The sequence below is a fragment of the Sander lucioperca genome, chromosome 5 (genome assembly GCF_008315115.2).
Source record: "Sander lucioperca isolate FBNREF2018 chromosome 5, SLUC_FBN_1.2, whole genome shotgun sequence".
Lineage (NCBI taxonomy): Eukaryota > Metazoa > Chordata > Actinopteri > Perciformes > Percidae > Sander > Sander lucioperca.
Window position 1 is genome coordinate 10366452 of NC_050177.1, and position 72089 is coordinate 10438540.

At 41.3% G+C, this 72089-nt stretch overlaps 5 protein-coding genes across 10 annotated transcripts in view; all 5 read left to right on the forward strand.

Moving 5' to 3' along the window:
• The first annotated feature begins 608 nt into the window (after positions 1-608).
• On the forward strand, positions 609-2904 carry gemin7 (gem (nuclear organelle) associated protein 7). 2 transcript variants are annotated; one of them, XM_031296682.2, is made up of 2 exons: positions 609-717; positions 1776-2904. In XM_031296682.2, the coding sequence occupies exons 1-2, from the start codon at positions 696-698 to the stop codon at positions 2171-2173; spliced, it is 420 nt and encodes a 139-aa protein (XP_031152542.1). In that variant the 5' UTR covers positions 609-695; the 3' UTR covers positions 2174-2904. The 2 variants fall into 2 exon arrangements, with proteins under 2 accessions (XP_031152542.1, XP_031152543.1); XM_031296683.2 differs by having other exon boundaries at positions 627-717; positions 1766-2904.
• Positions 2905-28845: 25941 nt separating this feature from the next.
• Positions 28846-38641, forward strand: bmp16 (bone morphogenetic protein 16). Its single transcript, XM_031296681.2, has 3 exons — positions 28846-29357; positions 34636-35003; positions 36020-38641. Exons 2-3 carry the CDS (start codon positions 34643-34645, stop codon positions 37093-37095), a joined length of 1437 nt encoding a protein of 478 aa, XP_031152541.1. The 5' UTR covers positions 28846-29357; positions 34636-34642; the 3' UTR covers positions 37096-38641.
• A 26248-nt stretch (positions 38642-64889) lies between these two features.
• On the forward strand, positions 64890-66012 carry LOC116047723 (late histone H2A.2.2-like). Its single transcript, XM_031296678.2, has 2 exons — positions 64890-65020; positions 65257-66012. The coding sequence occupies exon 2, from the start codon at positions 65263-65265 to the stop codon at positions 65677-65679; it is 417 nt and encodes a 138-aa protein (XP_031152538.1). The 5' UTR covers positions 64890-65020; positions 65257-65262; the 3' UTR covers positions 65680-66012.
• Positions 65107-68669, forward strand: LOC116047724 (late histone H2A.2.2-like). 2 transcript variants are annotated; one of them, XM_031296680.2, is made up of 2 exons: positions 65107-65177; positions 68112-68669. In XM_031296680.2, exon 2 carries the CDS (start codon positions 68184-68186, stop codon positions 68598-68600), a length of 417 nt encoding a protein of 138 aa, XP_031152540.1. In that variant the 5' UTR covers positions 65107-65177; positions 68112-68183; the 3' UTR covers positions 68601-68669. The 2 variants fall into 2 exon arrangements, with proteins under 2 accessions (XP_031152540.1, XP_031152539.1); XM_031296679.2 differs by lacking the exon at positions 65107-65177 and adding an exon at positions 67843-67951 and having other exon boundaries at positions 68178-68669.
• Positions 68670-70012: 1343 nt separating this feature from the next.
• Positions 70013-72089, forward strand: part of ppp1r37 (protein phosphatase 1, regulatory subunit 37) — a 53832-nt gene continuing 51755 nt past the window's right edge. For 2 of the 4 annotated variants that reach the window (XM_036001049.1, XM_036001050.1), the window contains exon 1: positions 70013-71876. In XM_036001049.1, coding sequence (XP_035856942.1) covers positions 71129-71876 — 748 coding nt within the window. In that variant the 5' untranslated portion in view covers positions 70013-71128. The remainder of the gene's footprint in view (positions 71877-72089) is intronic. The other 2 variants (XM_031296677.2, XM_036001048.1) reach the window with 1 other exon arrangement.

The window sequence follows — 72089 nt, forward strand, 5'->3', positions numbered from 1 at the left end:
ATCACAAAGAAAAGGGGTGAAAACTGATCCCTAGCCTATCAGCTTTCCTGTATAGATCTTACTCTAGTCTCTGTAAATATGAGTGATGTATGTGAATGGAATGTGAGGAATGATACCAATATAGTTGGATTCAGTTAAACGAAATACATAAACGACGGAAAAAGGATATTTTAAGATCAAATAGTGACGTAACAAAGAAAAAAGATAATGATGGGTCGGCACTTGACATGGACTTCTCATTACATGAGTTAAAAATGGTCCTGGAGAGAAGTGGATATACTGCTTCTGGACAAGATCAACTATGCTAGGCACCATTAAAATATTTTTGGAAAGGAATTATGGGAAATATAGTCACGTTACTACTTAAAAGAAACCGGTTTAGCAAAGAGCAGTGGTAGAAAGTAATTACACACATTTACTCAAGTAGATACAAGTAGAATTTTGATGTAATACTTTACTTGAGTATTTCTATTTAAGGCAGATTTTTCTGCTTCTACTTTAGGCCCTTTAACAATTCAGAGGTAAAGGTTGTACTTGCTTTGTTTTTATTTTTCTGAAGGAAATTCCCACTCCGGAGCAGAAGGTGGCGGTAATGCAGTAATAAGCTGGATGCAACAGTCTTAAATACACGAAGACGCACTTGGCTGCTAGCCTGCTACTTTACAAGAGAGGTTTGAGTGTCTTTGCTACTACTGATGCTGATAACTGGAGGAAACAGTAAGAACCTGTAAGAGTAGACAATAAGGGGTTTTAGTGAGACGTTAGTGCGTTTGTAATTAAACTATCACACTGTATTAACCATTGCTGTGAGGAAGAAGCGTGTTTTGCGGTCATATTGTGTTCAGCTTTAATCAGAGCTGTCTGAGCAACGCGCTCACACCAAGTTGCTAACGTTAACTCTAGCTAAACATAAAGTGATAGGACTTTCCGATGTAAAATGTGTCTCTGCCTTGTGCGGCGACTTGCTGCTATGTAGGCATATGTTTTATATCTGTTAGCTTAAAAGTCAAACATATCGCAGGTTAACGTTAGCTTCCCACCTAACGTAAACATAACAGCAGTTCAAGCTATAAAGTTAGCCTAATAAGCTGTATTTTTATCAAAAACTTTTATCCATGTGAAGCTTACTGTAACGCATGACGTTACCCTGCATGACGTTACCCTGCATGACGTTACCCTGCATGACGCTTGCATAAAAATCAAACATTCGTGTTTGTTGCCACTTCACGTGACACTAAGCCAACCTGTGTATTGTGTATATATTAGTATAAACACTCAAAATGTACAAATAAGTAAGTAAAGACTAAAGTGAGACCTATTTGCAGCAACACTATCTATAGACTAACGTTACGGTTTGTAATCTATTTTGAGTGCTTCGAGGTAGTGTATGCACATCCCAACATGATACCAGATGCACAGTATAAAAGCAAAAGCAATCTCAAGATAAAAAGGTGCCTGCAACTTCAGACTCTGTTAGATGCTCCCCAAAAGACAATTCATTATGTGCAATGACATTTAACATATTCATTGTGTGGGCATCTTTTTTTCTTGAGATTATAATCCATTTCACGGATTCATAGTACATTAATTGTTTGTAATTGATTAGTTGAGTCACAGAAAACAAAATCCTTATTTTCGGTTCATAATTTAATCTTCTTGGTTATCTGTGAGTATATGCCAAATGAATTTCCTTAAAAAGTAAATTGTCTTTTATAGTATGCATATTGCCTAGCTAGTGTTAATGATTTTTGTTTTTCTTTTATTGGTATTGACAGAAAGACTCAACATGGCAACGCCGGTGTCTGTGCTCCGCCTGCCAAAAGGACCCGACCCCAACAGCCGCGGATTTGACCCCAAATCACCCCGTTTTATCGCTCTCTGTCGTACCTCCATTCCCACTTCTGCTGTGTCCGAGGCAGATGTTGAGCAGCTGCCGAAAGAGCAGCATGCGCGATCTGTGCTGAGAGAGAGTTTCCTCCGATGTCTACTCTCAGTGACCAACAAGAAGGTTCAGTTTCACATGTATGAGAGGGTGAAGGTGGAGGCCACGTTTGGAGCGTCTGATATCGACGTGATGAACTTTCAGGTGTCGGATCTGCACACTCCCATCGGAGTGCAAAAAGAGGCACTGATCAGATGTCAGGATGTGATTTCATTCAGTTTTGATGCATGAACACTTGAGGCCTTTGTTTCCTGTTTAATCAGAATATGCTCTTTGGGATGAGAGGTACTCTGGTGTCTCATTTGTTGTTGCCAGTGGGCTCTGTTTTCACACTGTGATATAGTTTATAAAATTGGTTATATTTTTGTAGGTGTTTCAATCTTGTATTGTTCAGGCGATCGTACTTGCTTTCAGATATCCAACACTGACAGGCAGTCCCACTTTTTCAGCACAAGAGGGAGCCATATGCTTGTGTTTCAAGAGAGATGCGACTGGTTGCACTAAGATTAGGTGATATCAGATTTTTGGCAAAGCACTGACCAAAATTTTGATTGAATGATAATGTTTGCGAATGACTACTAGTGTTTTCACAATAGTTACTCACATCCGGGAAGCAACTGTTTGTAATCTATATGAAGACTTAGCAGGTAGAGACATTCACTGTTTATTTATTTCAGCTACAGCCTAATAGGTCCAGAAAGTTGTAGAATTAATGGTCATACAGCCTTTTTAAGACCATTAAATTTAAACCATCACAATCATGTCTGCTATTTCTGCTCTATACATGTCTTGGAGACTTTCTGTAGATGGTCAGCCATGCTGTCTTCCTTTTGTGATATGAATTGTCATTTAATTCAAAGCAAATGAAACATTGCACTTTAAAACTTTTGTATCTGAATGGCCATTTTGTGTTCTATTTGGAGAAATTATCAAGACAAAAAATAAAATTGTTGTCTGACAAAGGTTGATGTTACTTAACCCGCCTGTTGTCGTCGGGTCAAATTTGACCCATTTTCAAAACGCCTCTATATCAAAAATTTAGTTTTTTTTCAACAAACCAAAAAACATACGTTCTTTAGTGTTAAATGATCAGTTCAATACTTTAAATTAATTTGGGTATTAGATTTTATAGCATTTGAATTTATTTTTTTTATAGAAGGTTGAAAAGAGTGACAAATGCTTCAAAAACGTGGCAAAACATATTGACAGAGACATCAGAAAAAGTGACAAAGTCAAAAGCTTCAAAAACTTGATAAAATAAAAAAAAAAAAAAACTAATCGACAAAGGCGTCGGACAAAGTGACAAAAAACTTGGGGGGGAAAAAGCTTTAAAAATGTCAAAAGCCACAAAAGTGTCAAAAGACGACCAAAACGAATGACAAAAAGCTGTGTGGTCGAAGAAAAAAGAAAAAAACTTGTAACGGATGTGTGTAACCCTAAAAAGTATTTCATTTCCAGTTTTCCTTTATGCACTGCTTGGAGATGGTTGTCCATAACTCTCTAATAGTCGTCTAGTTCATCTTTTTGTCCACAGTATGACCAGTGTAGTGTCTGTATCTCATCAAACTCAGTCAGCTTCACAATTAGAGCTCCAACAGTTAGTCAAGTTCATTAATCTGCAACTATCTTGGTAATAGATTAATTGTTTGCATAATTTTTTAAGTAGCCTTCAAATTAAACATTTGATGGTTTCAGATTTGCATTTGTGAGAATATGCTGCCCTCTTACATCACTCCTACATTGTAGTTTATTGAGTTTTTGACTGGTTGTAAAAAAATATATATATTTGCTGGGAAATTGTAAAGAACAAAGTCACTGTTCTCTAGTGTTTTTATAGACCACACTAATCGAGAAAATAATCATTAAATTCAACCCCATTCACAATAATGGCATTTTTGTTTTTTAATGGCCACATTTAAGTAAACTGGGTAACACTTTACTTTAGGTCCCCCTATTTAACATGTGCACTATATAATCATTGGATAAATGGTTTACAATACACTACAGTGTAGTTGTAAGCAAAGAAAAGTGTTTATTGTATTTGTCAACAACATAAAAACCGAAATATGTCGTCATTGTAGTTATCATTTTTGACAAATCGGGTACGTTAATGTAACATAAAATGGTCCTTGTATCTTTTAAAAAGAAATTAGTGTGTTATGAAACATTTTAAACATATACTGCTTATGCTAAAAAGGCTATACTTTTAATGAATGAATGATAGACGTGTAGCAGGAGGAATGTTATATGTTGGATACTTTTAATATGGTGGCTGTCAAATGGTGGGCAGCAGGATGTTGCAGGGGTGTGGAAACTGACTTTCAGCTGAAGGAGTCGTGGTCATGCACCTGTATCGGGCAAGCAGCCGCCCCACCGAAGGGTCCTGGAGAAAGACATTCCTGCTCCTGGTTTGTCGTACTGCTGACTATTTTTTCTATTTTTCTCTTCATAGCAGTTTTGTGTTTGTAGTCGTTTTTTTGTGTGTCTGTAGTTTTGTGTCTATTTGTAGTTGTTTTGCATCTTTGCGGTTTTGCATCTCTTTGTAGTTGTTTTGCGTCTACACTTGTTTTGCATCTCTTTGTAGTCATTTTGCGTTAGTTGCTTCTCTTTGAGGTAGTTGTGCATTTATTTGTGGTCATCTCTTCTCTAGTCGTTTTGTGTCTCTGTAGTCAATATGTGTCTGTAGTTGTTTTGGTTCTCTTTAAGGTCTTTTTTTTTTCAACTTTTTATAAAGGTTTTGTGTCTTTCTATGATAGTTTTGCTTCTTTGTTTTTACCAACAAAAAAATGTTTGGGCAAAGGGGCCCCTGAGACCCCTTGAGCCCCTGGGCCTGTGTCCAGTAGGCCCATTCAGCAATTCATCTATGGATATAGAACTATAGAACTCTGATGTTTGGTCAGATCCAAAACATTTATAGGGTGGGATGTTAAACTTAATTAAAGTAATAGACCCTCAAACGTACTGAGGTCTTACATGGATCAGGTGCACGTTAAATCATTCTTTCTAAATGTTTCCGTAATCTAACTCAGCCGACACTAAGCCCACATCTGATGGCAGCACACACATTTATTTGTTAGTCACTTATTCAAATCCTTGGTCATAAATTATAAAACAGAAGAGCAGGATTCATCATTGTTTAGCAGCAGCTACATGGGGAGGAGAGGACAAGACATCAATACTATTTAATCTTACTAAAAGGTAGGTAGGTGTATTTTGTGAGTTCCCAATAAGTCATTTTATTAGAGTGCCATTAGGCGGTCGTGCTGTGCCTGTGTCTCTTTTTGTTCCTGAATTATCTGACCACTCAGTGGAGACCGTCATCACTGAGGCAGTGACTCATCCTCTCTCTCCCTCTCCCTCTCTCGCTCTCCTTAATCCGAAATATGACTGAAACCTTGCATGACGTCATCGAGTCTGTGTGATTCAATCAGGAAGCCCTCAAGGACAACCAATGTTAATTTCACAGGGTCCTGCGCCTTAAGTTTTTACTCTCACCTCTGTGACATCAGCGAGAACACACACTGTACATAAACATGGAATTCCATTTCCGTTTGCTTTTGTTTCACTCCATTTCTGAAAAACATACTTTTTTATTGTATTTTTATAGTTAGAGTTTCATTGCAGACTAAAATTTTACATACAAAACACATGACCAGCTATTAAAATGAGATACATTTGTTAAGATGAAACTGCAGTACACAAAGTAGATAAATTAGTTCCACTTAAACCAACAACACCGTTAAGTCCCTTGCAGTCTAATAAAGTACTTTTACAATGTAGTATTACTACTTTTACTTTTAAATGATCTGGATCAGAATTCTTTTTTAACGACTGAACATACATTAACTTTTAAGTCATTCTTACCACATTAGTTAGTGTCTTAATTTGGAAATTGTCTTTGGCTTCACCTTGTAGCATTAAAAACAATACAAGGCAATTAATGAGGACATACACTGACACATAGCATCAACAAACAACTTTTGAAAGACATAAATACAGATACAAAGAAAAGAAAGTAGAGAGCGGCAGGATGTAGTATTTCCGAGTACTGATTTTTGACTTCATATAGACTATGAAATGTTATAATAAAATATTCAAATCTGGCCATAATAATGTGGTCCAAACTTCTAATTTGATGATGTTGGTCAAATACTGCCATCACTTAATAGGCTCCTGTGTTGTGTTTGCCCTCTTTATCAATCAATTTTATTTGTCACATGAAACCCTACGAGGTACTGTACAATTCCAGTGAAATGTAATCCCATCAGCTCATTCAACTTGTGCATGATTAATCATAAAGCAGAATGTGGTCGCCAGATTGGCACACATTAAAGCTGCTTATCAATATATTTTTTTAATAACAATGGATTAAGTGACATAATGTGAATAGTGTCTCTCCTGGTGATGAAGGCAAGGAATTCATGCTTTCCCTACAGCTCTTTGGAGTGTTTTTAGCATCTTTCAGGTTATTGTTTTGGTTCTGCAGCCCGCGACTGTACTGTTTTGTTGTGTATACAGTGTGATTCTGCTGCTGCCCCCAAGTGGTTGAAGAAATCAGTTAATGAAGGTTTTATCATGGGCCAGATCAGTTTGCTACATGGGAAATCTGCATGGCTTTGTAAAAAATATAGTAAGAAATGTAATACTACTTACATTTTTTATCATTTACGACCACAGAGACACAAAACATGTCATGTGTCTTCTGTGTTGCCACGCTAGCTTCACATCATGACTGTAGGGAAATGACGTGATTAAGATATGAACATGAGAATATATATGTTTTAAAAGTGAATCAGCGATGAGAATGATCTCTTCCGAAGAGCTCGAGCTGGATTTGTTGCCGTGCACGGGGACACACTGTCTCAATGTTATCTACTCTTACTGTTTGTCTTTCCTGACAGTCTGCTTCTCCCTGATTTCAGTGCAAAAACATTCCTGTGTGTGTGTGTGTGTGTGTGTGTGTGTGTGTGTGTGTGTCAGTTACGATGGTACAAGGAATCTGCCCCGTATAACACCACTGGCCAACAGGAAGCACATTCCGCTCCTTCCTGTTTGTGGCCCTCTCTCACTTCCTTGTAAGTGTCTGATAACTTACAAAACCACTTAATCACCCTTTTGCCCAAAACTCCTGCCAGCAGATTAAAATAATTGGGCAGTGACCTCACGATCATGTATTTTTAGTTTTAGTTTTGTTTCATTATGGACATGATGGAGGAGATGATGATGATGATTCAAGTGATAACAATTATTTCTATGGAATAAGTATCAGCTCAGGTATTATTGTATCAGACTGATATAACACAATGGATGACAATAATTAAAACAACGTAAAAAGAGCACAAGAAGTCTGCATGAATTGATAAATATGAGTCAAGCAGTGTGATGGGGAATTTGCACAGCCGGCTGATGAGTCAATGAAACTGCTTCTCTGCTGGCTCATTACAAAACTGAAGAAAAAAAGGAAATATGGTTATCTACTGATAATTTGACTCTTCAAACTTCACCTTTAAATAACATTCATTGTAGACTTGTCTTCATTTGCTTATTTCCAGCTTTAATTAAATGTCGCTTCTGTGCATCTTATTTTTAGCCGTACTAGCACTGGACCAGAGGGATCGCAATGTCTGTCGGTTGGTACTTTGCCCAGACGGAAATACCTCAACAAATATTGGTGGATTGCCATGTTATTTTGTACAGATATTTGGTCCCTTGAGGGTAAATCCTATTGACTTTGGTGATCCCCTGGTCTTTCCTGTAGTGCCACCAACAGGTCAACATTTTTCAATTATCCCTTAAAATATCCCATGTACTAGATGTATTTGCACAACACTTGGTACAGACACTCATGGGTCCTTGGTATACAGTATTCTGATGACTTTGGTGATCCCCTGACTTTAAGCCTGGGACTATAATCAGTTCAAAATTGATTAAAGTTTGTTCAATACTTTGGTTTTTTGATCATATACCGGTAAAACCATTCCTTTATACATGCAACAGCATGTTATTTTGTCATTGTGAGCTAATGTGGTTTTAGAGGCTTAGTCTGAAATCACACCCTGTTTACAACATAGCGCATTACATTTACTTTCCGCCATTTTATTTAAGTGTCTGACCTCTGAGCGTGAATTCCGTGCACTACCTCATAAATGTTCACAATGAAAAGAAAACTGCTAACAATCCCACAATGCCATGAGTACCGTAAACTATTGAGTGTGTGTTATATAAGGAATAGTGAATGAGTCCATAACGGAGAGTTTTTGGAGGTTACGTCTGTTTTTTTATCTTCATTTTTGAATAATTTTGATTATTAGAATCAGTATGGTGTAAAATAATGAATCATAGCAATCAATGACAATAAGAAAAACAAACATCTACATCAATGCATGCAAAAGCAGTACAATCATTCATGAATACATTGATCTAAGTATGACTACATGGTGATATTTAGTGCTTACTGGAGGTGTTGTTGAGGCAGCCAGACAGGCAGACACGAAAGGAATGGCTGAGTCACAGTCAGTCCCCAGGTTTGTTTGAGTCGCCACCCGGGGGGAATGTTGGAGGAGCTCCAGCGATTGTGAGGACCAGGCGCTGTGTGGCAGTCTCACTTCCCGACTCAAGTGGCCAGGGAGATAAAGAGACTGGCAGGGGAGCGTGCCAGCTGGACCCTTCTGAGCAGGGGACTGGGCCCCAAACAAACATTACATTTTATTTGTGATAAGGGTGAATATTAACGCAACAGCATATTCAGCTGGTTTGCTTTTGCATGGGGCTGCCAAATGTAAACTGTTTAAATTGAACACGTAACTTAGAGAAATCAAAGCATTGGTTTTCTTTAACAAATACTGTATATTAGTCACAACAATATGACCTGCAACTCTGTGAAGTCAGTGAATGCTACTGTAAGTGACCAATATAAAGAGACATGGGAGTTGTGTTTGTGATCAAGATGTTGCCACAGCATCGTATGGTAAGGGGGACATATGCACAACTCAAGTCTAGACAGGAAGACACATGAGTAGGTGGGAGGAGAAGGGAAATGCCCATTAGGAGTGAGATTAAAGTTATCTTCATTTATCTATAAGTCTGTAGACTCCGTCGTGGTCCACTCCCTTTCCCACAGGAGTAAACACAGGAAGATGCTGCTAATTAGTGTCTGTGATGCTGCAGACCCACCGATATCAACACTGATTGGATACATTCACCATCACCATCATTTGTAACCATTATTCTGAACCAATCAGAAGTGGCAGTGCTGCCATTTTGCTGACTGGTTTGTGAGTGTGGGAAAGGGTTGTGTTTCTTGTGTTTTGCACGTATAGATGCCAAGTGAATGATGTCTGTTTTAAGCCGTAGAGATGGCTTGTTGGTTGGTCCAATGCTTGTTCAGACTGACATATTTCAACAACTACTGGTTGGACAGTTATGTTGGCCTCAGGATGAATTATAATCACTTTTGTGACTCTGACTTTTCATATAGCGCCATCATCAGGTCAAAGTTTTCTTTTGTCCAGTACTTTGGTTTATGACCAAATACTATTAACATTCAGATTGCTAATTAGCAAATGTTAGCATGCAAACACACTAAACTAAAATGTGTATGTGTATAAACATGACATATGCCAAACATCCGCATGTTAGTATTGTCACTAGCATTGTCACTAGCATTTAACTCATAGTAACTTTACAGCCTGGCAGACTCTATATATACTTTGTTATTTTGTTTGGTATCCCATATATATATATATATATATATATATATATATATATATATATATATATGTGTGTGTGTGTGTGTAGCCTACACATGCATATATTCATCATTTACTGATTCTGCTTTTATTTGTTGTCTCAGGTTAATTTTACTAAATATTTCCCCTTACTTTTGTCTTTACAATTTGGACATTAAGTTTATATATTCTTTACTTTGTATTCGTTCATATTGTTTATAGTGGGCCAGGCTCAATAAAACCCACTTCACATTTTCAATGGTCAAGCAGTAGTTTTATCATCAAATGACTTCCTGCCTCACCTCTAAAACATGATTTGAATCAAAGGTTGCACAGAAACTGAAGAACCACTGGTCAGCTAGTGCAAGTTTCCATTTACGTGCAACAATCCTTTAATTAGACAAAAATAGGAAGTAGTCATGTGGTATTTGAGAAGTGGTTTCCCGTTGGAACCGGCTGCAGGCACAGACCCAATCCTGACTTCTGCTGTGTGTGCCCACTCTCAAAACGGATCATATTATTATTATCAGCAGCTTATGTGGGAAAACATATGGTAGCACTCCAGCGAGAAGAAATTCCTTTCGAAATGTTTCCATGACCTTAAATGACTACATTGCTTTTAAAGATATGTGGTTATAGTGATTGTGAGGGAGGTTGAATGATGGTGTTTGTGGAGGGGAGGCTGCCTTGGCAGAGGAGGTGGTTGTCTGCCACAGAGCTATTTAATCAGGGGAAAGATCGCATACTTGTGAAAGTTTTATCTTCCTATGGTCATTAGCTAAGTCTGTGGGACAGACCTGCAACAAACTTTAGGTGTTTCAAACAAGGAGGAAGGGATGTTGCTGAACACCAGTGGTGGAATGTAACTATGTACATTTACTAAAGTGCAGTACCTAACTATAATTTTGTGTTATTTTTATTTCTTCTCCTTTATACTTACGCATGACTTAATACTTTTGACTCTTAGCATTCTTATAATGTATTGTTATTTTAACCTGAGTAAAGGATCGGAATACTTTCTCCACCCTCCCTCCACGTCTCCCACCTCTACCTCTCATTTTCTCTCCCGTCCCACTTGCATCTTCTTTCACGCCTCCGTCTCTTTTAGATCACCTGTTTCCCCTCCCTGGTTTAAATACAACACAGCCCCCACTCACTCTAAACAGCTTAAAACACTTAAACTGAGTCATTTCACCTTCTCCGGCTTCCCTCCTTCATGTTTGTGCCTTCATCAAAACAGCATTTCAACAGTGGACTCGGAGGCTGAACTAATTGCTTATAATTTTACTTAGACACGCACTCACGTCCAACCCCAGCGCCTCACTTCTCCAGACGGCAATCGCAATCTCTGCCTTACTTGTTTCCTCCCTTCCTCTCCGCCTCTCTTTCTTTTATTCTTTACCCCAAGAGACATGATTTACTTGTGTCAGAGACAAGGACATCTGCCTATTAGCAAGTGCCACTGACGTAGCCATCGCCGTCCCCTCCTCCTTATTATCCCCCTTCCTCATCCGCCTTCTTCTCCCGCTTCTCCTCCTCCTACCTTACTCAAATTGGGGTCACCAACCTTCATCGTGCAGGCTGGTGAATCATCAGTGGGACTCGCGCCGCACAAGGAGGAGGGACATTGCCCGCCCAGGATACTTCCGTCCTCCTTCCAAAATTACCAGGGTAACCCGACATTGTCTGCTCTCTACTGTCACATCACTCTGTCGCACAGAGAGGAATAAAAAAATAGAGGGAGAGGTGGAATATGAATGAGGGACGTAGTGGTTAGCGGGGACTTTGTGAAAGATACAGTATAATGTCTACATAGTCATATCAAAGCTCACCACCTTTTTCTTGCTTCATCAAACAGCCATTGTCGTGTTATGATGTAGTCACCCCATTTGTATTCTTTCACTGCATGAACAAGGAGGACAGAAAGTATACAAGAAATGCAGCTTATATCCTACCACTGCCTCAGCATTTTTGCTATTGCTCTTAGTTGTCATGTTTATTACTATGTTTGTCACAGTGAGGTCCAGTACTAAAGAGCAACAGTTTAAAGAGTTGCTTCACCCAAATTCCAGAACAGTAGATTGGCAGCCCAGGATCCCTAGGAATTACAAACACATCAGACAATTCTGCACATCATAATTTACGTCCAATGAAGAGTACCAACGCAGGATGTAATGTGCCTTACACTGTATGTAGCAAGGCTGTTAGTAAGGCTGTGGAGGTCAGGATGGTGGATCAGCGTATAGTATAGCATGTCATGCAGGAGTATACCTTCCGTCACAGACCAGCAGTTAATTTAATCACCTAACCCCAACCATACCTTTGCCATAGTGTATTTGCCATAACCACTATCTTTACAGTACCTACGCCTAACCATTAATTTAAATTAATTTAAATTAAACCTGTATTTGACAGAACATGACTCCACTCTCCTGCATGAAAGTTAAACACACTACACACCCATCTACTGTACGACCCCAACTAGTGCTGGGTATTAGTACTAAATACCTTCAAGGTATTGATGGAAATAACCCAGTACCAAGTAGTATTTAAAACTTCTTCAGTCAAATGATACCTGCATTTTATCCTTTTTGTACTCAGATATCACTTTAGTGCGACATGTGATTGGCAGCAGCTACAACCCATACAGTCTGTGGTTTGGTGAAATTAAGTGCTGTGTATTTGACAGAGCTGGCATTTCAGTGGGCTGAGATGCTTCAATTCACATGATGGATGAATGAAGTTGAAAAAAAGGTGTCAAAGTAAGTAGTATTGATATTGGTATTACTTTAATGGTACTAGTTTTGGTATGGGTATCGTAATTTCTTTGAACGATACCCAGCCTTACCTCCTCACCATTACTTTCCATCTTGCTACATAAAGACCACACACTACTCTTTCTGCTTTAAATGTTATTGGGCAAAAGTTATTCAATGTTGATGTAATTCCTAGAATTACTGGGTGGGAAATCGCATTTGTATGTTAAAAAAATTTCAGATTCAGTGTCCCAGTACTAATCCACAGAACATGCTGTGGACAGTTTTAAAGGTCCTATGACATGTTGCTGTTTGGATGCTTTTATATAGACCTTAGTGGTACCCTAATACTGTATCTTAAGTCTCTTTGATATAGACCTTAGTGGTCCTCTAATATTGTATCTGAAGTCTCTTTCCCGAAATTCAGCCTTGGTGCAGAATTACAGCCACTAGCGCCAGTCCCACAATGAGCTACCCAGGGCTTGGTTTACACCTATCACCATTTCTAGCCACTGGGGGACCATATAGGCAGGCTAGGGGAACTCATAATAATGTTAAAAAACCTCATAAAGTGAAATTTTCATGCCATGGGACCTTTAATAGAGACTATTTCTTTGGCCAAAACTATCTGCATGAAAGGAGAACGTGAGATACACTCGGTAAGAAAATTGTGTTTTTTGACATTTTGGTGAACTATTTTAACATTCTAGAAGTTAGACACATACAGATTAATATTAGTTTCTTTACAAATGATGACAACAAAATCTCACAGAGGGCCTCAGAAAACAAATTAGAAACGTTATGTTTATGTTTCTTAATTGAACTAAACCCTCTTGTTTTGCTTTGGCCCCACCAATGCATAGTGTTTATAACTGGGCAGAATGTTGAGAACAGCAGGACTGTGTGTGTGTGTGTGTGTGTGTGTGTGTGTGTGTGTGTGTGTGTGTGTGTGTGTGTGTGTGTGTGTGTGTGTGTGTGTGTGTGTGTGTGTGTGTGTGTGTGTGTGTGTGTGTGTGTGTTCACAGAGGCAAAAGGTCATCTTTGCCTTCGTCCAACAGCATGCTGACTGGGCCACAGCTTATTTGCTGATGCTATCTGTGAGTAGGAATCTGAGTAAACAGTGAGGCACGATAACAAGGAGAGTAAATCTTCCTTCTCTGCTCTCTCCTTCTGTTCTCCACCAACTCTCTCTATCAACTTCCAAAATCCTAACAGAGAACAAACAACTGACATCATCCCTTCATCTCTTTCACATCTCCACCTGCGAAATCTTTAATTGAAAATCTCTTTCGACCCATAGACCCCTCTCTGTCTCTTTCTGTTTCAGTCTCTCTCTCTCCCTCCTTTCTCTGTGCCAGAGAATGTAAGACTTGAGTGCCCTTTTCCTGTTGTCAAATTGCCAGATCTCTGTCCTTAAGCTTGGTCCTGTTGTCTTTGCTGAAGATATCAACGGACACAGCTGTCCTGACTGGACAGATGGCCACATCCTGCCAAAGATAGTAACAGTGAGATGAATCACTTGATTACTTTTTTTAAGCCAGAGATGTTCATGCAGTTGCATGTTACATGTTTGAAATCTTTTTTTTCACATTTTCTTCTCAAACATTCAGAGAATCTGGAAATGTGTCTGACCCTGTTTAAGGAAGAGAGTCTGGGCTGCATGGCGTGACACTGCAGGCCACACCTGGACACATCTGGACCGGGGAGGGCAGCCCTGCTCTGACCCCCAGCACATCTGGAGCTGACACACTCCGAGACAGCGAGAAGATGCATAAATAACACTCACACATATGTACAGTATGGTCTTCATGGGAAATACACGAACGCAGACAGGCATGCACTTCTGCACCAAAGACCAAACATACGTCCTATATGTATGTGTATTTAAATGCACACATATGTAGAAAGCAAAATGTATGATAAATCATGTAATCACACACACATAGACTAGATGCAGCTGGTCCCTCCCACTGGGTCATGAGTTGTGAGCCTGCATTTTTATTTTATGTATGAAAAGAGACTTGTGTTTTATCGCACTGTCTCAGAGAGAAATATGAGCAGGTGCTGCAGCTGTTTGAGGGGTATTTTAACCGCCTAGAAGAGCCCCCTAACAGTGCCGGACAAGACATCCCAAATTAAAGCTCTAAGCCTCCCTCAGGGTCGACCCATAGATACAAAATCATCTGTGTTGTGGAATGCTTTAAAATGAATAACTGGTCATCTGCAGTCAAAATGTACAGTCAAGATAGGACAAGTCTGAGTTCATGCATTATAGTGTATGCATCTCTCAATCATAAACAGCCATCTTTTGTGTACATAATGCACTACTAATAAATGTGTTCTGTAGATCTCAAGAGCTCGCACTCAACATTGCACATTCATGGGGCCTCACCAATACACCGCCAAGTGTGAAGTCGATCGGATGAACGGTTGTCAAGATATCTAAGGACAGACAGACAGAGACTCCTTCCATTTTAGTTTGATTGGTTTGCATATCTCACCATGCAAGTTAAATGGTGCTCTGTCTGGCTTTTTTCATGTCAGTAATGGGGTTCAGTGGCGGTGAGAAATGATCTCCTTTCTTGTTCAAGGGATGTTTTTCCAGGTAATGAAATAACTGTAAAGCAATTAAGCATTAAGCAAGTTCATTCTTAATCTTGGAAATAGTTTAACAAAACAGTCCAAACTCATGGTCCACTTCTACAGGGTCTTTATCAGCACATGGAGTTTGCTCAGTTTGACTGTAACAATATGAAAAAGGAGACCATTGATTTTGTTGGCTGAAATGATGACTTTCGCAAGCAGATTTTAACAGCTGTATAGCAAGCTAGCTTGAGCTGATGATAACACTGCTAGTCGGCTGGCTGGAGTTGCTGGAGTGTTAATTTCCTCAACCCAAATAAAGAGTAAAGAGCCACTAATGTTACAATAAACTGTGATAACTATCTAGGACTGGCTCCTCCTACACAGCGGATGTGTTTATCCTGAACGTAACCTAACCCTATACTAACTTCCACTAACACCCATTAATACTATAACACGTAGTAGTTCTCTTTGTTATCATTTCCCTCATTTCTCCATATGTCTGACAAGAGGGTGTGCCACCATTTACTACATTGATATTTATTTACATTTTAAGGAAAGATTGCTTTTCATAAGCACATACGTTCCTTTTGTCACTCTTGCTGCCTTGGTGCGCCACAGCCCCTTGCTGACTCTGAAACTAGTACCAACTCCTACTTAAACCACATCCTAGACTGGGTATCTTTAAAATTCCCATTTTTTGGTCACCATACATTGCCTCTCTCCTCTTCTTCATCTCTGTGATTCCCTCTCTCCACATTCCTCATCCTCTTCAGCTGTAGCTCATCCACTGTCTTCACTCAAACCCGTCTGGCATCTGCAAAATCTCCCCCATCCATCCTCATCCTACTATAAACTGTTTGCATGCAGTGTGAGTGGTTGTCATGACGACGGGCCGAGCCGAGGGGTGAGCTGCAGGTGTTCCTGTTTGGGTTTGACGGCGCAGAGCGCTCTGCATTTCTTATTTTTAGTCTCGTGGAAAGCTCTGCTGCTTGTGGGTTGAGTGGGCCACTCGCTTATTTGTTTATTTATTTCAAATAGCCAATCTCTTGCGCAGGTTTGTGTCAACATTGAGGGTCAGCATCCTGTTATTACTGACCACACACACGTATGCATATACAAACCTGTAATATATGTACTGCAATTTTGTACCAGCATGCAAGCACGCAGACAGACACATGTTCTGTATGTGCACTGTATCTGCTTTCCTTGACAAAGAACATGGAAGTGCATACTTGTAGAAATGTGCACAAAGTTGTAAACAGACTGCAAGACACATACGCAAACATCCTCTCCTTATGTGTGCTTGTCGGTTAAAAAAATCCTAGAGGCAGCTAAATAGAAAGGTAGAGAGAAATTAAAAACAAACAGCTGACCCACTGGTATTCCAAACTGATCTTGAATCAAATCAATCATCATAAACTTTACATACAGTTATACAGACAGATAAGTGCAATTCAAAGTGCTTTACAGATGACTGACAAGCTGATAATACGATGGCACAAGTCTAAACAGCAAAACAATTTGAGACTAATGCACACAGGAAATAGAAATAATAAAGATGTAAATTACACTTTTTTTGTCATGTTCAGGACAGTTATGTAATTGCCTGGGTCCAAACTTTTGATTCTGCCCACTCCACTGAGTCACACCGGAGTGTGACAAGTTAACAATTCTGTCTGATATCAAGTTATGTAATTGTGATGTCATCTTCATCGCTGAACTCCTCCAACATCACAGAGATTCAGAGGATATTCTTTTTCAGCTTTGACAATCAGAGAGAGAGAGAGAGAGAGAGAGAGAGAATAGCTTATTTCCCTTCATATAAAAAAGAAAAAGTAGCTGTTTGGCTTTTGTCTCTATGACACATTATCCACTTTGCTGTTTGCTAATCAAGGCTATTCTGTGTTAAACTATATATGACCCTCACAGTGGAGTGTGTGCCAGTATAGACCAAGTCTGGCACCTGTGTTTGCTGGCAGCTGCTCTCTAAAATATACACTGACTATATTAATAGTGAATCAACTGGTACAGGAGCTGGAACGTCTTTTTAACAGCTCCTCAATTTATTCACATGAGAGTGTAAATAGCAATGTGTGCACTAGAGTATAATGTAGCACCATTTCGTCACTTTGAGTTTACGGAGGAGGATTATTGATCTAAGTTGAATTCGGTGTGTTGTATTTTTTTATTTGTGTTTTTTCATGAAACATTTAATGTTAACTAAATCTTTCAAACCGTATATCACAGCACAACATTTGCTTGGAATCTCAGTTGAGATTCAAGGTTTTCATTTATTGATACAGTACTTATAATTTTTCATTCTTTTAGATAGCTTTCAATAGTCGTGTGTGTCATGAGTGGTCATATTCTGGATTATATTTGAGTTATTAAGGCATTTATATAATTTTTCTTATGTTATGATCAATATTTTAACGTTTTCCATGTCTTTCCTCACTTTTTTTTCCTTATCCGAATCGAGGGTCTAAGGAGAGAGGGTGTTATATGCTACAGCTTGTAAAGCCCCTTGAGGTAAATTTGTGATTTTGGGCTATATAAATAAAATTGACTTGACCTGGAAAATTTTGACCAATGATCATCAGACTGGAATCAAAACATTTGTGTCTACTTAGGAACATTTGTGGTTTGGAGTCAGAGCGTAATTTTATAAATGGTCAATCTCCTACAATAGAGGCCTGTAAAAGTTTCTTTCAAAACTGAACAAAAACGTTATTATTTTGGCTATTTGCGTTATTTGGTACATGACCTACAAGATTGTGTTTTGACTGCTGGAAATAATATAACTGTTAGCAAATAATACACTACAAACCAGCACAGCTGATGCATGTGGTTTAGACTGCACAGGAGCATGTATAAAAATACAGCTCTGAAATTGTAAATGTTACACCCTAATTTGATGTTTTCCTAAATCACAGTGCTGCTCTAACTGTAGGAACTGTAAACATTCACTGCTGCACAACATTTTTATACATGACAAGGACTTGTCATGAGACAACATACAGTTGAGTTCTTGTATGCAGCTTTTTTTTTAACTGAATTCAAAAGACATAGCACACTTTCAATGAACCCACAAGGTTACCTTTGTACAGTCTGCACCAATAAAGAAAGGTAGGTGTGTGTGTGTGTGTGTGTGTGTGTGTGTGTGCATGCCTGCGTGGGTGCGTGCGTGCGTGCGTGCGTGCGTGTGTGTGTGTGCGTGTGTGTGAGATCCTCTGAGAACTGAATTACTGAATGAATTTGTGCAGGAACAACAGTAGTAGTAGTTCAGGGAGTGTGTAGATGGGTGTTTGAATGAAAGACAAGTCCATTGCTGTTTCAGTGTCCTTGAGCAAGATAATGAATGCATAGCAGTTTATAAGATGCTCTCTCTCTCTCTCTCTCTCTCTCTCTCTCTCTCTCTCACACACAGACACACACACACACACACACACACACACACAACGACCTTGTCTTTAGCATCTGCAAACATGATATGACTGAAATGTGCTGTGGAGGAGGAGTGTGACCATGAAACTTTCTGTTTCCCTTTGGTTTTTATTGCTGTTTTTATTCACATTCACCGTATGCATATTGACTTTGCGTCTGCTTTCATATTTTTGATTTGCTGTAGATATGATGTTATAATGTTATACCATATTAAATATTCATAAACTCTTCCCTATATATACTATAGTTTTAAGTCAAAAATTTCCCTTTTCGCAGTTTGATAAGAATGGGCTTTATATTGAAATGGAAGGAGGTGAGAGGGATCGGTTTGAGTGACTCAGTGTGCAGCAGAGGGGGCATGAGGTGATGGCATTAGAAACACACAGTCGCATACACACACACACACATTTATTCTCCATGTCTCTCCCTGCAGAAACAGGGACCTCAGCACGTAGGAATTAAATCTTATCGCTGCAAAAACTCATGTAGGAATTCTTCGCCGGTGAATGAAAAACATTAGACCCTGTTTGTGTGACTGTGTCTGTGTATAGTCTGTCAGTGCGTGTGTCTCCGTCTGTGTGTACATTCATGCAGGATGTGTGGGCATTTCAGTGGTGTGGACTCCTTTATGTGTACATCTAATGAAATCTCATCTATGTCTCGCTCTCCTTTGTCTGCTTCTCTCATTCCGTCCATTTGTCCTTCCCAGCACGCAACACTCACAAATCATTCTTCTGTTTTTTGCAGTGTCATTCCCCTCTAAGGCCCACTTACTGGAAGCATTTAACCAGCAATCAAAACGCTTTTCTGATCATGTTGCTGTGTTCTGATACTATAAACTCTAATAAAACAGTGTAGTTACCTGTTGTCTGTTTGGTGTCCAGTCACTGCAAAACCTTGTGTTGTTGAGCCCGGTAGAGCTTTATTTTATAGAAGACATTTTTATTCATCTTTAATTTGTTTGTTTGCAACATAATTATTGCCTCCACTGAGTGGATATGGTATAATAGCAAGTCTCCACATCTATTAGCCTGCTGAAATGCAGTTTAGCATAGATGGTGCAAAAAATGCAATGAATGCATCTATGAAATGTACAGTATGGATACAGTAGAATTAATCTGGTTTTGTTATACACAGTACTAACAGCAAGCAGATATATAATATGTATGCACAGTTGAATATGGTTAGAATTCAACAACAGTGGTATTATGAAGCATCCAGTGCCTGGAAAACTAATTCCTGAAAAAATGTTCTCCATAACAATTACATCATGAGACACAACTTAAAAAAATAAATGTTAAAGTGTTTTGGGGTTTCTATGGCAATTATACAAGTTGCATCTCTGCTTAACATTACATCCAGTATCATCAGCATTTATGGAGATATCCAAGTTGGATTTCGGACCTTCAGTAGGAGACACCTTTTTCCCTACATTCTTGTACAGCGGAAAGGTGTGGTTGGAGGGGGTTTCTGAAGCTATACGTATTAGACCATTTGGCAAGCAGTTCTGAAGAAGCGTTCTGGCAGCTTCATTGTGTACTTTAATAGAGGTAACTCAGTTGCATTTAATGCAGATTAAATGACAAATGAACACTTTTAATGATTCTACTTGCCAGTTTACTGGGACGTTTTGGGCACGATTGGTGGGGGTTGCTATGGACAAAATACACACGGCAATACACTGGTAAGAGCAAATTACGTTTAACCATGTATCCAGCTAATTTAAATAGCTCACGCTGCTGTATTATGTGAACACTTAACGTCATTCAATATATTATGTGGCGTTTTCCTTTGCAGAGTGCAAATGTTTCACTGAAACAAGTTCCTTCACGAGAAGTAAATTAGGTGCCTTAACTGAAGAAGGTTTTTACCTTTGTTCATGTTGCGCGTCATTCCTGCTGGGTGCTTTTGTTTTGTAATTATCGTAATGTAAATGCTGTTTGTACTCCGTCCCGTGGTCTTAAATCAGTGAATCTGAATCTGAAATGTCAGCTCATAGAAAATAAATCATCAAAACATTAAAAACATGTTAACCTTTTAGTTGTTTCCACTCTTCTCATTTGGTTATTGTTGTGAGCTGTTTGAAGCTCAGTTTGACAAAGTTAAGTGTATTTTAAAATTGACTCATACATTTATGATGAAAAAGGCATTTACTTTACACAAAAGGAATCCAAACTCAATATATATTTACCTCATTTGTTTCTGTGAACTCTACAAAGTTTCATAGTTGCACATTAAAGGCATCTAGAAAAAGCACAATGTAACTTCATTACATCCACACAATGAAGGTAAATGTAAAGTCGTTGCAGAAATGACTGTCCAGCTCCTCATGTTTGTCATTCAGACTGTTGCCTGGGGAGGCATCGATCACGTTAAGTGTTTGAACATCAATCTTTGCTTATTTTGGGGGCCGTGAAGCTTTTCTCTCATGACTCACTCTGCTCCGTGACGTGCTCTTCTCAGGAAAATTTGATTTCGGAAAAAGACTGCAGACAACTCTGTCTGTCATTAAGCTCCATTGTTTCCATAAGTTCCAAAACAACACTTCACAGTATGTTGATGTTACGGCATCACTTCACCAATTATAATTTGAATACAGTGACGGCACTCATTGCTAAGCATTTGTTGTTTCCCATCTCATCTGCAACACAATGGAACCTTTACATGCTCACGACACTCAGTTGTACAGTAAATAATCAGATTAATTCATTTGAAATGGTTCTGTGGTTCAAAGTAAAGTGATTTTCCCTTTCACACATGTTTACATGAAGTGATTGAATAGCTGGGGTTGATTACTTAGAGAAAGATGTGACTTTACAACAGTTTCCAGCTGCAGTGCTAAATGTGTTTAACTGTCCTGATAAAATGGCCTCATTCATTTAAACAAAAGCAGATTTACACATTTTTATTATTTGGGGTTGTGGACTGACCAAACAACTTGAAGAGGCAAAATATATCAGATTTCTTTTATATGCCTTTATGAAAATAGCAGCTGCATCACATTTCTTTTTCTTTTTGTCGCATTCACACTTCAAAAGATTGAATGGTTTGATAAGTTATGGATGATTTTGCCACCTGTCATATGTAACATTCACTCTCCTTTTAGCTTTGTTTTCTTTTTCTTTATGTGGGAGGGAAGGAAACAGGAATGACTCAGACAAGGGGCAGAGTCTATAAAAGGCGGTGGAGAGCTTACCTGAGCCTTTCTTCCTGCACTGAGACACACCTGAAAGAGCAGCTGAGGCCAACCTTTGTTTGGTGTTTGAATTGGTAAGCCCTTTTCTTAATATAAAATGTGGCTAAAAGCATGAGTTTAGTTAACATTAAACTGTTTTATCAAGAAGTATGTTTTAAACTGCATTAAAGCTTTGTTCTTAAATGTTAAAGGTCCCATGGCATGAACATTTCACTTTATGAGGTGTTTTTTAACATTAATGTGAGTTCCCCCAGCCTGCCTATGGTCCCCCAGTGGCTAGAAATGGTGATAGGTGTAAACCGAGCTCTGGGTATCCTGCTCTGCCTTTGAGAAAATGAAAGCTCAGATGGGCCGTTCTGGAATCTGCTCCTTATGAGGTCATAAGGAGGAAGGTTACCTCCCCTTTCTCTGCTTTGTCCGCCCAGAGAATTTGGCCCACCCATGAGAAAGAGAGAGACATCATGGCTTGAAAACAAGCAAAGTGGCAGTTGGTCAAGGCCACAACCCCACCCTCCACCTGCCCCCCCCCCCACCTCCTCTTCAATAGCATTTAAAGCTACAGACACAGAAATTGCACATACTAAGGAAAGCTCATTGTGGGACTGACTCTAGTGGCTCTAACTCTGCACCAAGGCTGAATTTCAGGAAATAGACTTCATAAACAGTATTAGGGGACCACTAAGGCCTATATTAAAAGCATCCAAAAAGCAGCATGTCATAGGACCTTTAAAACATGTTCTTTGTTAGATTTCCCATGTTATGTTTGGTGAGGGACAAACAATTGGAGTGATTGCTTAGGCACATCAGCCAATAAATAAGACATGCTCATGCTGAATGTAGACGTTTAAAGTAGGTTTTTCAGTATCTTTTATGATATTAACATTGTTTTTTAATACATGTAGATTCCAGTCACCTGTATGTCTCCGGATAGGGAAAAAGGGACTCTTCTAGCTTCGAAAGGTATATTTATTTTATTGCATATTTTTTGCAAATGTTTTGTAAAGCATATTAACATGTTTTTTTTTTCTTTCTAAGTTCTAAACAAAGACACTGCTGAATGAGCCAACCACTGTTTTTCCCAGTTTAAGATTTTTAGTGTACTTTTGGATGGCAGTTTTGTTTTCCTTTTTGTGGGGTTTCTGCTGTGTTGCGGGGGCGGCGACTAGTAGAGGAGGCATTCTGCATGTGTGGCTTAGGCTACCCTAGTGTGCTGTGATGACCCTCTCCGCCATGTCTGCCTGTTACTTTATTCATGTGGCTGCTTTTCTTCCAGGTACTGCAGGTGGGCGTGGCAGAGGGTCGTTAGTAGAGTGGCAGATCCTGGGCTCGTTAGTTAACTGGCAACACCTGTGCTCTGTGGGCTAGTGAACTTTTAAAAGGCCTCTTGGATTCAGTTGTGGTCTCTTCTCGCTGACACACCAGCATCTTGGCCTTGGTTGCTGTTTGGTTTGTTTTGCTGCACCATACAACACTACACATACATTATTTCATTCATGCACCCACTCATCTTAGAGAGCTGACACACCAAGCCGATTATCGGCCATCGGACAGTCTGGCGAGGTCGGTGACTCGAGTCTGTTCGGTGTGTTCTGTGCCGTCGTCCGGAGGAGGAGCCACCGGCCTTTATTTTGGCCGACCCGACATGCTCAGTCGGAGACAGGGCAGTCGGGACTCACCCGGAAATGGCAAGTGGATGAGCCTCTCAAAATCTGACAAATCTTTTAAACTAACCTTTGTCGATCTGAAATGAAGACAGATTCAGCAACAGTACGGCCTATTTCTCTCTTAAAATGTTTTCAGAAACAAGCCACCATGACAGTCTGGCTGTGAATTTCCGGAGAAAAAAGACCCACGTGACGCGTTCGTCCAATCAGCTGCCAGTTTTCATTTTCTGGGAAACAATCAGACTGTTAATGGAAACAATACAGAGAAGCGCCGCCTGCTGCTATGGAGACGTATTACGTTTCGCATCGCGCAGAGCATACGCTCAAGTCAGCGTCGCCTCAGTGTGTTTTGAGGCATTTTTTTTTGGACCTCGGGGACCGGACTGATCAGTCCGACTGCCTTTTCTGCCGACGGTCGGCCGTCTGGTTGGTGTGTAAGCACCTTTACTGAACTCATTAATTACACATCCCACTGTTAATTTAAGTTTATTTTTGCTTTATGATTTATACTTAATACATTTATTAATTGGCTTTGTGTGCATTTCCTTTTGTCATGGTCGTGCGGTTTGTGACACTGAATAGGCAATTTTGAGTGTGTAAAACTGTTTTAAAGTGGCTGGTGTGCCATGTTGGGTTTATCTATAAATTGCCTCCATATTTTGTGACAAATTATTGTGTTGGAGCTTCACTCTACACTTGTCCCTCTTTTAGTGCAGTTTAACCCCATCCAGGTTTTGTTTTATATGTTGAGTTTTTGATGGTTCATGTAGTGTCTATACATACTCGTCCAGATAATGTGATGCTAATAAACTATTTTTTTGTATAGCAGTCTCTGGTCCCCGTTAATTCTGGGTCTGTGCATTTGATATCACTTACATTTAACTCCTGAGGGAAATATCTGTCTCTTTAGCTGCCAAATGTTCCACTTCTATCATTAGCTAGTTACTAACTTTGTCTGCCGTTTGGGTACGTAGTGCGAAGTTGGGTTTTAGAACAGTTTTCCTGAAAACGGTTGCCTGCTGCAGAAAAATGCCTCAGAGTGGTAAGAGTGAAGTTGTGGGCCAGAAAACCCAAACAATTAGCTCAAATACATTAAAACACGCTGTAGAGCTGATGGTGAACTGCAGAGTCGGGTGATAATTCCTTGCGTGTTCAACCCCTTTCATATTACACATAGTGTGATTTAACCCATTGATGGAAAATATATTGACTAACAAGTTGAATCAAGAGGAAAAAAATCAAACATGTTTTCCTGAAAAATGTGAGAACTTTTTGTACTGTATATCAAATATGATCATTTCTGTAAAAAACTTCTGGCAGTAACATGGCATTATTGCCATCTGTTATCTGACTAAATTTAGTCCTTACTAGTAACGGTCACAAATCATTGCTGTCATGGCAACAAACCAACCTTTTTCATCTTCCTCTGTTCATTGTTAAGCATCTCCTGTCATTTCAGAGCCTGACATTCCCCCTCTGTCCAGCAGTCCCCACTGAGTTCATTACCTGCCCCCCCTGATCCCAATTCCCTCATCAGCTCCTCAGTATACACACCTTCCCTTTAGCCATAAAACTCATTCCAGCTAAAGTGATAATGTTATCATGCCTGCCTGCTTATGCCCCTTTGGACTTAGTTGCCTGTTCTGACTTCTGTTGCTGAATCTTTTTTCTGTTCAATGACCTAGTAAAATAAAAACGGAAACGTTTTAATATCACCCTTACTGCATAAAGTTACAACAGCAATTACATCACTATTGCAGACAGATGACTTGACCATGAAAATACAGTATATAAGTGTAGATGCACATCTTGTACATGCAGATAATTGTGACAGTCGAAATACTGGACATTATTTCAACACTTGCTTACCTTTGGGCAACAATCAACACTAAGTTTCATTGAGTGCTTTGCACAGATAATGTGGATTGTTGGGGCTTTTATTGAAGGGATAAAGAACCTCATAAATTCCCATATTATCACCTTAGAAGAATTTACTTCACACACGAACACACTTATGCGGGCGTGTGTGTTTAGAGCTGTTACTGCTCTTTCTGAGGCCAAGTCACCTTTCTATCCAGATTTACCACTCTCCTTCCCACTGTCGGAGAGGGAATAAGTCCAAACACCCCCCCTCCTCCTCTTCCTCTCCTGATGAGGCCTAGCTCTCTGTGTCCATTGAGGGATGGAGCGGTATGGAGGTGGGAACACTGGGATGCAGGATGGATAGATGGCTTGTTAAGAGGGCGGTGATGTATTACTTTAAAAGTCTCTCTCCACCCCCGTCGGAAGTCAGCGGGACAGGCAGCCGACGGCTTTTCCAGAGGATGGGAAACCTGGAGGCTGGAATTACTGCTCATTTGGAGAAGCCAGAGCTGTGGCTCAGCTATGGTGTCTGAACCCTGTATGCATATAGGCCATTATCCATTTGTATGGAAGAAATACTCATACATCTCATACTTTTAAAGACCCATATTGTTGAATTTAGCATGTTAGTCCTTTTTTGTCCCTTTAAGTATGGCTTGAAGGTTGGAAAAAAATCATCTCATAGGCTACCCCACTTTCTCAAAGTATCGTAGCATATATATATATATATATATATATATATATATTCTTTATCAGATTGTTCCAGCTATATGATTGTTATAATAAATGAAATATTCAAACCCATCAAATGGCGATATTCTGTATCCGCATAACTCTTACATGTTTCCCCTAAATTTAACATGACATATTTGATATCTTTGGAAACTTAAGTTTAAAGTTTGGCTGCTCAACATGAGCTTGTAATGACTGGCCCACCTGTGGGTTACTGAGGTTTAAGAGGTTTTCTAAAATACATGTATATATTTAACATTTCTGCTGACTATATGTTATATATGACATATTTTATTACCCTCCACGCAGCTGTTGGTTTCAGCTCATGCAGTATGAAAACCACTTGAAGGGACTAAACTTGCTTGAGTTATGCAATCCATCACCATAAGCATTACATTGCTTTTATTGTTTTATGGTATCATGGTACTTTAGTTGCAAACAGGGACCATGCTTACTGTAAAACCCTCCCTGGTGGTGTGTTCAAGGGTTTGTGAGAAGCTCTTACATCTTCAAGAATAAATTCACATAATGCTTCAGGGTGTCCATGTTTGTCTTCTGTGTTTGATCTCATGGACAAAAGACTGTAACTCATGCATGTTTTTTTAACTCTCAAATTTCAGCAAAGAATAGTTTCAAAAAACATTTAACAAAAAAAAACAAGATAGCTACTTAATAGTAACTGTGATAGATTATTTATGTATCCAGCAAGATTTGAGTCTGCAATTTGATTTTCGCTGCATACTGAAATCAACTAAAAACAATAGGTGTCTTGAAGTTAGGAAATCAATCTACAAGCTTAAGGGTATGCTTTTGGAAAATGGTCAGTTAACTGACAAAGACCACATCATTTTGGTGAGCAACTTAGTTAATTGGAAGGACAGATAGTGTAATGGAAGTGGGGTTAAATGGAGTTGAGCACAAGGGGATGGATAAAGGGTCAAATAGGGATTGAAGATAAGAATCCCGGAGAGTGAGACTCAGGGTGGGGGCTTTGTGGCTACATCGTCCCCACCTTGTGGTTCCTGTAATGACAGAGAAGGACAAGAGGAAAAAGAAAAGGGGCTTTGGTTGAGAACTGGATGGATGGAAGGAAGAAAAAAAAAGAAAAAAGGGGAAGAGGGTCAGATACACCTATATACTGTAGGTAGGCAATGGGAACTAGATTAGAGCAAGACCTGGTCTTTGTCCCTGACGTTATTTGTCAGTAATGAAAATAGACAGGATGTGTAATCGTTTTAATGGCAACAGAGTGACCAACAATAATGCAACATTTTACATTTGTAGGTTTCTAACTCCCAGTTCACTAAAAGAAATAGTTCAAGTAACATTGTGAGGAAAACTCTTTGTGGTTTTAGGGGGAATTATATGCTATAAATTCTTCTTGGCGAACAACAGGGTGCTGTCCTAGCTCTTTCCCACTGCTTCTCGTTTTTTATGCTAAGCTAAGCTGATCTTCTCCTAGCTCCCGCTCTATACTTACAGCACAGACGTGAGAGTGGTATTGATCTTCACTAACATCTAACTCGGTAAGAAAGCAAAAGCAGATTTCACAAAATGTAGAACAAAATGCAGAACTATTTCTGCTTTTACCACAATTTTAACAAGTGACAATGAACAGTATAGTCTGAGAGCTAATACACTGAAAAGTAAAGTTGGTGCTGGGCTATGTTTGGATTTCAGTGCTTTACTGGAAGACTCATGGTGGATGTTTGCTGAAGGTCACTCTCAGTTATCACTACACCTCCCAGCCAGATGATACTGTATATTGATGTGATTGTGAAAGTCTGTATAGATTAGCTGTTTCAGTTCAGTTTGGATTCAGCTGTGAAAATGTACTCTGTGTGTGTGTGTGTGTGTGTGTCTGTGTGTGTGTGTGTGTGTGTGTGTGTGTGTGTGTGTGTGTGTGTGTGTGTGTGTGTGTGTGTGTGTGTGTGTGTGAGTGAAGTTGCTCTGCGTTGGGACAATTACTCAGCCTCAGGGATGAATGAGGTCTGTGGATTAGTTTTTTGTGTGTGTTTGTACGACAGTGGACGGGAAGAGCAAGTGGAGGGGACAGGGAGGAGGAGCAGAGGGACGTGGGCAAGTGATTCTCCAGATGAGATCTAATATGTGAGACGATGCATCCTAAAGAGACGTTTTCTCATGGGCCCACCCCATGAATACAAATTTACCCTCGCCACCCACTCTGCGCTGGAAGGACGGATGCACCTTGCTTCAACCCGTAGTGGAGAAGTACAGCTTTTTTTCTTTTTTTTTTTTTTAAACCTCAACGTTTACTTCCATCCAATCACAAAACTCAACTGTGGTGACTTCATGACAGCTGTTATGAGTCATCCATTCATACCTTTCTCTTGTAACTGACTCTGTGTGCTCTCATTCAGTGCCATGGGGCCTCGTATTTATAATGTCGGAGCGATAGCCTGCGAGCATGTTGGCCGAAACGTAAAATGGTGCCAACGAAAAGCAGCAGGTGAGTTTGTTAAAGGAGAAATTGTGGAAAATAATCAGTCTGCTTCTGTGTGCTGACCTCAGGGTTATCTGGAACAGGTCGTATGTACAGTATGTGTGCATGTGTGTTTGAGTCCATCCTTGTCTGTTTGAGTGTGTTTGGTTTGGTTTTAGCACAATTGTGTGTGTACGTGAGAATGTTTCTACTTATGTTTATTTGCTTGTTTGCATATGTGTGTATGTGTGACAGAAGGAGAGAGAGAGAGAGAGAGAGAGAGAGATAACAGCCTGTAAATGTACTGGGGCCGGTCTTAGTGACATCACTATTTGGGAGGATCTTAGTGGCCAGGCAAGTCAATTAGAGTTAAACTGAGTTTACCAGCTGGGCTGTGCGTGTGTGTGTGTGTGTGTGTGTGTGTGTGTGGGAGAGGGAGAGGGAGAAAGAGAGAGAGAGAGAGGAAAAGGGGAGGAGATACAAAAGGGAGGAACAGAGTGGAGAGGAAGGGAGAGAGACATAGTAAGGAGGTCTAGGAACTAGAGAGAGTTGTTCCCGGTGATACAGTGCAGACAGACAGACATAACTATTTTTCCTCCTGCAGCTTCCACATGCACTGTGGCGACACTAGTGTGTTTTAAACATCCAGTGCAGGCAACAGAGAAAGGGAGTTGCCTACTTGCAGAGGTCAGGCAGGCAGAGGGGAAGCCGGTGGATGTTTTTAAGAGTTTGCTTATCTGACACTGACAACAGGATGAGAAGCTGAGTGAGGGAGCAGAGAGGGGAGAAAAACATGGAGAGAGCAGCATTACCTACAGCCCATGTATATAGGAGACATAGAAGAGACAGACACAGGTTACCTTGAGAGAGGTAAAAAAAGAGAAGAGGTAAATAGTCCACTTTGCCCATTCTGTCCAAAGGAGCGGGAGCGAGAGCCGAGGGATCGTAACACTGGAGCTCAAGGATAAACCATGGACTCTGCATACATCCCACCACACCTGGACGTGAGTACTACATCTCTTTCACACACACACACACACACACACACACACACACACACACACACACATACATAACTGTCTGTCTGTCAAGCCACAGGCCACAGGAACTATGCTGCTGAAACCATTAGTCACTCTGGGGAACAACACACACACACACACACACACACACACACTCATGCACATGCATACACCGCTGGCACACCGTGTTGCTCAATCAAAATCTTGTCCGGTGAGCAACTTGTCCAAGAATAATGCACCCATTATGAGTTCAAAGAGCATAACGTAACTCGCCAGCGCTGCAACATACACAGTATGAATTGGCCCTCAGTGTTAACGCTCAGCAGCTTTAATGTGAAAAGCAGAGGTGTGTTTTTGTTCTGTATTTCACATCGGCTTAGCTGTCAGACAAACGTCGAGAGCGGTCTCTGAGCTTTCAGCAGTCACGGGTTAGATATGTCAGTGTTTCCATTGATGCTTGTGCAGTGTTGTGCCTCAGCGGGGCCTTCTGTTAACCACAGTGCACATGTGACACTGAGACCTCTGTACATCCCAGGCCGGGACAAAAGGAAGAGGAAAAAGAGGAGCATGAGGATGAAAGATACATAAAGATATAAATACATGGCAACCTGTTGATGCTCTGCTCAAGCTTACACAAATGAGACTAAAGCCATAACAAAGTGAGTGTGTGTAGATGTGATACCTGATTAGTCAGTTATGTTGTAGAAGCAGGGAAGCACCAGGTCTAATCCAGTGTATGTGTGTCTGTGTGTGTGTTTGTCTAAATCTATTTTCAACCACTCTCACATATTTACAACCCAGCTCCTCCACAGTTCTACATCTTGGCATGTGTTTCTGCGTACGTGTTAGTGCTCACTCTGCCTGGCAGTTAGCATGTGTTTAAACCCTGTACTGTTCTTAGCATGGACACATGTGTGTGTTTGACATTTGGGTCATTAGCCAGCTAATGGGTCCAGCTGGTATGAATTAGAGAGCCGTTCTAATAGAGTCCAATAAAACCACACAGCAGCCTACATAGAATACTGTTCTAATGATTTCATCTGTTACGCCTCAGAGAGCTGAACTACGACTTTACTATAGCAACTGTTTTGGGACACCCCACACACACCTCCACCACCACCACCACCACCCACACACACACACACACACACACACACACCCCATTATACATTAACTCCACAGCTCAAAGTCATGCATTAATGACTTGTTAAGCATGAGGAGTATTGTGCAGTCATAACCTCACAGTTAATTATATAGACTATGGCGTGCATGCTCAGTTTATATGGCAGAGTTGCAAGTGGAAAAAGAGCAGCAGTGAATACAGATGTATCCTCAGAAGTGTTCTCAGGTGTGCATATGTACTCTCTACATCACATTTGGGCTCATGAGGCTGTCTGACATGACATATTTTTTAGTATTAAAGTAAGCTCAGAGAGAGAAAATTAACCCTGTGGCATGCACGCTGCAAGTATCATGTTCTGAAAGAATGAGACTGCAGCATAGAAAAATGAGAGCTGGAAGGTGGGGGATCAGGGAGAATGAGAGTAGGAATTTGGGAAAAGAAACACGGGAAGAACAACAGGAAGAGAAAGTTGAGGGACCAGGCGTAACATGAAGACAGCGGCGGTGGATAAATCAGCCGGCTGCGGTGACACTCCGGCCCTCTGGCCCGGCAACAGTCCGCCGCACTCTTCCGCAAAAACACCATTCATTTATGGCCTAGAAGAAAAGAGCAACATTAATGGGAGAGGAGGAAAGGGAGAGCGGGAGGGAATGGGAAGGTGATGCAGAGAAGTACAAAAACAGATATTGTTAACAAGAAAGAACAAGAGAAAGTCAGGAAAAGGAAATTGATGGATGAATCAAGAAAGAGGAAGGGGGAAACAGACAAGAGAAAAGCAGTTACATATCGTATAACAGCATAGAGCACAAAGCAAAAGGACAAAGTTTAAGGAATGCAAAGAGGAAGGAGGAAGAGGAAAGGGAACAGGGTTTGAAATAAACAGATAAAAAGAGAGGCAGTGAGATAGAAACATGACAAAAGCAGAAGCTAGAAACGGACGTCGGAGGTCAGAGGATTTAATCAGCGAGTTCAGAAAGACACGGGGCAGGCCGGCGACGACACTTGTCTGCCGCGCGCCAGGGTCACGCCGCTGTCTGCTCGGGAGGTCAGGTCACATGTAATATGTCTAATAGGCTGAGCTGCATGCATGCACACAGGGAGAAGATGCACAAACGCTGCTGCTGAGGTCCCAACCCTTCATCTCACCTTATCATGGACCCATTTATCATACAGCTCTCCTCTGTCGTCCCCCAAGACCATTTGATAGTCCACGTTCCTGCTTGAGAGAGAAAGAAAAAAAAACATACAGTAAGGCAGGGATAGTCAGATATAAAGGCAGGAACTGGGGGGGGTGTAATCATTAAAATGTCAGTTTTTCCAGCTTACTGGAATGAGTCGACATCAGGATGCACATGACACATAAAGATGCTAAATTCGGCCTGGATCCTCTTTGCACTTAGATAGAACCAGTCATAACACAGACACCCAGGGAGAACAGAGAGGCAGTGTGTATGTCAAAGTGATGTAGGGCAAGCTGGCCTCCGCTCACAAACCTTTTTCTCCCTTTTCGTCCGTGTTTCTCTGCCTCGCGCAGGCAATACCACACCCTGTTGTGTGACGACTGAACCTTTGAACCTCAGAGTTACCTGGGTGGTTTTCTAGGTGAGAAAAGTACAGGAGAGAGCTACTTTTGTTGTCCTTAATCTGCTTTACAAGCCTCCACAGTATATGGGAGAGGTTGTCCAGCAGAGTGTCTAATCTGTAATTGTCCTCTGCTTCGTTGCCTCAGGTAAAACAGCCCTGGGTGGGGCCGCAAGAGTTTAATGGATAGCCTGCAACAATCTCACGCTTGGAGGTGGCTTATTTTCCCAGGCCTGTCCTTTGGACCGCACACCACGTGAACAACACACAATGCATACAAATATACACACCTTCACACCTGTGACCTCCTTTTAACCCTTTTTCTGACAGTGTGGTAAGATTAGCAGCCATTACAGTGTCATTATGTGTTTGTTGAGCCATAAACACTTCTCGCTGTAGAGGCCTTAATCAATTCTCTGTCCCTTAGAGAGATGAGATAAGGAGATAGAGGAGAGATATATGTGAGAGCTCTGACAAGGAAAGAGATAACTACAAACTTAGAGTTCTTAGAGTAAGTGATAGACAGGTGCACTTTCTTTTGAAAAAGGATCATTTATACTTGTCCAGGCAACCAGGACAACAATGGGTACAAGATTAACTTCTATTTTACTCTATTATGTCATACTTAAATTAATTTGTAGTCTTTGTCTCCTTTGCTCTGGCCTTTTTACACCTCACCCCGACCTCTTCAGGTCAAAAGGGCCGTTGACTTGCTGGTTTCTAATTAGTGGCTCAGTTATTATTAACACCTGTACTACAGAGGTGCAGGGCGTTAGCTAGGTCACAGTGGTAATTGCGTGACCCCTTGTCTGTGGTCCTGTTCCCGCACTGAGAATAGTCATAGTCACTCAGCTGAAAGAGGCTTTAGTCACTCAACACAGTCAAGTTTAGCTAAAGGAGCACTGTTGTGACATCTCTGGGATTTTGGTCAGAATTCTGGTTCAGTAATTTGAACTTATTCATATTCATTCACACACATTCATAACACAGCACTACAGATGGGGAAAGCTCAAAAGATACTTAGAACCCATAGAGGGTGCAAACCAGAAACATTGCATATCTGAGCATATCTTCATTAAAAACACAGTGATTACTTGAGTAGGGATGGATTGCTGGCAGCATGGCATTATTACTGCATACACAGCTAAACTGTATTTTATCTTTTTTCAATAACAGGCCATTATCATCATTTGTTCTGTAATCTGTTGTTCTGCACGAAACACTAATGAAACCAGATCGTACATCTCTTGTTGCTCCTTAGTTTTCATTTTTATCTTTTTCTGCAGATTTTGGCCGTGAAACAAGGCATTGCATTGCACAGGTGCTACAGTAGATGCAATTATGTAGCAGACACATTTGCACACATTGGGGGAATTTAAGTTAGGATTTAATACTAGTTTTTGAACATAGTTTGTTTTAATGATATTTTTATTTGAAATCGAACATCATCATATTGCATATACACAAACTCCAAAGGGAGCATCAGTGCTCAGCTCTTAGTTCAAATCATTCGAAATTGTGACTTTCCATTAACTCTTTATACAGACAAAGCTCCCCTTTTTCCCTTCGACAATATACATTAATGTCAAGGTTAAGATGCAATATTCTTCTAGAAGAACATTTATCCTCATGGCCTGCTGAAGTCCAGTGTCAATGAGTGCTGCAATGTAACACTTTTCAACATAGTTGATCCAAATGTAAACAAAAGGGTATTCCCAGCACCATAAATCAAAATGCAGTATTCAACCCTGATATCTGATGTTTTCTGAGGATTTGGTGAAGGTTTGTTTATATGCTGTACATATACCCTTAATTTAAGGGTCAATTGCATTAGGCCTTTAAATGAAAAGGTTTTTGTCTTCTTCACTTATGCAGACAACATGATAGAAAGCTACTGAATGCTTTAATATTCTCTAGTGATTTGAAAAGGAAGGGAGAAGAAAGAAAATCTAGTCATCTGTCATTGTGGCCGCCTCTACAACTCCTTTGCATGTCGCTAGCATCAACAACCTTTGATAAATGCTAGACGTCTTTCATTTACAGCACTGTGAGCTCTTTCACACAAACACGCACCATGATTAAATTACAGATAGAGACTGTTAAATTGCTTCTGCTTGGGTGTCCTAAGAGACACATGGCCTTTGTGGGTAAGAGACTCGCCATAAATTAACAGAGAAAAAAAAAGTGCCACTGTTTCTACACCCAGGAATAACTAGCAAACAACTTCATATGGATATGTGGACAGTAAATTTCTTGAACATATGCCACATGAAGGCTGAAGACTAATGAGAAACTAGTGTGTCCAGGAAGGAAAAGACATAAGCATGATATATAGAGTCCTGGAGCATCTTGGAGGAGCCGTCTCTTTTGCAAATTTCATATTGTGCTTGAACTTGAAAATCCAAAGCACCTAAATTTAAAAAGAACGAAAAACGCTGCACAACCTGCCCTCACAAATGTGTCAAATGACGTTTAGATTGCTTTTTTTTTTTAACTTATATTCAGCACTCCCTGTTTTCTTTTCTTCACCACACCTGTCCTCCCATCATCTCCCTCCAGGTCCACCATGTTCCCTGCTAACCTCCTGCTCCTCATGGTCCTGCTGCTACCTCAAGCCTCGTCTGGTCGCCAGGGTGGAGACACCAGCAAGATTGACCATGGCAGGGTGCCTTCCTCCTTGTCGCCCCCACCGGCTGGTCCCCTCCTCCTGGAGCCCAGTCTGGCTCAGACCATCCAGAATCTCCTCCTGAGCCGTCTGGGCCTGCAGTCGCGACCCAACCCTCGGTGGGAAGTGCCAGTGCCTGGGTACCTCCTGGATCTTTACCGCTTCCACCAGCAGCAGTACCATCTAGTGGAGGACCCTTCGTTTAGCTTCCCCAGCCAGCACATCCAGCAGGCTAACACCGTACGCAGCTTTCACCACACTGGTGAGCTCACTGCCACATCATGATGCCATGCTGTCAACCTATTTTATTGCAATACAGTTCAAGTTCGAAGTTTGAACTTTGTTGTTCAGTATAGCTGTGGAATTCTCTTATTAACCACACAAAGATTTATGACAGTAGCAGATGTTTGTTGTGACTCACCATTTAACAATCTAAACACTAAGTAAGATCCATCTGTGCACTCTTAGATAAGAAGGGTTGTCACAATCCTAAAGTCTTCTTTCATACATGTGTGAGAGCATAGTTAGATACACTGAGGGGAAGTGTGTTCTGGACTCTGCCGTCTGCACTGCAATTCTGATCATGGCTGGATTAACTTGTTAGGGGGCCACAGGGCAAACATTTGTCTGTTGGGCCCCCGCTGATCCCCAACCTACCGCCCTGTGTCAGTCACCAGTTCCAACTAATTCCAGTACAACTGCTTCTGGAATAATACTTATTATTTGTTAGTCAATGGTTTAATTTGATTAAACACAACTTTATTAGGAATACGCATTACATCCAGTTAATAAACTATAAACGTGATAAAGCTCTTAAAACTTGACACAGGGTCCCTGCAGCAGATGTTGAATCACATAATACATACTTGTGTAGGACTGGTTGACAGCCTCAAATTAAAGACTACTTGACAAGAAAATGTAATTATGTATTCAATTTATTGTTGATAATCCAGCCTAGATTCAGATACAATAAATCTAATGTACAATTCACAAAAGTACAATTTACTCAATATCTATAGCAAAGGGTAAAAGCTGGAACTTACAGTGTCAACGTGAGCTAGCTTTCTACCCTTGTAACTTATTTGCTGATATTGGTACCTAGTTTGGTAATTTCCCTGCTTTTGAGATCATTCGGATTCAGGATCTGGCAAATGACAAATCTGACTACTGTAGCCAGCATCTGTTTGTGTCTTGTTGAGTGTACTGTATATAAACCCAAGTAAGTTTAAACCATACTAAACTACCGTACCCCCTTGTCTCTCTTCATCTTTCTCTTAGAGTCCCTTGGTGACAATCCCATAGCAGTGGATCGTAAGAGGGTGCACATCTCCTTCAATGTTTCCTCCATCCCTCAGGATGAGAGGGTGCTCTCCGCTGAGCTTCGGCTCCTCCGCAGTTACAGAGCCTCCCTGGGTCCTGGGGCCCACAGACTAAACCTTTACCTCACTGAGCATCATAAGGACCCTGAGCCCACCCTGCTTGAAACAAGGTTACTCACCACGGGCCTCCACAGTCATAAAGCAAGTGGTTTCTGGGAGGCCTTTAGCCTAAGTGCAGAGCTTCTCCATAAGGCCCTTGCTGGGACTGGCAGTCTGGGCTTCCTCCTGGAGGTCAGACCTGAGAACAGCACCGCCTCGCTCCCTGACCAGCGCTTCTTCTCTGCAGCAGGTGAGAAGGAGGCAGAGAAACACAAGCAGGGACACCTGAGGGTATGCAGGTCTGTGGGTCAAGACGAGCAAAGCTGGGCCCAGGAGAGACCCCTCTTGGTGACTTATAGTCATGACGGGCGTGGGGAGCCCTTAGTCAAACATGGCAGGAGGACCCCCAGTGGAGGCCAGAGAATGAGAGGAAGAAAAGGGACAAAAGAGAGGGCCAGGAGCAGCAGCAAGGGCCGCAATAGAGACCAAGCCTCTGAGAGGGCCAAAAAAACGGGGTATAGAGTGCCGGGCTGGGGGGGTGATAATAGAGGGGTCAGTTGGAGCGATAGTGGTAGGGTGAAAAGAAACGGTGGTCGTGCTGCGAAACTGAAACGCCTTTCTCGTAACAGATGCCGCCGTCATCCTCTATATGTAGATTTCAACGATGTGGGCTGGCACAAGTGGATCATTGCACCCAGCGGCTACGATGCCTTCTTCTGCCTGGGAGAGTGTCGCTTTCCTCTGGCCGACCACATGAACTCCTCTAGCCACGCCATGGTGCAAACTCTGGTAAACTCTGTGAATGGAGCAGTGCCCCGGGCCTGCTGCGTCCCCACCTCCCTCAGCCCCATCGCCCTGCTCTACCTGGACCCTCAAGACCGAGTGGTGCTGAAGAATTACCAGGACATGGTGGTGGAGGGCTGCGGCTGCCGGTAGTGGGCTGGAGAACTCACCCAGAGAAAGCCAGACGTGGACGGAGGAGCATCGAGGGAATAGAAGAAAGACGGAAGCATGAAAAGGCAGATGGTGGGAAGAAGAGACTGTAGAAGCTAGCTAACTGCAAACAGACATGGAGACTGATAGAGACAAATGTAATGTGTAGCATAAGGAGGATGAGTGGAGAGAAGGGAGATAAGGGAATGGATGTAGCAGCTGAATCTTCATTATCAGGAGCAAGAAAATACGGTCAGACAGAAAGAGAAAGAAAAAGAGTGGGAGAAACAGACATAATCTGCCACACTAAAGGATAAATAGTTAGACAATAAGGCAGTGGAAGCAGAAATATGGTCAACACAGGTAAACTGCCAGGAATTACTTTTCACTTTTTCCCATTTAGTGATGATGCAGCTGTTTACACCACCAAATGACTAGACAGCGCTTTAACATCAGATGGTGTCTATTCTATATCCCAGTGTTTGCCACTCATCTCACACACACACACACACACACACACACACACACACACACACACACACACACACACACACAACTGTCTGACAGGCACATGCATATGTATTTAGCAGCCGAAAGGGTAAACATTCAGAGTAGGCAGTCGTGGACACACTTCAGCTCTGGAGCAGAATCCTGTAACTCCCTGATGGACTTCCTGATGATCAACAGCATTAAGCAATACGACAATGGCACTAGCACGGCATCTAAACTTTGTGACAGTGTTGTTTCTGCAGTATTTAAACGAAGAAGTAGGGTGCATCTGATTTTACAGTATGAACGTTAATATAATGACAGACTGTCCCCTTTACAAGCACCCCTACATCACAAGCTATTTAAAACCACAACAATAATGCTGAGGAACTATTATGCTATTGTTTGAATGTACTACTATCACTATTATTTAAAAAGAGACTTTTTTTTACATTTCTTTTGCAGATGTGAAGAAAAGTGATGGTTGTCTTGTGATTATACATAATTCCACTTAAATTCTAACTTAAAAGACACGTTATGTATTTAAATAGCAGCAGTATGGTGTATTTAATCTTAAACATATTTAAGATACCTGCACTCAACAGAGCAAACTGAAAGCCTGCCGTCCACATGAAGTAAGTTATAGTAGCTTTACGTCCATACAAATGTTCAGTGTATTGAATCAACAGTCTGTGTTACTTCAACTTCTCACCTTAGCATTGCACACATTTTGATGTCCTACACATGAAAGCAGACATGTAAGTGGTGTTGCCTTTAAAAGCTCAACTAACAAGTCAATTGAAAGCTTTGTGTATTGTAGCTTTTGAAGTGTGTAACAACAGGTGTCTTTGCTAGTTGTGTCTGCATGTGTCAAGAAAAAAAGGAGGACTGACATTAAAACTGGGACTTTAGTGCCTTTCAAACAGGGGCTTTGAAAGTGTTCTCTGCTGAGCTTAGTAATTGTTTTTCAGTGTTGCATTTCTCTCCCTCAATGGAAACATTTAAGCAACAGCTTGTAAAATGTTTGACAATATACCTCTAATAAACAAAGCAAACAGCACAACTGTCGCGTGACTTTCTTTTGGCATAAACTATTTTCTTTTTCTGGGGCCTGTGTGCATGAAGAAAGCTGTTTATATATACATTTGTCTTCAGTATACAGTGGGAATTTTTGCCAGGTTCAGGAAGAAAAAAGGAAGCCAGGGGTCAAATCTGTATATAGTCTGTATCAACGACGTTTCATTTCCGGGATTTTTCAGGTGCTGTCGGAAATTCCGCCGGTTGTCCATCACCTTCCGCTTTCTTTGTGTTTGAATTTTAAACTCTGGTGGATTTCTGAGGACTATGGTTAACTGCTCCTCAGATCTCTGCAGGGTAAATCCAGACAGCTAGCTAGACTATCTGTCCAATCTGAGATTTCTGTTGCACGACTAAAGCAACCTTTGAATGTACACGTGTTCCACCAAAACAAGTTCCTTCCCGAGGCTATTTTGCAGCGGCACTGTTGCTGTCACTGTGTGGAGCTTAGCGCCGCCCAAGACAATTGTGATTGGTTTAAAGAAATGCCTATAAACCAGAGCACGTTTTCCCCCCATCCGGGGATGCAGTGTGGACTAGCCAGTCCCTCCTCCGCGGCGCTGTGAAGGAAGGTCTGGCAATGCGAGACTAATGTGTATATGATACTGTAGCTAAGGAAGTAGCTTCAAATTCTCACATTGAAACAGCTGTGAGTTTTAAATGCAAAGGGAATAGTCTTCTATCCACCGAACATCCTTGCTGCCAAAACCAGTGAACCACTGTATCAATTCACACTACCACCCGTGAACAGTGCTCACATGTTGCTGATCCCAGATATCACACATGGAGGCGGAAAGAAAGAAAGAAAGAAAGAAAATGTAGATTTAGGCAATAAGAATGAGGAGCACACTTGGCTGCATGTCATTCCTCAATGCAGGGCTCAAACCAACTCAACAGCATCAGTGACTGCCACATTCCTGCATATTTGAGAAGAGGACTCTGCCCTCTGCATAAGCACAAACCAAAGAAGTGCAATCAAACAATCAAAATAAATATGTTTTCACCTGGTATCCCCTTTATTAGTGCAGTGCCTGTTTGGAACGGCCGATTGCTTGGCCTCAAGGGGCGCTGAAAGGGTGGGTGCTGATGGTGCTGCAGCACCCCCTAGTGCTGTGCACCCCTGGTGATAGGAAATGGAACCGTGCAAAATTATTTTATTTATTTATTATTTTCAGAATATGAGGTGTCAGAAATATAAAAATGTTTTAGATATTTGAATTTAATTAATTCTTGTGATCAGACAGATAGGTCTGAGTGGAAAAGGTGAGTCATAAGCTACTTGGCTAGCAGCCATGAGTGCGAAAGTTATTTTTATTTTACTAACGTGTTTATCAGGAAGAACATCAACAGCAAATGGGGATTTATTTGTACTATCAAATAGCCAAATATTTATTATAATAATGTTCCGTGCTGAGTACAGAACCTTTAAAGATGCAGTGTCTTTTAGGTGGTTTTACACCAGGGCAATGTTCACCTGTCGAATGCCACTTGGTACTGTGTACTCTGATTTGCGGAACTGCCTGCATAGTTTTTGTTTACAGATAGTAGTAGCTGGCTGCATACAGCTGGAACTCTCTAAACTTCTTTCCCCCGCATATTTCACCTCTCAACATTTGTCATGACTACACTGGTAAGTGTGTGTGTGTGTGTGTGTGTGTGTGTGTGTGTGTGTGTGTGTGTGTGTGTGTGTGTGTGTGTGTGTGTGTGTGTGTGTGTGTGTGTGTGTGTATATATGATGCCAGTATATTTCATCTCATGGGCTGTAACACATCGTGGTTCACTTAGTGGTTGACTGATAACCTCTGACCTTTTTCCTCAATGACCCCCTACTCACTCTTTCACCTACAATCCATTCCTTATTCTACTTTTCCTGACTAATCTATCGCTCTCATCCTTCAGCATCCCCTTTGCAAATCACAGCTTTCTCAACCTCGTTTTTTATCTCAGCCTATTTGTCAATCACCTGCCAGTCCTGACACAGTTTTCGCTTCTAAACCTTTTATCTCTTTCAACGTGATCCATTGACTCCTTCTTCTCCCGGGTGCTGGATTAGAAACAGGTGTTGAACAGTCCGTTTGTCCCTCATGATGAAGTGAGTGGAGTTATAATTGCTAAGCACGTGTGCTGCTGATTGGATTCTAAAACAATTCACTGATATGTAAAATGTCCCTGTTCTGGCACTTTACTTTGCACCTGTATCATATTACACTGTGTTCCAAATTATTATGCAAATTATATTTTTCACTGATTTTCCTAAATAGTCGATGCAAATGACAGTCAATATCATTTTCAAATCACCAACCGTTAGGGTATAAGTCAAATTTCATTGAACAAACCACCCAATGAAAACAGTATTTGTTTTTAAATATTTAAAAACTCAAAATGCACTGTTCCAAACTATTATGCCCAACAGAGTTTCAAAGCATTTTATAGGTTGTAAAGAACTGAAAATGGTCATATTTACTGAAATCAAAAGCTATTTCAATCAAACACATCTTAACAGAGCAAGTTACATGTTAACATAGGACCCCTTCTTTGATATCACCTTAACAATTCTTGCATCCATTGAACTTGTGAGCGTATGGAGAGTTTCTGCTTGAATTTCTTTGCAGGATGTCAGAATAGCCCCCCAGAGCTGCTGTTTTGATGCAAACTGCCTCCCACCCTCTTTAGATAGATCTTTTGCTTGAGGATGCTCCAAAGGTTCTCAATAGGGTTGAGGTCAGGGGAGGATAGGGGCCACACCATGAGTTTCTCTCCTTTTATGCCCATAGCAGCCTATGACACAGAGGTATTCTTTGCAGCATGAGATGGTGCATTGTCATGCATGAAAATGATTTTGCTACGGAAGGCACGGTTCTTCTTTTTGTACCATGGAAGAAAGTGGTCAGTCAGAAACTCTACATACTTTGCCAAGGTCATTTTCACACCTTCAGGGACCCTAAAGGGACCTACCAGCTCTCTCCCCATGATTTCAGACCAAAACATGACTCCGCCACCTCCTTGCTGACGTCGCAGCCTTATTGGGACATGGTGGCCATCCACTACTCCATCCATCTGGACCATCCAGGGTTACACGGCACTCATCAGTAAACAAGACTGTTTGAAAATTTGTCTTCATGTATTTCTGGGCCCACTGCAACCGTTTCTGCTTGTAAGGAGAGAAACTCATGTTGTGGCCCCCATCCTCCCCTGACCTCAACCCTCAACCATCAAAGTTACCTGACAGGATTGTCTGACTTGTGTTATTTGATTGTTTTTGCGATATTATTACTGACAGGAATAATTGCCAAAACTATAAAAATAATTCAATTCAATTCAATTTATTTTATTTATAGTATCAAATCATAACAAGACTTATCTCGAGACACTTTACAGATAGAGTAGGTCTAGACCACACTCTATGATTTACAAAAACCCAACAATTCCAGTAAAGAGCAATCCCCCAAGAGCAATCATTATTAATGGCTAATGTGACAGTGGCGAGGAAAAACTCGCCACTAATAAGGTTGTATGAAACCAAAATACTCCTAACATCTTGAATCCCAGAATAATTCGGATGCAACAGTCATTACAAACTAGGGCTGTCAGCATTAACGCGTTAATCACGATGCGATTAAGGGCCGAGCATAACGCGTTAATTTTTTTTAATCGCATGCCGCCATTTATTAATTTATTTTACACTCACTCGGCTTCGCGTCGTGCCTAACAGGCTATTATTTTGACCCTTTGCTGCACCTTTACTTATCATCAAGCTGCCATACTTCCTTGTAACACATCCTGCTGCTGCAGGCTGCAGGCATGATGGAGAAAGACAGCAACAACACACTTTTTATTTTCCAAAACTCCCGGACGGCTCAGAAGTTGAAAGCCTTATGCACATTGTGTAAAGCCAAATTAAAATATCACCGAAGCACGTCAAGCTTGAGCTACCACCTACGAGCTAAGCATAGTACAGTTAACGTGACTGGAGAGTGCTACTAGTTGCCGACCTGTGGATGAAACCAAATCCAAAAAAATTACTACAGCTCTTGCGAAATGGGTGGCAACTGAGGGGGTAAGCTTCTCCTCGGAACGTGTAGCTCCCATGGCACCATTTTGATGCTAACAAGCCATCACCAGCCGTTAGAATTCCATTGACTGCTATTCATTTTGACGTCACTTTGACAGCGAATACATACTTTACTACATACTTTACATCTGAAGCGTTTAAAGACTCTATTTGCCCATTGTTTATTTCTAAAGAAACACGACAATGTATAAAAGGCTCCATTACCTTGTACCTCACGTTATGGCTCCGTAGCAGGCATTTTTGTAAAAATAGGCTAACGATTGTGTCATAACCATGGGACTTACTGTCGCACAGTAGAAAAATTACCGTACAGTACAGGAGAAGCTCGCAGGCAGTTTTGACTCACATTAGCTGTTTAAGTTGAATTACTAATGTTAATTAACTTTCAGACAGGTTGCTCACGTCACATATTCACGTCACGTCACGTCGGCTCTCTCAGTTGGAGGCTGCGTAGTAACACTCAGCCCTCACCGGAAAAGTGCTTCTAATATCCTTCACTGGTCTCCGTCCAGAGCAACGGGATCTGTTGGTCCATTTTATATATGTCAATGGTGGCAACTAACTGCAGACCTGTCAGCATCGTAGAAGACTCGGGTCTTAAAGACGTACTACGGTTGGCATGTTCTGACCCGTCTTATACATTGCCATCGAGGGGGACAGTAGTTTCACGCATACACAGCTTGTACGACACGGAGAAAGCAGCCCAACTGGAACTGCTGCAAAGTGCTGCAAACGCTGTCTCATATCTCAAAACATATTAAATATTTCAGGAATATCTGGGGAACATGATCTAGAATATTTCTATTTGATGGAATTGTGCAGCCTAAAAAAAAGAAAAAAATGGAATATAGGATTTTAATATTCACTCGGTGTAAATAGCTTTTATGAAGGGCTGGAACCAGCTGATAAAGAAGATGTATGTGACCACTTTTACAACATTGAAGCTGCTTTAAAGTGGGAAATTAGGAGAAGAATGTTAAGGGACTTAATGGTCTATGGAGCTTGCTACTGTCCGTGTTTATTTGTTCAATATCACAAATGTATTTTTATGATTGTCTAAAGGGCAGCATACTTCAGTTTGTTATTTCCTTGTGTTTGGGATTAGTAAATTGTGCAGTGTTAGCTCATCACACTTTGACCTCTCCCTTCATCGAGGCCGTATGCTGCCTCTATCGCATATCTACATTTGAAACACGTTTTCTCCCCCTTCCTCTCCCAGGTGCTCTGGTTATGAATTCTTTAGGTGAGGTTGTGGAGCACAAAGACAGGATATGACCAGGCTTATCTTGTCAGGTGTGGATTCTGTTTGAGGCTGGGTAGCAGCGCCCTTGACCCAGTCAGTCCTGAGGAACACCTTTCCTCAGTCCATAAATCATACAGGGGGCTGCGGAGGAGCAGTGGAGGGTTACTCCCAGTGACTGGGCCGCTCGGACACATGGCTGTGTTTCTGACCAGGTGTCTGGATTTATCTGTGATGAACGCCAGATAAGCAGCGGGAGAGCAGGAGGGAGTACAAATGCCTCACATTACAGATAGTTCTTCACATAAGGAGTGGAGATGGTCTATCAGAGATTTTTGGATAATTACAAACAGAGTAGGGTTCACAAAAATGGTGCAGCCAGAGCCGTGGCCAGGATTGTAGACATACTGAGGTCCACAGAGTCCAGTGTCCCCCCAGAGCAAACCCCACTCCTCGACATTGTTAGAAAGTCTCCCCACTCTGAATTCCCAATTCAAATTTTATTTTTTTAGCACAGTTACAACACGTTATCTCAGTTGCAACAAAACACATCGCCACAGTTGCAGAATGTATCCAAAGTTGGACCATAAGCCATAACTTAATAAGTGTAAATTGTAAAATCTGTTTTGTCAGCAGCGTTATCTTTTTTTGTTAGGCAGACAGAACAGAATCGTAAGCTTTGTGGTTTTCCTACATGCAACACGTTGTAGTAAACTTACACCAATTTGACAGTTTGACTCTTAGCAAACCAGGCTTAAAAAAACTATAATTTTTGTATAATTGTAGTAGAAGGTAATTTCTTCCTCACATTGTTAAAAACTCCAAAATCCCATAAACAACACTGAAGACATGACTTTAATATGGACTAGGGTCCAGCTCTCCATGTCCAGATTTACTATGTTATCAAACATTGCTACAGTTATACTTTGGAGCACATCCCAGTTATGTTGTTAGGCCTGCTGCCCCTAGGTAGCAACTCTGTTCTCTTCTATCTCCCTCTCTCTGTCTGTCCTAATGGCAGGAGTCTGGTGTGCGGGAGCCAGGGTTCCAGCTGCCTCTCATCTACCACAATCAACCTCTGCTTCATATACCTGGTCATTCCTTCACTCTGCGTCAGATGGTACACAATACTGCCACACTGCCATTGGAACCTGACTCCTGCTACCACTCCACTCCTGCCATACACCGAACCGGAACCACCACCACCACCACCACTGGACCCCGCCTCTAGCCTATAGCCTCTCTCTGACGGACCAGTTCCTTCCCGGAATTCCCCTGACCTGTTTTCCCCCTTGGAAAACCTGGACTTGCCACATGAGTACTTTGTTTAATTCACACTCGTGGCTCTGCGTCTGTCTGCATTTGGGTTCTGATTATCATTCAAATGTAACAGGCTCAACAGAGAGATGTCATACACGGATGACAGGCGTTGGGGATTGCTTCCTGGTTGACTGGTTGAGTGCTGACAGATTTCTGCCCTGCCACTCTTCCCACCCTCACTGACAGAGCTGAGGTGAGCCACGGACAGAGGTAGCCTCGTCTGTCCCTGGTGTCCCCTGCAGATTGACAGCCTGCTCCAAGGAAACTACAGCAATCCCTCCTCCCTGTTGCACTCACTGCTGGAGCCCACCCACAGTACATAAATAACATTTAACGATACCTGTCTAAAGCACATCCTGGATTACTACTTTTTATAATTCGATATGATGATTTCAAAAGCTATGAATTTGGCCATTTGTGTACACACAAGAAGACACAAGTATTTTCAGAAAGAACGGCTCAGAAATGCGGAAATGCTGTTGGCTCTTCTACAGACATCCTCTTTTGTTCCAAATCTTTTTCTATAGTTTATATTTCTGTTTGTGAAAATGCGTGGGTTTGGCAAAGAGGTGTAGCTACAGTGTTTCCTGCAGGTTTTTTAAACAGCGATGATAAATAAAAGCCAAGATGACAGTGATATACCAGCAGCAGAACTACCAGGGCATCACTTATACTGCCGGGGTCACGGACCCTTAATGGCTGCAAAATATTCCCTTTTGGACATCAGAAACAGTTTTCAATCATGCTAGCCCCTTAAGTACACTAAATTGCAGTTTGATACATATAGTGTGTCACACAATAAAATGATAGTGTCCCAAATCACTACAGCAGATGTGGATGTATCTACCAGTTGTGTGCTCCTGCTGCTGCTGAGTTGGTGGCTTCAGTCTGGAGCACACAAAACAGATAGCGAGGGTTTTGGGTTTCGCCTCTAAGCTTCAAAGACTAATGCTGAAACCGAATGAGCAAAACTGGACCTCTGGGTCTCAGAGTGAGGCAGGTGCAGCACGTCGAAACGCTGGAAAGGCCGACCGGAAGCAGGCATGTCACGGGCCAGAACCCTGACCCCTGATGTCTCTTTTTCTCTGACTCTGTGTGCATGCGTGTTTGATGCAGTGGTGCAGAGGTTGCATAAGGACCAGCTGTTGTCCTAAATTTATTCTTGTCAGTTGTCTCTGTCTGAATATGTATAGCATCTTAATCAGAAGTGATGCCAGTTTAAACAGTGAATTAACTAATCAACTGTATACCATGCACATCCACTCTTTTCCTTCCTCCTCTGTCATTTGTCCATCTCTTTATTTATGTTTTCATCTCATCTCCGTCTTCCCTCCTCCCATTCCCTTACAGCTCAACGATGAAAAATTATGTTTTTACAGGTGTCTCAGAATGCGGATGCTTTCCCTGCTTGACTGGACATTGCTGGACATTTTCTGGTATTCCTACCTTCTCTCACCGCCTCTGGTTTGCTCTCGACACTTGAGCCATGCATTCAGGGAAATATCCCACTGAAGTCAAGCAGAGGGAGGGGATGTTCATAAGTTGAGTTTTTTCTTCTTCTCTGCCGGGTCATTAACGACATTTACCTATTAATTCTCCCCTGGAACAGCCAACATTTAAGTTGATTTAGGGTTCATTACAACTTGGGTCTTATTTTCATAGTTTGGGCCATCATTTCCATCAGTTGTAAAAAAAGTGTATTCACCAAAATAATCAGATCTGAAAACACAACAACATCACTACCACTAACTTCTAACGATGTCTGACAGGATAAGCAGTATGAGAGGTTGTTCATCAGGTTGCAAACAGATCGAGCCTTATTATAAGAGATAACTTAAATGGGTGTGTACCTGAAATAATAATCCCTCTTTGCACAGTAAAACGCAAAAAGCGGGCACAAAGAAAGTCGGGCTATAAACTGTATGTAACTGTGTATTTCCTCTATATAAGTTTGGCTAACCTGTAACCAATTTGCAACACGCAAGCTGCAGTTTGCAGCATCAGATAATTTCCTCTCACTCATTCTGACATGTTTTACTAATCAAAACAAACACCATACTTGCAACTCATGTGAGACCATGATAATCATTACCCTGCGCCTGTGCATTTGTTTCAAACCTGTCTGTGTGATCAGACTTCTTTTTACCGACTCAAATAATAGCCAAAACTACAAAATTATACCTTGTCATAAATTGGAATATTCCTTTAATTTGTATAGCTCTGTCAAACCCAGGAAACTTATTTAGTGCAGGACAGTGCAGTCAGGAAAATCAGCCTTTAATTGTGACCATCACTCAATCTGTTTTCTCAGTGTCCTCCATCGCTCAAATCCCAAGGCCCATACCAGCAGGGTAACAGCACCAAAAACCTATCCATCACTGATGGTTACCTGTTGATGAGCCAACAGATGAAAAAAAAAGAAACCGAGAGGAGGGGACAGAACAACTGAAACACACAGCCTGGGAAGAAAAGGACAGAGAAATAATATAAGGAGGAAGCAACTGATGAAGGAAGAGAGAGATGGTGGAGGAGAAAGACAGGAGCTTGTGGACATCTGTTGGTCTGTTTACTTCAAGAATATCACTCTTCTCCAGATGTTTAGCAGCACACAGAGGAAAAGGGAGACAGAGGAGGGCAGGGACGAAGGAGAGAGAGCAACAGAAGGATGTGAGTGATTGGAGATTCGGTGGCGGTTGCCAGGTTGGACTCATCATGGTGTATTTTATTACTCGCACATTCATGGTTGGCAACAAGGATAGGAGTCAATAGTAGGAATGCCTTGTCACGGAATAACAGGAAAACATCCACTGACCCCCCTCAATCATATTGAGAAATATAGTAAAAAACATAAAGGGAAAATCACAATGTTAACCTATCAGTAATTAACTCATGTCCTCATGCAGAAAAATGATTCAGTGCTTTATTTCTTCTCACACGTTCACATGTACCTCTAATCTGTGGCTATATTTCCAGGTTTTGTGACCTGGGGGATTTTTGTCAGTGGCGTCTTTGTTTCTTGTTGTGTAAGGAGAAAGAGGCTTTAACCACAGGATTTGGGTTTGCTGTTAAATTCTGTAGAGTGAGATTAACTCCTGTGCAAGCACATCCGCTGAATCTAAGGTAGCTGTCAGTGTATTTCAATGTAGCCACTGTTTGACACAAAGTTTCCCTCCTATTGAGCAACAAGAGGGAGGAAGGCAGAAAAAGCAAGAGGGAAAATCAAGGAAGAGAGTGACAAGAGGAGGAAATGAGTTAAAGCTCAAAGTGGGGCCTAAAATGTTTAGTTTCACTAACATGAGAGGTCAATGTAATCCCCCTTCATCCTGTATCAGAGCCATATAATACAGACGCAAAACAGTTTTGGCAGAGTTTAAATAACAGGCAAAGTCTGTGGATCAATAAGGTGTCAGAGTGTAAAAAAGGAAGGCCATTGAACTTGATGAATGATCACCATGGGTGAAAAAAAAGACAACCCCCCTCCCCCTTGCTACATTACCTCCCTTTCATCGTTTCTTATGGGCAGCTTTGTGCAAGGTTATTTTTCATTATACTTTTTCTCAGTTCCAGAGTACTTGATTGCAATTGCACGTGTCTAAAAAACAGGGTTGATAACAGGCACATGAAGAACTAGGGCCCATCACCGAGCAACAGCAGTACATGATGCTCCTGAGATGCATTAACACAGGCCGCAGCCTTTCCAACCTCCCTCGAAAAAGGAGGAAAAGAAAAAAAATGAGACAGGGGAAAGAAAAAGAGAGGAGGGGGAAGGCCTGGCATAAAGATTAGATTAGCACTTTAAAACATCTGTGAACTCGTCCGGCCCAAGCTACCGCTTCCCCACAGATTTGGGCCTGATCTCACATTTTCTTTCCTCCACCCCTTCCCTGCTATTCACCTCTCCTTCCTCCTCACCCCCCTTTTAGTAGTTTGTCTGCTCTGTTTGTTCTGTCATTGGTCTTTTCAAGACTAAGGAATGGTGTTGTTATCATATACTGTCTGTATAGCCTGATTTGCTTATTGTCAGAAAAAAAACTGTTTGAGTCTTGCTCTCTGAAATGTGGTGCTAGCGAAATGAGCATTGTAGCTCTTGTTGGCGGTGTTTAGTACAGCGCTAGTTCAGAAGTAAAGCGTAGCCCAAGACCCTAGTTTTTCCACTCTATTGTGAATACGCCCTACCAACCTGCTCATTTTTTCCTGACAAGGACCTCTCGTGGCTGTGTGAATAATGACTGTTGTCTGTCAGAAATAGCATGACATGTTAAGGCCAGAGTATGCTTGAAATTAAGTTAAGTTGGAAAACATGTCGTACGAACACATCTGAAGGCTAAAGTGTTTATAGGCCACATAAGATACATAATAACGATAATCATTTTTCAAAATGGGAATAATGCTTCAAGGCATTTATAGTGTTACACTTGTCTGAGAGAGAAGTTTAAAACCTGCTTATTTTCTCATCTTTGCACCCAAGTGGCCAAAGTGGGCGCTTTTTGCAACAAGTCCTCCAAAATACGACCACATAGGTTGTTTATTCCTACCTTCTAATACGACCCAAAGGAGCATTTCTTAGATTAGCGCCCCTAGCAGTCGCAGTTTTAAACACTTCATAAACATTGTAAAACGGTTGCAGTTTAGTTAGGTTTAGGCAACAAAACTATTTAGTTAAGTTTAGAAAAAGAGTTGGGTTAAAATGAGTACAATTGTTACGTTACCTCACTACGGATTACACACGTGACACAGAATATTCAGTTCAGTTCAATTCAGTTCAATTTTATTTATATAGCACGTTTAAAAACAACCATAGTTGATCAAAGTGCTTAACAAGCTCCAAAAATCAAAGAGATAATATACACAAACAATACACAATATACAATACAAAATAACCAACAGTAGAAAAAGGTCAAGATATCAAAGCTGAACTTGAATTGAAAGCCAATGCATAGTAATGGGTCTTAAGCAAGGACTTGAACGTTTCAATGGTCCGAGCTGTTCTTACATGAATAGGTAGACTATTCCAGAGGTTAGGAGCAGCCACTGAAAAGGCTCCGTCACCTTTGTTTTTTAACCTGGATCTGGGCACATCAAGGAGCATCTAATTGGAAGACCTCAGTGCTTTGACAGGTGTGTGGACATGTAAGAGCTCCAGTAAATAAGAAGGCGACAACCCATTTAAGATCTTAAAGACAATTAATACAATTTTAAATTCAATCCTGAAACAAACAGGAAGCCAGTGGAGCGTGGTCAAAACCGGTGTAATGTGGTCGCATGTGATGTAGTTATGTTTGTTCTGTAAATTAAAAAAAAACACCATTTACATCGTCTATTTTCAAATGTGACAAGAACCTTCCAAGGTCTCCTGGGTGAAAGTCCTGTTTGTTTGACATCCACCACTTTAATCTATATCTATGACGTTCCACTTCCGGGATTGCTCCGCTGCCGCAGGAAATTCCGCCGGATGATGTCTTTTCGGCATATGTCCGTTTCCTTCTGCTTTCTTTATGTTGTAATTCTAACTTCCGTTCGATTTATGAGGACTATGGTTAACTGTCTCGTCAGATCTCTGCAGGTTTAATCGAGACAGCTAGCTAGACTATCTGTCTAATCTGAGTTTTCTCTCGCACGAGTGGAGCTTAGTGCCACCCAAGACCATTGTGATTGATTTAAAGAAATGCCAATAAACCAGAGCACGTTTTTCTCCTATCCCAGAATGCTGTGTGGACTACCCAGACCCTCCTCCGCAGCGCTGTGGAAGAAGGTCTGGCAATGCCAGACTAGCACCACTCCAACCTACCTCCTTTCGTGGAGTTTGGCACTCTTATAGGCTACTTTGTCACCTTACTTCCGGCTTTGTCCCGGTAATTACTGCGGCCACTAGACGGCGCTGCCACCACAAACATAAATATGGGTCATAATTGCTGCTCGGACAAACGATTTATGGGGGCGTTTTTTAGGGAGGACAGTTTCGCTTTTTGACAATCCGACAAGAAATTCAGTTGGAGCATACTGACCCCTTTATAGTGCTAAAACCCTCTTAGGGAGAAGGTAGGGATGGATGTTTGGGTCAACAAAGCCTTCGACTCTGGCATAGGAAACAACTGTTGAAACATGTCTCCTACCAAGTCTCAACGTTGGTTTGTGATGTGGTTTCTTGTTTCTGTATATCTCTTTTGTCTATTTTAGAAATTGGACAACAGTGGCGATCTGAAACATGAGCTAGAACTTGATGATGAATTCGTAGTATGCATAGTATATCCGATCATATGGGTTTTCTATAAAGCACTGCAGCATCAACACTCCCACCATCCCAGAGTTTTGTTTATTTAAGGCACCCTCTTCCAGACCATCCATCTCTGCAAGTGACGGTAAAGGACAACATGCCTCCTAATTCTGTTCACATCACCATTATGCATCCATTGGGAAGAAAGCATTGGCCTGGTTTGAAGGAAAAGGGTTTCCTCCGTTCCTTTCCCCTTTAGCTATGAGCTTGTTTCCAGCAGCACTGAGCTGTAACTCCAAAGGGAGGAAGGGTGGGAACAGTATGAAGACAAAGCGATGGAAAGACTGATAAATACCCTCTAATCTCCACTGGTGGGCTGGTAGAGACTCAATTATTCTGTCTAAAAATCAAGAGATGAGCTGAGATTCTTGTGGGAGCACAAGAATGCCGATCCAAAACCACAAATGTGCAATGATACTGTGTATTCTTAAATGACCTGCAAGATATCTCGAGAAAGCTGCACTGGCACGCCCAAAAACTCTCTAAAATGTAAACTGTTCCTAAAAAAAACAATTCAGTGATGTCCAGCATGCTAATGGTAAAAAGCAGAAAAGGAATTCAACACTGAATTGGAGAATTAGCTTTTTGCTAAGCTTCATGGGCTGTAACACAATGTAGGAGCAACAATATGACTTATACGATTAAAGTTTAAAGTTATTTTTAAAGTTTGAGTAGACTACAAAAGGTAGCCTGAGAAACACCAAAGTTCCGCTGCTGCATCTCGTTGGTTCGTTTTGTCAATTTGTCATAAGTTTCGAGGAGACTACTTTTTTTCATTGAGAGAAAATTACTTTCTTTTTCCCGTCATGATTTCAATGTGTACGTAGCACCAGCGTCAGGTAGCCAGCCGGAAGCAGACGGGTTACTGCGAGGCAAAGTATCATGAGAGAAAGGGGAAACAATAGCATTACCGTTGTTAAAAAAAACAACCAATTCCATATGTTGTCATGTATGAATAGACCCAAAATAAACACTGTAAGTGGACTACTGACTATAACTAATTATTTACTGCAAACAGCATTTGTATAGGAATGATTCTGTCCCAAGCTTTTTGATCCATATAAGCTGTTGATCACTGTAACATGCTTTAGTTTACCTCTGTCTGAAATCAAGCACCCATTTTTTGAAATAACGAAGAATTTTGTGACGTAAATCTGCCACTGTTATGATTGCAAACTGCATATGTGCTGTGCTAAAACAGGAAGCATGACAGGCACAGCAACAGTAACTAAATTTCCAAGTACAACTGGCTGTTTCTGGCAGGATGCTCTAAAAATAATGTTTTTGTTACAATACAATATTCATATTCGTCTGTGTAAAGCTTCTCTCATTTCTTTACGTAACCGATTACCCCTCTCTACCTTTTTTTCTGGCTGTGCTAAAACACAAACTTTACTTTAATTCAAAATCCAGCTCTTACAGACAATTTCACCATCAACCAGATGTCCAGCCGAGATCAGCAGTTTACTGGAAGCATGTACTCTCTTTAAATAAAAACAAGCCGCCACATGCTGTTGTAGATTCCCAAAACTTGGTCTGAGTCAATGTGTGTGTGTGTGTGTGTGTGTGTGTGTGTGTGTGTGTGTGTGTGTGTGTGTGTGTGTGTGTGTGTGTGTGTGTGGTCTATGAGTGTGTGGGGATGCTATGTACCTCACATTTGGCAGATTGTGACCACGGTTAGTAGGAAGGAAGAGAAGTGAAGCCAGCAAGAGGCTATGGAGCATTTCCATCTGAGCGCTTACGGGACATCAACAAAGTCTGTTGTAATAACAATGAGCACTATAGCAGGTGTCCGTATTATACTTGTTTTGAAGATGCCTGGCAAAAATCGTTACAACATTTTTCCTTAATATGAAATACTATTATGTTTTATTGGAAGAGAAAGGGAGAGAGACATCCCACCATTTGTTGTTTGGTCACAGCATGGAAACACCAAAAACATTTTATATAAACATCACACACACACACACACACACACACACACACACACTTTGAATTAATGTATACAGGAAGCAGCTCAGGAACCAAAGGCTCAGAGGCTAGACTGTATTAAATCATAGACAATTGTAACCACAGCAGGATAGATCCATTATACAGACATATATACAGTGTACAGCAGTAGGCTAAATAGCAACAATATTAGGAAAATCAGCTAATCAGACATGAAACAATTGTCTGACCAGTGTGCAACTACAAAATGCTGCTGCTTGTATTAGGGTTCATAAAAATCAATTAACTATGTGACTATTTAAATGTCAATCAAAGAGAATTAGATGTTTAAACGACCACAGTGCCATAGTTTGCGTAACAGCTGGGCAGAATGAATCATCTCTACAGATTCATTTTGTCGATTCACATTCTAATTCAACAACTGGTAGTGCTCAAGTATAATTAAATAGTAAATTGACCAGATAAAGACAATTTCTGTTTGATTTCATTTTGTTCTTATTCACTCTTCACTACTTTTTTCACAGGCGTACTGGTGTTGCGATTGTTTTCATGTTGATTTCCTAAGGTGTCCGAGCTTACTGCTGTCATATATGCTCCAATGAGGGCCTAACGCTGTTTTGATGTATTTTACTCGTCAGTCAAATTCACCAAAATGACAAAGACATTAGTGGCCCTATTTTAACGATCTAATCGCACGGTGTGAAGCGCATGGCGTAGGTGCGTTTAATCCATCCATCCATCTATCTTCGTCCGCTTATCCGGGGTCGGGTTGCGGGGGCAGCAGCTCCAGCAGGGGACCCCAAACTTCCCTTTCCCGAGCCACATTAACCAGCTCCGACTGGGGGATCCCGAGGCGTTCTCAGGCCAGGTTGGAGATATAATCCCTCCACCTAGTCCTGGGTCTTCCCCGAGGCCTCCTCCCAGCTGGACGTGCCTGGAACACCTCCCTAGGGAGGCGCCCAGGGGGCATCCTTACCAGATGCCCAAACCACCTCAACTGGCTCCAAATCCACTTTTGCTAATTTGACGGTGGAAAAAAGGGTCCGTGAGCCGGGCGCATGGTTCAAAAGGGTTGTACTTAGTGTCTTCATTAATTCAGAGGTGTGTTTTGGGCGTAACATGCAATAAACCAATCAGTGTGAGTGTCATCTCCCATTCCCTTTAAAAGCCAGGAGCGTTTGTACCTTGGCGCATTGCTATTATGGTGGTGGATTTGCACTGTAATATTTTTATTTGTAATCTTTTGCATGTTTGTGTGCTGCTGCGCTTCTCTGTGTGTGTGTAACAAGCATAGTGTGCGCGAGCTGTGTATAAGCCTAGGCACATTTGACTAATTTGCTGTTAAAATAACAATGAAATGCTGCGCTATTGACTTTAGACCAGGTTTTTGTTGGTCAATGGCGCGATCACTTCCCGCTGCCTCAAGATAGCAATACGCCAAGAATTCACCTGAACACACCTCTCTTTGAAATTGACAACTACGTCGGTCTTACGGTTACAGATCCATTTGACCGACACGACTGAAGCGTAGTGTCGCAACGTCATACATCCATGGTTGATGCTCCACGCCCTTGACCGGCAGCTGATTGGACGAACGCGTGACGTTGGTCTGGCTTCTCGAGGATTTTAACCGCGTGTCATGGCAGCGCATTGAGAATACGATCTAGTATTTTACGAAAATAGTTCACCGAAACGTTTCTGAAAACATTTTAAGCGAGAAATAGGCCGTGCAGTTGCTGAATCTGTCTTCATTTCAGATCGACAAAGGTAAGTTTGAAAGATTTTTGTCTACTTCTACTGGATAGTCGCGTCGCGTTCAACGGATTCATTTGCATAAAGATGGGCATCGGCCAGCTTTTGGACGTGCAGCATTTTTTCAAATGCAGCGCCGCCTTCCCAGAATGCTCCCAGAGTGCACGTTGAAGTCGCTTGATGTCACCCATAGGAATAGAGTGGAGCGCGACAGAAGTGTTGCACGGTCAAATGGATCTGTACCGTTAAACTAGCAAAGACACTTGTGTCGGGCTTGCGCTGTGCTGCGCCGGGTGCAAGATAGGGCCCTCTGTGATTCTTTCCCTTTTTTTTACCACTGGAGTGCCATCTTTTTCTTGACTTTATTTTGGGATAAAAAACACATTGCTTGATTTTCAGAATGCACATTTCAGTAAGTCATTCATTCCGACACTGTAGTGATACCACATTTACATTGGTAGCGTGCACCTTTAGTGACCAAACTTAGAACTACTGCTAACATCTCAGGGTCTTGCCAAGCTGCAATTCAGCATTCAACACTTTTCTCTGTCCAGTGGCCATTTCGTCTGTCCCTCTGTACCCTCAGCCCTCTTCCAGTCTTGTTTTGGCCAAAGCAACAGCAGAATAACATAAATCACAGGTCTGTTTGTAGCCAGAATGAGAAAACCAAGCCCGAGGCTACGAGAGCATCTGTTCTTCCCTCTAAAACACACAAATATACACAGACATGCACGTAAGCAAACACAAGCATGAGAACAGCCTTGAGCTGTCATCACAAGGGTCTGAATCCTGTAACTGGTTATTTTTATATTGACAGGCAGGGAGGGACAGACCTGAGGCCTCGTGTGGTCCAGATGGGAGAAGGAGGAAAAGGAGGAAATCGTGGAAGAGCGGAAGGCTGATGGAGAAGAGGAAGCAAAATATGAGAAAGAACAGGAAACAAAAGATGCAGAAAAGAGCAAACAGGCCGTTATGGTAAAGGAGGGAGATATTCCAAAAAGCAGATTCATGATATCCATGTATCAGAGTAGAGTGTAGCAGATACCGGTTTAAAGACCAGCAAGTCGTCTCGACCGTGCTGACCTCTGAGGGAACAGAGAGCCAGAGATTTCAAAATGGATGAAGCTACTGTATCACAGCTTAAACTGTGTTGCATCATCCACTTTTATTCAACCTCTTAACCTTTGTTTGAGCATAAACTGTTCAACTAAAGAGAAATTGGTTGTTGACATGAGTTGATAATACAAAATAGGTCCTTTGAATAAACTGTGTAGGGTTACTGTCCCATTAGCAACCTTGCAAGTGTCACAGTCCCAGGTTTGCCATTTGTCAGAGCGCAGACACCAGGGAGCGAGAGTCGAGACCATAGATGAGAGCTGGATACGACACCGCCATTTAGCCTTGCTGCCAATTTGCAGTATTGCAAAAGGGTTTCCCCTCTAGGCCACTATTTTGAAAGAATCTGTAAAACTGTTGACACAACAGCAGCAAGTGCAAACAAGGTCAGTTATTACTTTGTATAATGCATTTTAAATCCATGGAGGTTTATATTTATAAAAAGAGTCTTGACATGCTATTTTTATTTGCATGCATGCCATCATTCCAAGTTTATTGGACAAGCAGGAACGTGCAAGCGGGACCATCTGATGGTGCAATCGCTTATATCACTCTCATTAGCATGATGACCTTTTTTCCCTCTTCAGTAAAACTCTCAGCTGGCTAGCGTGTTAGCTCGACAGCTACAGTAGTTCACCGACTAGCCCAGCAAGTATGTCACCAAGCTCTTAAAACTAAATATTTCGTAAAGAAACACAGATGAATTCCACTGTGTCGGTTTCTGGTGTGGCCATGCCATAAAACTGAATGAGCAGCCAAATCAGCTGCGCAAGCATTCATGATGTCGCTATGTTTTACATCGTTGCCCCCCCTTAGACTGAGACCACCAGAGAGATTCATTACCTGAGAGTTTACAGTTCCCTTGAGCTTATCAAAAGTAAGTAGCCTATTCTTCATGTCAGATGAAAAAAGTAGATATTTTCCAATCTGAAATAAAATGCACAGATTCAAGTTCACATGTTTATGTTGGGGAAAACATGCCATAGCTTCCTGAGTGACAACCTGGGAATTGTTTCTGTCAAAAGAATTAGAGAAATTCTAAGAAACCTCCAGCTGTGAAATAGAGTAATATGCTGAGTTTATTAGCAAGCAGGGGTGTGCAGGTTGTCCAGTAAAGAGGGTGATATTGTCTGGGAAAACGCTCTTGCAACAACAATTTTTGTAACAGAATCCAGAAACCAGTCATTTTAAATGGACAGTAACCTCGATGGCAGAGCTCCATCTCTTTCTTTCCCTCTCTTTCGATCTCTGTTGGCCTCTAGGTGGGGATGTGACCAGTCGGAGGGGGAGAAGGGAACTAGTGCCAGGACTGCCACTTCCTACATGGTGGTTCTCAGGGAAGCAGCAGGGCTGGGAACAGGAAACTCCCCAAAACACATTACAGACAGGCGGAAATGAATATTTAACGAAATGAAGTGTGTGAATGCCTCTGTGTGTGTGTGTGTGTGTGTGTGTGTGTGTGTGTGTGTGTGTGTGTGTGTGTGTGTGTTGGATGATGAGGTACCAAGGGTGTAAGGAGGAGAGAGAGAGAGAACAGGAAGAGAATTACATTAAAAAAAAGAGTTATACAGTGGACAGTAGCCAAAACCAGTTATGGCTGAAAAGAAAGGAGAGACCGAAAGGAAAGAGAGAAAAACAGATGGAGGAATTAAAATCAGGGAGGAATGGGAGTTTTGCACAGGTGGGATGGACGGATGGGTGACTGGGTGGATGATGGAAAATCTCTTTGTCCTTCGTTCTTCCTCTAATGACGTGGCAGTGGATTTGCGGTGCCTGTCTTCTTCTGGTCAATCCCCACACACAGGTGTTTGGTGCCAGATCAAATCCTACCATGATTTTATATCTCCCAAGGTCCACCCTCTGTTTTCATAGTGTTTAAAAAAGGAAATGGTTTTTATTGGGAAACTGGTGACATGTGGTATGGACATATGGTAGCCATTACAGCTGGCTTAGGACCTGAGGAGGATAAAAGATGCGTAGGATGATGCAAAAGATGAGGAAGGTTGAGAGGAGAGGAGGATGGTACAGGAGAGGAAGAGCCGGAAAGGATAACAAATTCACAATTTCCAGAAATAGTAAGCACGGGAGGGACTACTTTTGGAAACAGAGCCTAATGTTATAACCTTACCATAGCATGATGACTAAGCTAATATGAGGCTTCAGCAGTCTAAGTTAGACTACACAAATTTCAATCTATCAGAGTTATGGTCCTTTAGTAGGCTACCATTTCTTTTTCTTACTATCCCTCCACTGCAGCTCAGCAAGGAAACACTGCCTGAGGAAACACAAGAGTGAATTTCATACTAAAAAAGACTTGGTGTATACCATTTGTATTTTCTAAGGCGGACTGCCAAAGCCTCATATTAGCTTCAGCTGAGAATTAGAAGTAATTTTTGAACAGAACAAGGCCTGTTGACCTATCACTTATCACTAAATGGCCAGAATGAACAGGAGGAGCAATTACTCCGAAATCAAAACTCTTTCAATATGCATGGACATGTGTTATTCATTACATTACAGCAGTATTATTCATATTATTCAAAGACAGACTCAAAAAAGGGGGAACCTAACTTTTAAGATATTTCTATATTTACTGTTCATTGGACTACTCTGTGTAAACCTCCATGGACACTGAAGGGATCCACAGTGAAGATGCCAGGTCCTCAAGTAAGTAAGAGGCTTAAAGTAGTCAAAAGCAACAAGGTCATTAGGCAACTAAACGGCCTCTCCCACACAATTGCCTTTAACTGAGGTTTTTCTTGTATACAGTGGCACTGACATTACCCAAATCATTACGCTGTAGCACATAGTGACGTATCTGCCAAAAAAAGCAAACTAGTGGTGTCTGGTGTCTTCTTGGCTCAGTCGGAAGGTACCAAAATCCGTCTAACAGCACCTTTGGACAGAGCCAGACTAGCTGTTTCCCCCTGTTTCGTCTTTCCGCTAAGCTAAGCTAACCAGCTGCTGGCCGTAACATATTGAACGGACAAATATGAGAATGGCATCAATCTTTGTGTTCAACTCTCAGCATAAAGTAAGAGTTTTTTACCAAAATGTACACAAACAAACCTACACACAAGAAGCATAAACATGGAATGTGTAAGATTTCACTAAGGAAATAACTTTGAGATACCGCCTCTCAAAGTAGTTACTCCTTTATTTAATGGGGCTGAGCCCAGGCTGTTGCATGAGAAGTCATGGAAAAACAATCACAGTCTCGCGGGCATTTTTTTTTTCAGGAGGTGACAGACTTTAAGCACTTAAGAATCCTGGGACCTTAGGACAACCGGCTACACTGTGGGTGTCCAGAAGGTTTCATAATTAAAGTAGATGCACTCAGAGAATGACTCACTCTCTAACGTACTTGCTGTGTGAACACCTCACATTAATTGTCTCTTTATTGACTTTAAATTACAAGAGTGGCCAGACGTATTTAACATCTTTTTTTCTGCTCTCAAGGCACCTTATGAGACTTAATCACTGTCATCTGGGAATTTATGAGGAAAAAATGGTTGATGATGAATAGGCTATTATATGTTGAAAGAGGTGAACAGTTTCAATTAGTTTTCTAGAGATTTGGTTATTTTCAGTGGGGTTATTGCCCTTTGAAAGTTGTCAGAAATTCAAATATGAACACCCCGTTTTCTATGTGAAAGCATGTCTATAATCAGTGTGTCTGCATGTGCGCAATAAGTCATTGCCCTTGAGTTTGTTTTATGTAGAAGATCAATTACTTTCCAAAGATCAGGCCCAATCTTCTGTGTTCCGCCGCTGACATCTCCATAAAGCTGAGAAAAGGGGAAAAACCAGTCTGCAAAGTCAAAGTAATAGCACAATCTTCCTAAAAGCCACAACTACAGATTTATTGCTGCTCAGGGAAAAAAGAGAGAGCCCTCCGCGTGTCAGCTAACTGTTTACCTGTCAACCTGTCTGGTACAAAGACAGAGAAAAAGACCTACATGCAAATTCAGCAGTCAATTTTTTTGAAAAATGGCATATGAGGGAGAGATAAACTATCTTATTGAAATTATCGTGGGTTAGCAGACATAAAAGAAATCTTTTTAGGGGCTTTGGTATCTGGTTTTGCCTTCAATTTCTGAGTTTAATCTTATGTTTGGATCATTTCGTGGCTCTCCTTTCTCCGCTCTCCTTTTCATCTCCTCTCCTCACTCGGCATCAGACTGCAGACTTCAGTGTTAGTAGCTACTGTTGCTAATAAATAGAGAGGGCCTTCAGCCTTTATCCAGACGAAGACTCTCAGGGGAGCTGCACGAAAAACGAATGGCTTGTTTCAATGATGACAACTCACATGATGAAAAACTTTAGCGTACACACTAATCTAGTCTCCACTAAGTGCAAATAAATTGTGTTTGGAACCACCTCAATGTGTGCACTGGCTTTATGCTTTACATACTTGAAAGTCAGGCTGTAGATATATGCATTGGGAACTGTTCCGTGACAGCTTGTGAGTCCCGCCCTGTCATCCTTGTGTTGGGAGGATGTTGAGAGGTTGAACAGAATCGCATCCAATCTGCCAAAGGACGACCTGCTGGGAAGGTCCCCGCTTAATTTGTCTTCCCGCTGCTCTGAGATTGGCTCTCTGCCAGGTTTTAAAGTGAATCCGAACAGTCAAAATGTCTCTCTGTGTCTCTTCCATCTCTTGCTGTCAGTACATGGGGGAGAAGGCAAATGGTACAAAGGACGAAGCTGGTTGATTTCAAATTTGGCAATGAGGTTATTGATAATGACAGAGCCACCAGTTATGGCATTGAAGCAAAAAGAAACTGAGAGAACATGTTGAAAAAAACATGTGGGTTGGTTTGCTTCCAATGTGATGTTAAAGGAATACGCCACCGTTTGTTGAAATAGGGTTATTCACCATCTCCTCTATATTTATATAGGTGGGCAAATGCATTTTTGTCTCAGCATTGCATTGTCTTAGTCCAGCAGCGCCGCTGTTAGCTTAGCTTAGCATAGTGAATGGAATCCTTTGTTGCCGGTTAGCATGTCGTGAGAAAAGTGAGCCAACAACAACAAAAAAACAATCTAATTACTTCTTGTGGCCTGCGTATTCACAACGAGTACAAATAGCAATGCAGATTAAGACTAGACGATTTCCTAGGCAGATATTGATTTGGGACTATATTGGGTGGAAGCACAGCCGAAGCACTGCTACTTTGGCGCAGAGATATCATGCAGCAACTTTGTGTGAATATAGGTCTAATATGGGTCAATCTATCCCATAAAATAACCATGCGTCATGTTTACAATAATCACTTACTCTGTGGACAGCTGTTTTTATTGGGTCCATTCGCCGTTTTTCCCAGTTGACTTTGTTGCACCGAAAAAAAAGTCGAGGACTGCAGGATGGATCAACACCGAGAAATCATCGGTAGCTGTGACACAACTACGGGCACGCTCATCAGTTGAGCCTGGTCATTGATGGCAGTACCTTGTCCCACTCGCCACAGCACAGACACTATATTTCAGTCGGTATAGGTTGGCATATTCCCCTATACTCACACCACCAGTTCGTGTCAGCTCTCATCCTCACGTCCTCAGGCTGTTGAGCGATCACAACCTCCTCCTCCTGTCATTCTATTTCTAAAGCACGCAGCTCCTCTTCTGAAAACTCTGGTTCGTAGAGGTATGGTTCTGGATCTTGACTGTCTGAGAAGTCATCCTCTTTGTCTCTCACAAAATCCGCTATGTTCATCGCCATTCACTGTCTACTGTAGGAAAAATAGCCAGCTAATATTCACGCCGGTATGTTGACGGAAGTTGGGGGTTTTCAGGTGCTGCATGATATCTCTGCGCCCAAGTAGCAGTGCTTCGCCTGTGCTTCCACCCAATATAGTCCCAAATCAATATCTGCCAAGGAAATAATCTAGTCTTAATCTGCATTGCTATTTGTACTAAATACGCAGGCCACAAGAAGTAATTTTTTTTAATTTGTAATAAGTAAGTAAATTAATAAGTAATTTGTTTAAAAAAAAAATTTTTGGTTTTTTTTTGGCTCACTTTTACTCACAACATGCTAACCGGCAACAAAGGATTACATTCACTACACTAAGATAAGCTAGCAGTGGCAATGCCAGACTAAGACAATGCATGCACTGAGACAAAAATGTGTTTGCCCACCTATATAAATATGAAGGAGATGGTAAATAACCCTATTTCAACAAACGGTAGCTTTTTCCTTTAAAATATTTACTTTTAGCCCAGCAACACGTTGTCACACCCATCTCGTAAAATCTGGACGCTTGGTCAGGTGCCTTTATCGTCCTTATTGACGCTAAAAGTCTCCTTTAGCGCTTTAAGTAAACACACTTGGTCGGGACTATTGCCGTCCCTTTTCACGCAGTTATGTTAAGGAAAAGGTTGTGGGTGGGCTTACAGTTCCGTGACACGCGGGAAGAACGGGACGGTTGGGTTTAGGAAAGGGTCGTGGGTGGGCGTACGGTTCTGTGACACGTGGGAGGAAAGAAAAAAACGACTATAGCAAGCATGACAGGAACCCCGCTCTCCTGGGTGAAAGTCCTGTGTTTGACCCATCCACCACCCCAACCAACCTCCTTATGTGGAAATTCGCCTTTACATACTATTCGCTAAATCCTATCTAACTGCGGCTCTCCCCGGTGCGTTACACAAACGCGCTGAAAGACGCCTTTTTCGTCGCATCAGACGCTGACAGCCACCGTCCAAACGTCCTTATTTTACGAGTTCGGAATGAGAACGGGTTGAGCCCAGCCACAGGGGGGTGTCCTTTGTCCAGTCTGCTCTGTTCATGTGCGCCATTGGCAATTTAAATCCTAGTTTGGTGCAGAGTTAAGATGCTTTAGCGGCCTTTACAAACACATATGCATACTATAACAAATAAGATAGACGACCATGTATCTTTAATCAATCAAGTTTCATATAAAATATCGTATCTCATATCTCGTATGTTCTCCAATCAGAATTAATGTATACCCATGTACTAACCTTTACTGAACAACATCAACCCCCTCTGTCCATTCAATGAAACTGTTTAATCAGTAATCAACTTCGTGTCAACTTACTTCATCAGCAGATGGAGATCACTCAGTTGTCATGGGGATGGATAGATTGAAATGTGAGTTTAATTGCTGAAAAGGGTGATGTGCATTATGTGGATGTGATAAATAAACGTTATGAATGAAATATAAACAGCCAGTGAGTTAAAAGACAATGTGATACAGTTGACAAAGCTAGTAAGAAGTGGACCTTAATTCAGGATTGGGATTTCCAAGGTCAAGAATCTACTTTGACGCTTAGTTTAAGCAGTGTTTCACCACAAAACATTCCACCAAACAATTCTGGTATAAAAACACGGGCTACCAAGTTTGGGTTATTAGTCATGAGTTGCCTTTGAGACCTTTAGACATGAATAAATTCCTGTTTATCTGTCTGTTGAGTGTAACGGTGAAACACTTGATACTGAGTTGTAAACAGTGGTAGGAGTTGAGTCATCACTCCTTCAAGCAGTTTGTTAGTAAGCACATCAGGCGCTCAAGGAGACAGACACAGTCAAACACCTAATCATAAAGTGAATGATCATAACAGCATTAAGTGTGGTTGTATAAATGCTCCTTCATTAGGAATATGTAATATGAGTTTAAATAAACAATAAAGACAAACTGCAAAAGGCCGCATGTTAAATCTGAGGTCTGTACTGCCATCTGCTGTTGATGCTTTTAAGCATGTTAGGAGATGAAATACACTAAAATGAGTGGAAAAGATGAGATGCTACATTGTGTCAATTGTTTGTCTTGTGTTTTATGAGCAGCGTTGTCCAGATGCATGTGTTTTTCAAAGGGGTATAAGAGAGCATAAACAAATATTTTATTTAAGGTTTACACAGTGAGGACGATAATTTCAGGAGTAAACGCTTGTCGACACAGGTAGACACCATTACTAAAATGTATATATAGGCTACCTTAAATACAAACAGTTTTGCACCAGGAAGTAAGACTATAAGTTTCTTTTTTTCTTAATATAGTTACTATTTTAGATCTTAATTGATGTGTTCACTTCAGCAATAAACTAATAAAACAGAGTGAAGGCTTGTGGGGGGTTAACAAAAAAATGTAAATGCTGTCAGTCTAATAGTTTTCTTTTCGTCACACGTATTATACTTAAGTAAAGGAACAGAAAATATTAAAAGGAAAAGTGCTCAATGCGCAGCAGGAGGCCCCTGTAGCATCATATTAAAATATTATATTTTATAATTTGATATTTGCCTCTGAAATGAAATGAAATACAAATGTTAGAGCTACAAGTGGTACTTGTTGTGCGTTGTGTTATTGTGATCTAGTTCACACAGGTATTTGGTGTTTGGACCTCTCCACGGGAAAATGTGTGCTTGTGCAGAAAAGCACATCTTACTCTTTTGCATCAAGAAACAAAAGTCTCCACTTGCAGTGCTTCTCAGTACAATGTATGTCAGAGATATCAAACAGTCTATAACCTTGTCAAATGTAGGTAATCAAGGTAACTCCATGTAGCAGAGGAGCCAGGTGTCAGCAATCAACAAATTGCTGCCTGATTCATATAAAAGCAATGTTCTGTGCTTCAGTTTGTAGTTGCTGTCTCAACAGGAAGGAAGTGCAGAATACTGGTAAGTGGTCATTCAAGTTTGATGGGGCCTACCTAAAGAGGAATGATTTTTTTTTTTATTTGTTGTATTGTGCGTTACAGTACAGAATTGTGTTAAATAATGTTCCAAAAGGCTGCCTTTTAGTCATTTAGCCTTATGACCCTCAAACACAGAATATATTTTAATGACTTGTTCTTCAGAGGTGAAAACATTACATGTATTTGAAATTACCCTAAACATTTCCTTTTTAACTCTAGACTAAGATGTCTGGCCGTGGGAAGAAAGCTGTGCCCAAACCAAAGTCTTCAGTGTCCCGGTCTTCCAGAGCAGGGCTCGCTTTCCCAGTGGGCCGCATCCACAGGCTGCTGAAGAAAGGTCATTATGCCCGCCGAGTTGGCAACGGTGCTGCAGTGTACTTCACAGCTGTCCTTGAGTATCTCTGCGCTGAAATCCTGGAGCTGGCAGGAAATGCCTGCCGTGACAACAAGAAGCACCGCATCAATCCTCGCCACATCTTGTTGGCAGTGAAAAATGACGAAGAAATCAACAAACTGCTGGCAGGGGTCACGATCTCGGAGGGTGGTGTTATCCCAAATATCCAGGCAACCCTTCTCCCCAAGAAGTCAAGGATGCCCAAGGATGACCATTCAGCTGAAGGTGTTCTGTCTCAAGAGTTTTAATTGTTAATGTGCAAGTTTTCCTAAATTTAATTTTTTTTTTGTGTGTAAAATGTCCTTTTGAGAAGCTGGACAGAAACGCATCCATCCATTCTTCCCAAGGACGACCTGCTGGGAAGGTCCCAGCTTAATTTGTCTTCCCGCTGCTCTGCGATTGGCTCTCTGCCATGTTTTAAAGTGAATCCGAACAGTCAAATTGTCTTTCTCTCCAATCTCTCACTGTCAGTACATGGGGGCGAAGGCAAATGGTACAAAGGATGAAGTTGGTTGGCTTCAAATTTGCAATTGAGGTTATTGGTAATGACAGCGCCTCCAGTCATGGCATCAAAGCAACAAAAAAAAACAGAACATGTTGGGGTGGGGGGGGGGAGAAATGTTGATTGGTGTGCTTCCAATGTGATATTAAAATATTTAAGTTTAGCCCAGCCACAGAAGGTGTTCTTTGTCCATTCTGCTCTGTTCATGTGCGCCACTGGCAATTTAATTTAAATCTTAAGTTTGGTGCACAGTTAAGCTGCTTTAGTGGCCTTTACAGACACATATGCATGACGACCGTGTATCTTTAAATCAAAGTTTCATATAAAATATTACACTCTTTAACAATCTGTGTTCTCAATCAGAATTTATAGCCATGCGCTAACCTTTACTGAACAACTTCAACCCCCTCTGTCCATTCAATGAAATTGTTTAATCAGCAGTAAACTTACTTCATCAGCAGATGGAGAGCACTCAGTTGTCATGGGGATGGATGAATTGAAATGAGTTTAGTTGCTGAAAAAGGTGATGTTCATTATGTGGATGTGATACATAAAAATTATGTATTAAATATAACCGCTACTGAGTTTGTGATTAGATTTGAAAAGGCTAGTAAGAAGTGGACCTTGATTTTAGGATTGTTTTGTCAAACTATTTCCAAGGTCAAGAATTCACTTCACTGCTTAGTTTAAGCAGTGTTTCACCACAAAACATTCCACCAAACAATTCTGGTATAAAAACACGGGCTACCAAGTTTGGGTTATTAGTCATGAGTTGCCTTTGAGACCTTTAGACATGAATAAATTCCTGTTTGTCTGTTGAGTGTAACGGTGAAACACTTGATACTGAGTTGTAAACAGTGGTAGGAGTTGAGTCATCACTCCTTCAAGCAGTTTGTTAGTAAGCACATCAGGCGCTCAAGGGGACAGACACAGTCAAACACCTAATCATAAAGTGAATGATCATAACAGCATTAAATGTGGTTTTATAAATGCTCCATTTAGAATGTGTAATGTGAGTTTAAAAAAAAGAAACTGCAACAGGCCACATGATCTGAGGTCTGTACTGCCGTTTTTCAGTACATTAAGAGATGAAATGCGCTGTAATGGGTGGAAAAGATGACATGCTACATTGTGTCATTTGTCTGTTTCATATTGTATGTTTTATGAGCAGCGTTGTCCAGATGCATGTGTTTCTCAAAGGGGTACAAGAGAGCATAAACAAATATTTTATTTAAGGTGTTTACACATGAGGACGGTAAGTTCAGGAGTAAATGCTTGTCGACAGAGGTAGACACCATTACTAAAATGTATATATAGGCTACCATAAATACACATTTGTCAGTAAGTAAAGGAACAGAAAATATTAATATTAAAAGGGAAAGGGCTCAATACACAGCAGGAGGCCCCTGTAGCATCATATTAAAATATATTTTATAATTTGATATTTGCCTCTGAAAGGTTGTGGAGTGGACTCATGAAGCAAAGCATACAAATCCCCCTCAAGTCTTTTCAATCTAACCGAATCTGTGATTGATTGGGAGGCTGCGCTGTTAAAATCTCATTCGCTGCCATTGAAACTTTTCTCTCCACTTCTCCACTTTTTTATTAAAGTTCAAACATATATCATTAGCATGTTCAGGTAATCCCGCTGCCACTCAGTGTGTACAAATGTTAGAGCTACAAGTGGTACTTGTTGTGCAGTTATTGTGATCTAGTTCACACAGGTGTTTGGTGTTTGGACCTCTCCACGGGAAAATGTGTGCTTGTGCAGAAAAGCACATCTTACTCTTTTGCATCAAGAAACAAAAGTCTCCACTTGCAGTGCTTCTCAGTACAATGTATGTCAGAGATATCAAACAGTCTATAACCTTGTCAAATGTAGATAATCAAGGTAACTCCATGTAGCAGAGGAGCCAGGTGTCAGCAATCAACAAATTGCTGCCTGATTCATATGAAAGCAATGTTCTGTGCTTCAGTTCGTAGTTGCTGTCTCAACAGGAAGGAAGTGCAGAATACTGGTAAGTGGTCATTCAAGTTTGAGGGGTCCTACCTAAAGAGGAATGAGTTTATAATTTGTTGCATTGTGCATTACAGTAAAGGATTGTGTTAAATCATGTTCCAAGAAGCTGCTCTTAGTCATTTAGCCTTATGACCCTTAAACACAGATGTTTTAATAACTTGCTTTTCAGAGGTGAAAACATATTACATATATTTGAAATTACCCTAATAATCTCTTAACTCTAGACTAAGATGTCTGGCCGTGGGAAGAAAGCTGTGCCCAAACCAAAGTCTTCAGTGTCCCGGTCTTCCAGAGCAGGGCTCGCTTTCCCAGTGGGCCGCATCCACAGGCTGCTGAAGAAAGGTCATTATGCCCGCCGAGTTGGCAACGGTGCTGCAGTGTACTTCACAGCTGTCCTTGAGTATCTCTGTGCTGAAATCCTGGAGCTGGCAGGAAACGCCAGCCATGACAACAAGAGGCACCGCATTGCTCCTCGCCACATCTTGTTAGCGGTGAAAAATGACGAAGAGCTCAACAAACTGCTGGCAGGGGTCACGATCTCGGAGGGTGGTGTTATCCCAAATATCCAGGCAACCCTTCTCCCCAAGAAGTCAAAGATGCCCAAGGATGACCATTCAGCTGAAGGTGTTCAGTCTCAAGAGTTTTAATGTAAACTTATCAAGAGTTTAATTGTATATGTCCAAGTTCCAATTACAAATTAAAATGTTTTAAAGTATGCTTGTCTTTATTACTTGACACTTGAGCATGGCACAAGAAGCAGTCTTTCTGGGTAAGATGCTCTACAGAGACCAGGAGCTGGGCAAATTTTTCTGAATAGTAAGTAAAGGAAATGTCGTGCTTTTTGACCCTAACTATTTGCACCTGTGACCCAATGTGTGCAGGTTGTAATTTTGCCTTATGGCATTCTGTAATTGCTCAAGATTTGTGCTAAATTTGAGTAGCCTATGTCAACACCTGTTAGCAGTAAGAAATGACAGCGACGTTAAACTGTTGGAAGATTTGTGTTCAGGTTATTTTTTTAGACCGACAAAAGCAGGTAGATGTTAGTCTCTGACTTGAAGCTCGTTTTACAGAAAGCAGCACGTTGCCGTAGTTTTTGAACCCTGACCCAAGGTCAGCATAACGTTGATCTAGCACTGCAGTTAAGATACTTCCTTGTATCTTCCACTAAAGGGTTTCTCGTGTTTGTATTGGTTTTAATGAAATGGTCTGAAGGAAAGGTTGTCATAGATGTGTATGCATATAATTCAAAGTATTAAATCTACACGCAACATTTCTCCTCTGCTACAAATGCTCAAATTCAGTAGATATTTAAGTCAATGTAAGTCTCAACGTCCAGATTTCAAATCACATTGTATAGAGCATGCCAACGGGTACAACTGCTGCATTGTACACATATGTATGTACATATGTTGAAGGTGCTATAAAGGTATATGTAGTTCAAGCTTATTTTGCACTACAGCTTTGAAAAGCAAACCTGAAATTGAGAATCCTGCAGTTTAAAAAACAGTCTAATTGGCATGTAAGTGTGCAGTTGTGCCCTTTAACAGCTGCTGATGTAGATGTTCTAAATTTTAGGATGTGTTCAAACCCCACTACAGCCAAACTTGCATGTTTGTTGTTGAAGATTTGAAGCCCTGTCACTCCACTAAAGCGATCACATTCAAATTTACTTCAAAAAGAAAAATGTGCAACACTTAAATATCACATCTTGAGCAGGTTTGATAATGAAAATAATGAAATGAAATGCTACAGAAAAGAATGACGTCGTTAGGCCGTATGATTCCTGTGTGTTTGACATTTCTTGACCTCTTTTACAAGGAAAAAAAGATTGTGTAGCCTATGTATGTGGAATTTTCCCAAAAATATACTGTCAAATCAATTATATGGGGTATATTTGGGGTGGAAAAATTACAATAAAAGCAAGCAACACATTGCTTCGTTAATTAACTGTATGCTGTGACCTAATGCTGTAACCTAAATATGCAGCTAAACCTTTACATTTTGCCCTTTTTATGTTTGTTTTTCTGCAACCGTCTGTAACACTGCGTCTATTGAACGTACAGGGTAACGACGTGCTGACGTTAGACGTGTGAACAACAAACAGTTGTTGGACTTCAACAAGCTAGCGAATGGTAACGCTAGACAAAAACAGGTCCAACGTACTTCTCCCGGATAGAGAGGCACCTACGGAACCTGTGCGATCGGAACATCTTCATAATCTCGCAATAATTGGCGCATCAGTACCGGCAGGTGTAGCTTCGGCATGGTTTCCTAACGCTAACGTTAGCCAGCTAAACCTGCTCATTGCTCGGAGTGTGACGCCTGTTTTTTTTCTGGCTGCCGCTGGTCGAGGGTTGTGATGCGAGCCGAGTTGCAGCACGACAGAGGGTGAGACAAGAGCTACAGCCGGAAAACATTTGTCTTGAAACAGAAGAATGGACTTTCTCGGCGAGAAACCGACGAGCTCACGTATAGAAGCGGGTATGCGACCGTACACGGGCCTGGATGTCATTGTTGGGCAACAACTTTAGCAAGCTAGCTAACATTAGCTCGCTCAAATCCATGCAAATGAATTGGTTTGGTGTCGGGCAGTAAGCTCACTTTGCTAGCGTAATGGAGGCACCCTGAGTGACTTGTACATTTCAATTGACTGTCCTGGTCCTCTCAAATACTGCTGGCAATGTGCTGACGACCAGGGAGCTTTTCGTCGGTTCCCACTTGGAGCATTAGGACACGGTTGGCAGACATTATTAAGTGGCGGTGATAGTTGAGCAAAGTTGCCTGGTTTGGCATATAAATAATTACTGAAACAGTATCTATTTGACATACATGTAGACATCACATATTTCTTCTATTGATATTGGTTTGAAATTGTACTTTATCACATGTTTAAGGATGCACCAAAGTAACCTGTGATTTGTAAAAAAAAAAAAAAAAACTATAATTAATATAACCCCAAGTACAAGAATCTAGTCAAACTATAGGTATAACTTTCTGAATGCACTTGAACATAATTTAGCCAATAAAGGATAGGTGCACATTTACATATATTGTTGTGAGACAAAGGCCAGAGACAGGCTTATCCATGTCAGTTGGGTCCTAGTTACTGTTTAACCCAATATCTAGGCTGTCTGGCACAGTTAAAGACGTAAGTTTCACTGGAAATGAAAACATGAATATCGAAGAGCAGTGTCTAGATTTGTGCAATGTCAAGACAAAAAGCAATGTGGACGATGATCACAACACTACCAACAACACAGAAGGGATCACCCCCAGGATCTCTGAACTGATGACGGACAGTAACACAGAAAAACAAAACATTGTTCCCACAGAGGCCTCCGAAACATACCTGATGCCTCATCTCACTGACAACCTCCAGGCAGCTGAGGAGGACAACAACCAGGCACAAGACACACTGGAAATTGATGAGGTCAATGGAAACAGAAAGAGCAGTGCTCAAGACACCCCTGCAGTAGTGAATCCCACTGACTTGATCTTTTCTAATGATGAGCAGCACAAGGATGATATTGGGGTGGAGAACATGAAGGACACTGATCCTGCAACGTTTGTTGTGGAAGAAGGGGATGATGGTGGGGACATGGACATAGGTGTGGATCTAAGTCTCGATGAGAGTGGGGTGTTGGAGACTGAATCAACAAATGTCAGATCATTCTCAGACAAAACTTTCGACTCAGAGTCCACCACGTCTCAGGATGTCCCAGCTGGCAGCACGGCAGAGAGCCCGCCAGATGCAAGCCAGACGAGCAGCACAGTAGCTTCTGCCACAGACCAGGCTGGACTGTACCCTTCGGTGGAGGAGGTTAGCGATAAACACAAACCAAGTGGCAAAAGGGTGACTTTTCCCTCAGATGAGGATATAATCTCTGGAGCTGTGGAGCCCAAGGACCCCTGGAGACATGGTAATACTGTGTGTTTGTTTCTGTAAGCCTGTACGTGTGAATGACTTTCTATTTATTCTACTTGTCTATTGTGCCTGTGTAAACATGAAAGTTCAACATGGTTTGCCAGGATTAATTATCAAGACTTTTAACAGCCTTTTTCTCAAGTTCTATATCTAAAAAGCTGTTCACTCTATTAAGATTGGGTTTAAAATAAGCCCTGTCATGGTAGTC

Excerpts from the sequence above, each read along its gene's own strand:
- gemin7 (XM_031296682.2), top strand. The coding sequence starts at position 696 with ATGCTGATAACTGGAGGAAACA. Across the intron at positions 718-1,775 it reads GCTGATAACTGGAGGAAACA|AAAGACTCAACATGGCAACG; the intron begins GTAAGAACCTGT and ends TGGTATTGACAG.
- bmp16 (XM_031296681.2), top strand. The coding sequence starts at position 34,643 with ATGTTCCCTGCTAACCTCCTGCTCCTCATGGTCCTGCTGCTACCTCAA. Across the intron at positions 35,004-36,019 it reads ACGCAGCTTTCACCACACTG|AGTCCCTTGGTGACAATCCC; the intron begins GTGAGCTCACTG and ends TCTTTCTCTTAG.
- LOC116047723 (XM_031296678.2), top strand. The coding sequence starts at position 65,263 with ATGTCTGGCCGTGGGAAGAAAGCTGTGCCCAAACCAAAGTCTTCAGTG.
- LOC116047724 (XM_031296680.2), top strand. The coding sequence starts at position 68,184 with ATGTCTGGCCGTGGGAAGAAAGCTGTGCCCAAACCAAAGTCTTCAGTG.